This window comes from Trichogramma pretiosum, unplaced genomic scaffold (assembly GCF_000599845.2).
Source record: "Trichogramma pretiosum strain Unisexual culture from Peru unplaced genomic scaffold, Tpre_2.0 scaffold9, whole genome shotgun sequence".
Lineage (NCBI taxonomy): Eukaryota > Metazoa > Arthropoda > Insecta > Hymenoptera > Trichogrammatidae > Trichogramma > Trichogramma pretiosum.
In genome coordinates, this window is record NW_019641697.1 from 2,513,209 (window position 1) to 2,583,552 (window position 70,344).

General features: G+C 40.0%; 8 protein-coding genes across 14 annotated transcripts in view; 5 read left to right on the forward strand and 3 right to left on the reverse strand.

Annotated features, from left to right (window-relative positions):
• Window positions 1–7,104: 7,104 nt before the first annotated feature.
• On the forward strand, window positions 7,105–10,337 carry LOC106651968 (CTP synthase-like). The gene is made up of 3 exons (XM_014370683.2): window positions 7,105–7,480; window positions 8,488–9,108; window positions 9,184–10,337. Exons 1-3 carry the CDS (start codon window positions 7,210–7,212, stop codon window positions 10,065–10,067), a joined length of 1,776 nt encoding a protein of 591 aa, XP_014226169.2. The 5' UTR covers window positions 7,105–7,209; the 3' UTR covers window positions 10,068–10,337.
• Window positions 10,338–10,690: 353 nt separating this feature from the next.
• LOC106649463 (CTP synthase-like) lies at window positions 10,691–13,872 on the forward strand. The gene is made up of 3 exons (XM_014366899.2): window positions 10,691–11,126; window positions 11,856–12,479; window positions 12,558–13,872. Exons 1-3 carry the CDS (start codon window positions 10,856–10,858, stop codon window positions 13,445–13,447), a joined length of 1,785 nt encoding a protein of 594 aa, XP_014222385.2. The 5' UTR covers window positions 10,691–10,855; the 3' UTR covers window positions 13,448–13,872.
• Window positions 13,873–13,934: 62 nt separating this feature from the next.
• On the reverse strand, window positions 13,935–16,360 carry LOC106649441 (tRNA (cytosine(34)-C(5))-methyltransferase). Its single transcript, XM_014366859.2, has one exon. The coding sequence runs from the start codon at window positions 16,203–16,205 to the stop codon at window positions 14,007–14,009; it is 2,199 nt and encodes a 732-aa protein (XP_014222345.1). The 5' UTR covers window positions 16,206–16,360; the 3' UTR covers window positions 13,935–14,006.
• A 145-nt stretch (window positions 16,361–16,505) lies between these two features.
• LOC106649442 lies at window positions 16,506–17,702 on the forward strand. The gene is made up of 2 exons (XM_014366860.1): window positions 16,506–16,852; window positions 16,932–17,702. Exons 1-2 carry the CDS (start codon window positions 16,749–16,751, stop codon window positions 17,536–17,538), a joined length of 711 nt encoding a protein of 236 aa, XP_014222346.1. The 5' UTR covers window positions 16,506–16,748; the 3' UTR covers window positions 17,539–17,702.
• Window positions 17,697–39,031, reverse strand: LOC106649329. The gene is made up of 21 exons (XM_014366688.2): window positions 38,846–39,031; window positions 36,284–36,382; window positions 35,745–36,039; window positions 35,018–35,403; window positions 33,064–33,279; window positions 32,148–32,992; window positions 30,894–31,442; window positions 30,483–30,813; window positions 30,177–30,417; window positions 28,111–28,568; window positions 27,841–27,954; window positions 27,562–27,780; window positions 26,901–27,329; window positions 26,590–26,779; window positions 22,156–26,519; window positions 20,263–20,832; window positions 19,519–19,675; window positions 19,124–19,454; window positions 18,331–18,456; window positions 18,011–18,179; window positions 17,697–17,778 (listed from the first exon to the last, which is right to left on the reverse strand). The coding sequence occupies exons 1-21, from the start codon at window positions 38,849–38,851 to the stop codon at window positions 17,749–17,751; spliced, it is 10,125 nt and encodes a 3,374-aa protein (XP_014222174.1). The 5' UTR covers window positions 38,852–39,031; the 3' UTR covers window positions 17,697–17,748.
• Window positions 39,032–40,842: 1,811 nt separating this feature from the next.
• Window positions 40,843–45,478, forward strand: LOC106649393 (CKLF-like MARVEL transmembrane domain-containing protein 7). Of its 3 annotated transcripts, none has more exons than XM_014366768.2 (5): window positions 40,843–41,538; window positions 43,515–43,649; window positions 43,729–43,902; window positions 43,982–44,080; window positions 44,164–45,478. In XM_014366768.2, the coding sequence occupies exons 2-5, from the start codon at window positions 43,521–43,523 to the stop codon at window positions 44,302–44,304; spliced, it is 543 nt and encodes a 180-aa protein (XP_014222254.1). In that variant the 5' UTR covers window positions 40,843–41,538; window positions 43,515–43,520; the 3' UTR covers window positions 44,305–45,478. The 3 variants fall into 3 exon arrangements, with proteins under 3 accessions (XP_014222254.1, XP_014222256.1, XP_014222257.1); XM_014366770.2 differs by lacking the exon at window positions 40,843–41,538 and adding an exon at window positions 42,567–42,813; XM_014366771.2 differs by lacking the exon at window positions 40,843–41,538 and adding an exon at window positions 43,147–43,208.
• A 20,695-nt stretch (window positions 45,479–66,173) lies between these two features.
• Window positions 66,174–70,344, forward strand: part of LOC106649401 (enoyl-CoA delta isomerase 2, mitochondrial) — a 6,748-nt gene continuing 2,577 nt past the window's right edge. The window contains exons 1-3 of one of the 5 annotated variants that reach the window (XM_023462206.1): window positions 66,174–66,259; window positions 66,991–67,123; window positions 67,211–67,383. In XM_023462206.1, coding sequence (XP_023317974.1) covers window positions 67,034–67,123; window positions 67,211–67,383 — 263 coding nt within the window. In that variant the 5' untranslated portion in view covers window positions 66,174–66,259; window positions 66,991–67,033. Of the gene's footprint in view, window positions 66,260–66,523; window positions 66,866–66,990; window positions 67,124–67,210; window positions 67,384–70,344 lie in introns of those variants that run through there. The other 4 variants (XM_014366781.2, XM_014366782.2, XM_023462205.1 and 1 more) reach the window with 4 other exon arrangements.
• On the reverse strand, window positions 69,151–70,304 carry LOC111694353. Its single transcript, XM_023462207.1, has 2 exons — window positions 69,691–70,304; window positions 69,151–69,593 (listed from the first exon to the last, which is right to left on the reverse strand). The coding sequence occupies exons 1-2, from the start codon at window positions 70,250–70,252 to the stop codon at window positions 69,508–69,510; spliced, it is 648 nt and encodes a 215-aa protein (XP_023317975.1). The 5' UTR covers window positions 70,253–70,304; the 3' UTR covers window positions 69,151–69,507.

Consider the following 70,344-nt stretch of genomic DNA (forward strand, 5'->3'; position numbering starts at 1 on the left):
TTCTTAGCCTTAAGGCTCTTCTATACAGAGGGACAAATACCGACATACCGATATTATTTTGTACCCATTTTTTTTATTCTCTAGACAACCGTTGAAATTGAAACTTTGTGGGAGTGATTATGAAACTTATAAAAATGTGCCTCTGGAGCCAGTTTTCCATTAAATGACCTGTACTTTCAAACAAACTTGATTTTCAATTATCCCCCTTTTATACTCCCACGAAGTTTCAAGTTCAATGGTTGACCAGAGAATAAAAAAAATGGGTACAAAATAATTACGTACTTGTTATCGACTGAGTGTGTGTAGAGGGCCCTTAAGTCTTGTTATTATTCTGTGTGAGTTAGTCTTGAAGAGCACGCTCAGCTGGCAATATACAAAGCCTAGCAATCCTCTCTTACTCAAATCTCAATAAATTATCAACGGTTTTATTCTCAACTCAGAGTAGTTTAAAGTTGATTAATTCTCTCCTCACCTCCTCTCATCATATCGAACGTTGATATTTGAATTTTGCGTATGAATAATCAGCCAATCGTTTACTCGCCTGAGATCAAAGTTCGCATGTGCTTCGAAACAGCGATGTGTCACGCGATCAAAAGTCAATGATTTAAAATTATCTCATTGATGCACGAAATCAATGATATTAAGTATCTCGATTATTTTGAATCTAGAGAGAGAGAGAGATTGGTTGCAATTTCGATTGGCGCCGTCGCGATCGCACGCGCGCGATTACGCGATTTCGATTTCAATCCTAGTGGTCCCCAATATAATATACAAGTGCAGCCCACACGTTCGAGTCCGATCGATCATTGGCGACGCCGATAATCATCGGAACGGAGCATGAATTTTAAGCTGGACGGCCAGTATAACAGGAAAAAAGCTGGTATATGCTAGAGTTTTGTTGTTAATGCATTTTACTTACGCTGCAAAGCGCGTGAGTAATGTAGTTGCGCGAGAGGTCAAAGGATCGCCTCTGCATGCGCGTAGAGCGTTACGATAGACTGCGGCGAGTGCGGGCACACCTTCGACGCGTCTGTGGCACACATATTATATGAGCGAGCTGTATAGTAATGCGATTTCCGTTTGCCCAAGTGCAAAACACAGATATACTGCAACGACGACCAAGCATCGCGATGTTTGTAGGAAAAATTCGTGTAGCCACTTGACTTCGACGATACTTCGATTCTTCTATAATCTATACTCGATTTAACGTGCCAAAGCGAATATAATGTAAAAATAAACAGTCGCAAAAGTGTGCGAAAGCCTGTGGACTCGAGGAATATAAATTTGTCCCGTTGCTGAAAAAAACAACATAGTATAATAGCCATAAAATCGGGGGGCTCCCCCGCGCGCATTTATTATCGTTATTCCTTTCCTTTTCACACTTTGTATTATTCTCTGTATCCTACATTATAATATATGCCGCGTGACAACAACGTGCAGCGCATAATAATATGTATGAAAAAAAAGATTGAATGCTCGGCCATACGCACACGTGTCGCCGCCCAATATCGTATGTGTCATTTTTGACTCTCCTATATTTTCTTTATCCAGCTCTTTTTTATTGCTTTTCGTATATTATATACACAACGAGTCAGCGAAAGAAACTCCTGGTGACACAATGACTTTGGGATTTCGCGATCATACATGTATACGTGTTTTATGGGCTCGCGCGAAGGAAGAGTTGGATTTTTTGAATTCTCGTCGTCTGTGCCGGCGCTCGCATGCCTATAAAAAGGCGCAGTGTGTCTCTCTGCAGCGCAGATACCATACTTAGGCCGATCGCGTATGTAACATGTTAAAGCGCGGGGGCACGTCCGTCGACGCCGCCGACACCTCCTACATACACTCTTAATACACACGCCGAAAAATTGCGCAATTGGCGCCGACGACGAGTGGCGCACAACAATGAGAAAGAGACACCATCACGCGCGACTATATAAAGTAAGAGAGCCGTTGGATAATTTGCTGCTGTGGGCCTAACTTACACGAGTTTCCGTTTAGAGAGAGAGCTTCGGCATGACTCCGATGTTTTGGAGATTAGAGAGCACGATACACGAGAGTCTAATTACCTTACGATTCACAAATATAATACAAAGCAGCAGCTGTCATTTATGACAGTTGGACCAGCTTCGAGTTTGGCCCACTTTTTTTCGATATAAAGACACGGAATAATCGTCCGCAGGAAGTACAGCCTTGACTCGTAACAATGACAATAACGCGAAGTAGCGGCTAAAGCGTTTACGTGATTATTACGTGTGTATGTGTGTGACCCGCGCTGAACGTCGCTTTATATACATGTGTAATTTGGCAGTGACGTAAAGGCTTCTTACATTGTCTCGTTCTCCTATTGTCGCGCTGAATCATATGATAATACACGTAATACACACGTGTCCTCGCCGACGCGATTAATTTGTCGAGTGTTTTTTTTTAATAAACGACAATGCGGGGCGTGCCTCGTTTATAGTTATAAAAGGAACTACTACCTATACACACACACACACTTGTAGTAAAGAGTTGAGAGTTCGCAGCCTATGTCGAAACGAGCTGTCAAGAATGTATGTAAGCGGATTTCGCGAGCGAAACATTTACTACTGCTATTAGTAAGCGCCGAAAAGAAGAAATACCTTTTGGAATTATTCGCGGAAGCCGAAAAAAATTGACAAATCGAGCCGACAAGTGTATATGATGAGAGACGTCCTCGACTCGTATTTTTTTTACGAAATGTATTGCACTATGGATTACGGACTTTACATATATGCTATTATTATAATCCAATTGACGGTACAATGAGAATATTTATAATACGTCAATGGATTATCAGACTTGTAAATCGACGTTGAGCGTATCGTCAACAGGTGAATTCGCTACGGAAATTCATCAAAAATTTTTGCGGATAAAAATGTAAGGCCAAGGAGAATAGAAGTTGCGTTTATAGGAGGCAGGAAAGAAACACATTTATTACAAGTTTTTTTTTTTACTCTTGGCATGGAGAGGGCTAACATCGATCGGGTTAATCCAATATACGAAATTCTCCGAAGTAATAATAGCCGAATCCGAACGAGGAGAGCGGGTGCACGGCACAAAAACGAAACGCGCGGAATCGAAGAAATAACTTACTTATATGTTAAGGGCGGCACGTCGCGGCATCGGTACAACCTGTTGCTGTTGTTGTGCAGTCGTGCACGCGTATATTATAGCGAGCATATTCGAGACGAGCATCGAGAAATGTTAATTTTCTAGTGGAATTCGGTTGGTTTCATTATATAGTTCTCAATGGAATTCTAGGTGGATAAGGGATAAGGTATAGTTATATATTTCTGCAGGACGATTCTTGCGGTGCAATCTAACCTCCTCCTTGGAGTACAGGAGGAATTGGTAATTCTGGCGCGTTATACATATATAGCGCATAGTTGTTGTCGAGGTGAGTCGAGCGTGACAAGTGTAGCCGATCGCCATGGTGCGTAACGCACGAACCCGCGAGGATATTATCGAGGAGTTGCCGCTGCTGCTCGTTTGGCAGTGCACACAGGCGTGCTGTTATCACCGAGGATCGTCGGAGCTGCCACACCGCTGCACGAGTATAGATATACAGGTATACACGTATTGGGCCCGTCCGTCGCGCAGCCTGCAGCAGCTCTCGCGTAAGGCCTCTATACCTATCCTACTCGGATCGACGATCCCGTTAGGTTTTGTGTTTGGCTCGCGTGCTGTGCAGCTTTAACGTGCCCGAGCCTGTTGCTGCACCAACAATAATACGAGACTCGATGCGAATGTGTACCGTAGTTTAGTAACTCAGGATCACCCGAGTACGTGTGCGTAGATTTATTTTAAGTACCTTGAATCAGTGTCGAAGATGCGGCGACTACCGTGCTGCATCATGCTGCTGCTGCTGCTGCTGGCCGCGGTGCAGCACAGACAGAGAGAAGCGCGGCACCTGTTTTGCAGTCGGACTCAGGAGATCGGAGCACAAGTGTATTATATACAGCAGCTCACAACAACACACAAAACCGAGAAAGAGTCGAACCTTATCTTACGTATACAAACTGCACTTTATTTTCTATAATTACAGATACAGTCGAAGTGCACTGATCACACACAGGCCCGTTTCGTATCTAACTCGAGCGAGTGAGCGAGCACACAGCTGCGATTTCTCGCTACTCCGCGACCGCGCCAACTTTATTTTCTTACTCACAAACGCGCTTGTGTTGTTTTGCGAACGTGCGAATACCGCCGCCGCCGCCGCGTTTACGTTGCGATACCAGACTGAATCGGGCCTTCGCTGACGCGAGAGTCGGAGGCTCTCGTCTGTCTCTCTCTCTCTCTCTCTCTCTCTCTCTCTCTGGTGCGCCACGCGCGCATATCGCACCAGTCGAAGAGAGCCTGGCAAAAAGGAGAGAGAGAGTTGAGTTGAGTTGAGTTCGTCAGGTTGCCTATAGATATGTTTCTGCACACAGAGCATATACCTACGTACCTATATTATACACACACACACACACACACACACACATAGCAGAGTCGCGATACCCACTCTTTTATACTCTATAGGCTTGTGTGCATTACAGTATAGGAACAGAACTCGTTTCGCGCGCGCCGCGGATCGCTCGGCTGCATCAAATATAGATAAATACCTGTATGCGATGTGCGAGTGCCGAATCAACAACCGGCGCACGAGGCGAATTCGTGCTCTTCTCAAAAAGCCCAGCGTGGGTTAAACCCTATACCTAATCCTTCAAGCGCTGTTGCTTGTTAGAATGCGGCTAATCCTTGATAATTTAGGTTGGTAACAGGAATTAAGAAGAAATATTACAAATTGGTCCATTTTAGAAGTCTGCAATCTTTATTTTGACCGTTGCGTGCCCAAACTCATAGAAATTTCGCGATTTTTTCCTATGGAAAGTACCACGACCGACACCTAGATGGCTTTATCCTAGTTTCTCGGAAACCCTCGTGCGAAATAACAAAGATATCTCGTCATATAGTAGACCTACCTTGTTTATTAATCATTTATACGGTCCTCCCCCCCACACACACAAAGCTCGACGTTTTAACGAGTAGCCATGTGTGTGTGTGTGACCGGAGGAAAGCTCGTCCACGCGACTGCATATGCACGCCAAAAAGCAAACCAGCTTTTTCACACTTTATCCGCTACTCGTTCCAACAATTTAATCACCTTATTAATTACCTTAATTTAGATATATTTCTCTCGCATCGTACCCCGTACCCGAAAGTAATTCACGTATATTCATCGATCTTTCAATCGTCTTCCAATTTTATTTTTATTTTTCATGCGTGCGTATACCATTTCGATCGATGGAAGGATGAAACTCGAGTACGACAAAATGATATTATGACATAGCCGAAGCTTCATTCGAGCAGCTTATACTTCAAATTTCATTTCTGTATCCCGTCACCGATACATCGCGTTAACTTTTATCGCCACTTTGAACGAGCGATAAGGATTATCGAAGCGCGATGATAAATCGATCGTCCGGATGTCGGGGTCGGGTATTGCGCCACCGGACGCCTTTTTTTTCTCTTTTGCTATTTCGTCGATCGCGTTGGCTGAAGATCGTATAGAAATTCGCGAGGGTGTATTATAATAATAGCGCCAACACACATCGTGCACGCAATTGTTACATTCAATCTTGCTCATTGTAAACTGCCTCCAAGATTTTTTTTTTCGTTACATAGGCAGACGATGATCGTTTTCACGACTGCAGTGGCTTTTTTTTACATTTTCCAAGCCTAAGAGACCGAGAGAGCCGTAAAACACTACACAATGTTTACGTATCTTGGCCTTACGTAACTATATATTCGATGTTATAAAGTGCGAAACGCCGCGCGCATTTGGCTTTATGTGTCGAGAACTTGCGTTACGGCTTTTGTATATGCTCTCGAGTAAAAATGCCCGCGCGCCGCATAATGCGAAGAGATGTCGTTTTTCGCAATATAATATGTATGTGTATCGTTTAAATAGTCGGCCAGGAAGTGCTCGATCAATAATATTCAAATTGCCTCTCTTCTCGTTGACAAAACATTGAATCATACTACCTTTTTTTGTAGCGGATTTTCGCTAAGATGAGAGTTGCAAGTTTTCGATGATGAAACTAGTGCATATGCAGATTGGAGCTTATCATTCGATCGATTGGATTAGTTCGTTTGTGAATGAAACAATAATCGAATAAGGAAACTTGCACGATCGAGCTCAGGATTAGATCAAAGGAATTAGGTTGATTTGATTTTTTTGGTCAAAACGTTCTTATATAAGGTCACTGTCCCTATTTTCGCTCTATAATTAATATTAACGATTTAATAAAATTGGTTGCATCAATATATTATTTAAATATTCATATCAAATTTTGATTTTATGTAAAAAATGAATTCAAAGCTAAGCGAAAATAGGGACTTGACTTTTTATATCGAGGAGCGCATTTCGCGCTCCCTCTTGCAAATATACATCCTCCTCGTATTATGCGTCGCAATTATTGAGTTTTTACTCTATCGTTCGAATTTGATTTTTATATTCACTTCTGGCATTGTAGCACCGAAAATGTACACCCAAATTGATCCGCTGCTCTGTGGTTCAGTGGTCAAAGTAAGAGAGTTCGCATTCTCAAGATCGCTGGTTCGAATCGCGTTCGGAACTTTTTTTTCCAAAAAGTTTGAATCGTTTCGTCTGCGCTTGAATAAAAATTGTATAACACTAATAAATTTATAAAAAATGAATACGATTGAATGAATGAATGAATGAATGAATGAATGAATGAATGAATGAATGAATGAATGAATTAATTTCCGATACACGTGCGACTACGATAACGTACGAAGCAAATGTGACAGATGGACTTAACGGAGCACGTGGAAATATTAACAACACAATATTCTTTCTCGATGACAGAAATGTAAAAAATTACACCTAAGAGCGTAATTTCTCAAAAAATTTAATGAGTCAAAAATTAAAAGCCGGCGTAACTATTTCAAATCTACCGCTTTCGTTCAAGTTGGCAGCACCATGGTGTCAACTGTCAGATGGCGACGGCGCGCATGGTTCAACCGTCCTTCCGCTCAATCTGGCCCCATACCAGATCACCAAGCAAGAAACGAGTCTCGACCAGCGGCAGTCGTAATTCAGAAGTCGCGTGTGAACGACTACTCTCAAAACGAGAAGAAAATTTTTTCGGAAGCATCCTTCGATCTCGCTGCAACAAAATGAAGTACATCTTGGTGACGGGCGGTGTTATCAGTGGTGTTGGCAAGGGTGTCATTGCCAGCAGTTTTGGCGCTATCCTTAAATCCTGCGGCTTACACGTCACCTCGATCAAGATCGATCCTTACCTCAACATCGACGCTGGAACCTTCTCGCCTTACGAGCACGGAGAGGTCTACGTGCTCGATGACGGCGGCGAGGTAGATCTAGATCTTGGCAATTACGAGAGATTCCTCGATGTTATATTGCACAAAGATAACAATATTACAACAGGTCAGTGATTTTTTTTCTCCATCTATTTTCATAATCGTTGGGTAAAAGTCTTCAAAAATGTTCCTTTTCACTTTTTACTCCGAAGAAAAATTATTTTGAACTTTCTCTCAGCTTCACGTGGCTCTACACGACCTCGTGGACATAACCGAACCTTTTTAGAGTTGTATTTCATTTGATTGATGAGTTACAATTCAATGAACTTGAATGTTAACTTATGATTATTACTGAAACTTATATAAGCCATTTGTTTACATTTCGGAATTAATAGTATCAGGAATAATTAATTTTCTGAATGTGTACAACATTTTGTTCGAAAATTGATAAAAAATGTTTAACTTATAGCAGAAAATCGGTTGAGTTAATTAATTTCTCAGGGTGATCGTGAAAAAAACATGATTTATAAGGGGTTCATCTCTATTATTGTTAACTTAAGCCCATTTTGTAAATTAAATTAATTAATGTATCATGTGATATTAAAACTTGATACCAGTATTTGGATAATATTTTTCGGATTTATAACACAAATTAAAAAAAAATATTCACGTACAATTGTCATTGATATGGATTATTGACCAAAAATAAGAAGACAATACCGCGAAAAAAATTGCTACTATCGAATTTTTACTCAAAATTTTAAGTCTTTTTCAAACGATCGGAGCTTTTTACTATAAACGTATAAAATCTTCTATCTAAGTCGAAATATAATACAAAATTTCATCATTCTAAAATTAATAAATTGAAAAAAATAAAAAATTCGGAACAACGCGATTTTAGTAATCAATAATTTCGAAATATAAATATTTCAAAAAAATTAAAATTCGGATTCGGAAAATAATTTATATTTTAATCTAATAATGAAGTCTTTGATATCTTATGTAAACTGTGACAAAAGAAGTCTATATTTTCCATTTAACATTCCGCAAAATGATTATGGATCGATGTACTATCTAACTCAAATATATTTATTTAATTCATGATTTAATATGATTATAATTTTTTCTTGACAGGTAAAATTTATGAAAAAGTCATCAGAAAGGAAAGGAAAGGCGATTATCTGGGCAAAACTGTTCAGATAGTGCCACATACTACTAATGCTATCACAGAATGGGTTGAAGAAATTGCAAATCGGCCAGTGACAGACGATGGGAAAATTCCCGATGTTTGCATTGTCGAATTAGGAGGAACTATCGGAGACATGGAAGGAATGCCTTTTGTTGAAGCTTTCCGTCGATTCAAACGAGTTCAGAAAGACAATTTCTGCTGTGCTCATGTATCTTATGTACCAACTCCAAAAGCAGCTGGGGAAGCAAAAAGCAAACCCACCCAAGCAAGTGTTAGAGAACTTCGTGGCCTTGGGTTATCTCCAGATTTGATCATTTGCAGATCTGACAAACCTATTGGAGATGAAGTCAAAGAAAAAATTTCCCACTTCTGTGATGTCGAACCTGACCAAGTTATTAAAATCCACGATTTACCTTCAATTTATGAAGTTCCTTTATTAATGGTAGATCAAGGAGTGATGCACTACTTGAATGATAGACTGGAGCTAAATATTCCACTTCCTCTTCCTGATTCATTTATGAGTGTATGGAAGAATTTAGCCCATAGAGTTGACCTTTTGAGAGATCGTAAGTGTGATTTTTCTTCAAACTGTATTGTAAGAATATTAATTCAAATGTTTAATATTTTTTTATTTTTTACAGCTGTTGAAATTGCATTGGTAGGAAAATACACTAAATTAGAAGACGCTTATAAATCAGTAATAAAATCTTTAGAATACGCTTCTATTAAGGCTGGTCGAAAATTGACTCTTAAATTTATTGATGCTGCAAGCTTGGAAGAACAAGCTAAAACCTCAGATCCAGTAGCCTATCATGCAGCTTGGAAAAGGCTATGCAGTTCAGATGGAGTTGTTGTGCCAGGTGGTTTTGGGTCAAGGGGTGTTAATGGCAAAATGGAAGCCTGTAGATGGTGCCGGGAACATAATATACCATTCTTGGGAATTTGTTTAGGATTTCAAACTGCGGTAATGGAATTTTCAAAAAATGTTCTCCATTTGGATGACGTCAACAGTACAGAATTTGCTCCTGATTGTAAAAATCCTGTAGTCATTGACATGCCTGAACATAATAATGGTGACATGGGTGGTACAATGAGATTAGGCAAAAGAGAAACAAGATTTGTTACAGAAAAATCTGTGTTGCGTCAACTGTATGGGAACGTTGAATCAATTGAAGAGAGACACAGGCACAGATATGAGGTGAACCCAAAATATGTTTCTGATTTAGAGGCTGCAGGACTAAAATTTGTTGGGCGAGATGTAGATAACATACGAATGGAAATTATAGAACTAGAGAATCATGATTACTTTGTTGCCACTCAATTTCATCCTGAATATTTGTCAAGGCCAATGGCTCCATCGCCACCATTCTTAGGATTAATTTTAGCCAGTGTTAAAAAATTGAAGTCTTATTTAGCTAATGGTAGTAGATCATGTTCATCCCTGGGGAGTGTTAATTCAGACAAAGGATTAGATCATTTGACCAATGGAAACTCTTTAGACTCAAGTGTTTTTAGTGAATCATAATTGTACCCATGAAGCTCATGCAAGTTTATTTAAAACCACAATTTTCACAAACAGATTTCACTCATATTGAGTGAACCATTAACAATATGAGATTGTAAATAACCAGAGACTTTTTTAACTTATTTGTAAAAATTCATAAAATTTTTGTTATCGACAACAATAATTAGAAATAATATAGATATTTTACACAAAGATTATTCAAATTCTTCAAAAGAATTTGTAATCGACTTTAGTATTTATATTTGTAAAAATAATAATTTGATAATAAAAAGGAAACCATCATAAAGCTATAATTGTGCATTTTTCTTATCTCGTTAATTAAAAACATAAATTTATGTCAGTAAATTTACTGCATGCATTTGCAATAAGCAGCAAATTTCTACAATACATACGTAATACAGTATTGGACATTACACATCAAGTGTAAAAATTAACGATGCAAGTCATTTCATCGATGACAGTACTATAAAAATTGTACCTCGTACTCTAAATTACCCACCCTCAATACGACGCAATTAATTCAAATCTGCCGCCCTGAATCAAGTTGGCAGCACCACGTCCCGGCGACGGCGCGTCAGCGTCTTGTCGTGTTCGCGCGGCCCGCGACTTTAATCAGGCGCACTCGTGCTAAAATATCATACCACGCTGCGTACTTGTATTATCTATATCGCAAGCAACAACCGCACACGAGTCGATCGTCCTTCCCTCGCCGTTTTGTGCACCGAGCAAGCGACACAAGTCTCGAGAACGTTGTTCGCGAAAGCGTCGTACTTACTTTACAAAGCAAAATGAAGTACATCTTGGTGACGGGTGGTGTTATCAGTGGTGTCGGCAAGGGTGTCATTGCCAGCAGCTTCGGCACGATCCTCAAGTCCTGCGGCATACACGTTACATCAATCAAGATCGACCCCTACCTAAACATCGATGCTGGCACCTTCTCGCCGTACGAGCACGGCGAGGTCTACGTTCTGGACGACGGTGGCGAGGTAGATCTCGATCTTGGCAACTACGAGAGATTCCTCGATGTCATTTTGCACAAAGACAATAACATCACTACAGGTCAGTTGGTTTTTTTTTTCATCCGCTGCCAGTGAAAAAAAAACTGAAATTTTAACATTTGCTCGGTCGATTGTTTATTACGCTACTTCCTGTGTACTTCCGACAATTGATCGAACGAGTTGCATAATTATTGGAAAAAGTATTTGGCTTCTGGCCTTGACAATGAACATGGCTACTCTAACGAGATTATTTTAAGCTCTTTCTCAGCTTCACGTGGCTCTAATCGACACTGCTGATTTCAGCAGTATCTGTTTTCCCTGATTTGTATTTTTATTGCTAATGTCTTGCGATCAAATGAACTTTAATTTATTAATTCCGAAAAATTAATTTTTAAGAACATGAGCCATGTGCGATCGCATTTCGGAGTTATCAGTTTTCGGAATGTATATTATTCAAAATAGGAGCACAAAAAAAACATGAAAAATACAGAACAACGCAATTATAAAAATCAATAACTTTATAACGTTAATATTTCGGAAAATGAAAGTTCGGATTAGTTTTGATGGGAACTTCGAGAACTTAATTTCGGTTCATTTTCGTGGGAAATGAAAGTTTGAATTAATTTGGATTTTTACGTAGAATGGGACAAAAAGAATCTGAATCGTATTTAAATTTCCGATTCTTGAACATTTTAACAATAAATAATTCCTAATATTTATCACTTTATAAAGTGACCGTACCTCTTCGAATTTTTCAAAATTTAATAACAGTATAATTTTTTATTCACAGGTAAAATTTATGAAAATGTCATCAGAAAGGAACGAAAAGGTGATTATCTGGGTAAAACTGTACAAGTAGTACCACATATTACTGACGCTATTCAAGAATGGGTTGAAAAAATAGCCAACCGACCAGTGACAGATGATGGAAAAATTCCAGAAGTGTGCATTATTGAATTAGGAGGAACTATTGGAGATATTGAAGGAATGCCTTTTGTTGAAGCTTTTCGCCAATTTCAATTTAAAGTAAAGAAAGATAATTTTTGCGTTGCTCATGTATCCCTAGTACCATCCCCAAAATCAACTGGGGAGGCAAAAACTAAACCGACACAATCAAGTGTTAGAGAACTTCGTGGCCTTGGATTATCTCCAGATTTGATAATTTGTAGATCTGAAAAACCTATTGGAGACTCAGTTAAAGAAAAAATCTCCAACTTTTGTCACGTTGGACCTGAGCAAGTTATCACAATCCATGACTTATCTTCAATTTATCGAGTTCCTCTATTAATGGTAGATCAAGGAGTAATACATTACTTAAATGATAGACTGAAATTGAATATCCCAATTCCTCTTCCACTAGGATTTATGAGTACATGGCAGAACTTAGCAAATAGAGTTGACCATTTAAGAGATCGTAAGTGTGATTTTTTTCTTTAAACTATACTACGAGGACTTTAATTCCAATATTTTATCATGTTTTTACTTTTTGCAGCTGTTCATATTGCATTGGTAGGAAAATATACTAAACTTGAAGATGCTTATGCTTCAGTAACAAAATCTCTCCAACATGCTGCTATCAAGGTTGGGTTCAAATTGGTTGTTGAATTCATTGATGCCATGAGCTTAGAAGAACAAGCAAAAACTGCAGATCCAGTAGCCTATCACGAGGCATGGAAAACACTGTGCAGCACAAATGGAGTTGTTGTACCTGGTGGTTTTGGGGAAAGGGGTATTAATGGCAAAATGGAAGCTGTTACATGGTGCCGGGAACATAATATACCATTCTTAGGAATTTGTTTAGGACTTCAAGCTGCAGTAATGGAATTTTCAAAAAATGTTCTCAAATTAGATGATGTCAATAGTATGGAATTTGCTCCTGATTGTAAAAATCCTGTAGTCATTGACATGCCTGAACATAATAAAGGTGACATGGGTGGTACCATGAGATTGGGCAAAAGAGCTACAAGATTTGTTACAGATAAATCTGTGTTGCGTCAGCTGTATGGAAATGTTGAATTAATTGAAGAGAGACACAGACATAGATATGAAGTGAACCCAAAATATGTATCAGATTTAGAGGCTGCGGGTCTAAAATTTGTTGGGCGAGATGAAGATAACATAAGAATGGAAATTGTGGAATTAGAAGGACATGATTACTTTGTTGCAACACAATTTCATCCTGAGTATACATCAAGACCAATGACTCCCTCACCACCATTTTTAGGATTAATTTTAGCCAGTGTTAAAAAATTGAAGTCTTATTTAGCTAAGGGTTGTAGATTATCTCCATCATTGCTGCTAAGTGATGATTCAGACGAAGGATCATTAGAATATTTTGCCAATGGCCTAAATAAGGAGTTAGTAGTACCAGGTGGCGTATAATTTTATGACATGAAACTTATGCAAGATTAATTCAAACAAAAATTATTAAGATAGTTATTTTTCTATTATTTTTGTATGTTTATTATATCAATTTAATACATTGTTTTTATGAAACTCTCATTTTGAGTGAATCAAGTTTTGAATGAAAAAATATCATTTAATAACAGCTTGCAAAGATCTGTACAAATTGCAATGTAAGATTGTAAATAAGAAAAGGGAGTTTTGACATCTTTTTTAAAAACCAAATATTTTTGTGATCAACAAATGTAATTAAAAATAATGTAGACATTTTTCATAAGGATTATTTAAATTCATTGAAAAAAAATGTAATCAAATTTCTATCAATCTTTAATCAACTTGAGTTATTTTGACTTGTAAAAAAAAATGATTTGAAAATAAAAAAAGAAACAATCATAAAGCTGTAATTAAGGAATGCATTTTTATTATTTCATTAATTTAATAAAAATTTACACCAGTATGTACTACATTTATTATATGAATTTTTCATCAGTCTTGAAAATTTTTGAAAAATTCAACAATTCGTCATTTTTTAAATCTTTTATGCTTCTTCATTCTCATTGATTATAGCTACATTATTTTCATCTTTAATAGCTTGACTTTCAGCAATATTTTCGTCAATATTTTCGTCAATATTTTCATCCATATTTTCATCAATACTTTCGCTCAGTTTTTCATTTTTCAAAGCATCTCGATTTTCTTGAAATTTATTTTTTTCAAACTTCGAACAATCTCCACCTAAAATTCTCAAATAGTGAATAGTATCATGAACAGAAATATATGCTCGTAGTGACATCTTTCCTCTCCAACCAACTAATTGCAGTTTCAAGCAATCTGTTTCTTCTGAATTTTTTTCTTCGTAATACAGTACACAACTACCCATAGAAAAATCTTTCAACTGATCTTGAAGTGGTTGATTAAGGGAAGTAATTTCTGGTGGTGTTGTAGGGTTGTGATTTTGCAAAAGTTTCAGCAAGTCTTCTTTTTCTATTTGGATTTTACGTTTGTCACCAAGAAAATGAGCAATACTGCCTAATCCTTCTTGTGCTAGTCTAAAAGCACAATCCATATTTCTATTATCGCACCGTACGAAAGTTTTTACTCCAGTATTGATTAATTTCACTTTAGACTCATTATGTATAACAATATCTCTAATGGCAGGGGAGGTAAAGTAGATATTTTTCTTTTTACCTTCTTTGCATCTTACTAATAAACAACGGGCATCTAATTTATCAGAGATTTCATAAAACTCTTTTATAGATGGCCATACACTTTCATTTTCACCCTCAAAAAATACAAATGGATCTTCCTTGTAACCTTGTATCCTTCGTCGCTTTCTTTGGGGTCCTGTTGGAGTTTTCTCATCATCTGCTTTTCTTTTATTTACCTCAGATTGATTTTCGTTCACTTTGCTAGTAGTTGAATCACTTTCCCATGGTAAAAGCTTCACTTTTTCCAGTACTGCTACAAAGAAGCCTCCTGTATTCTGGTGATGCGGCAATATCCTCATGCAATGATTTAAATTGAACTTTGCTGCATCTTCTGGTTTTGGTGGGAACATTTTTGGTCGAATTTGGGTGTGAAGATTGGCAGGTACATCTTCAAATGAGTCAAAGTATTTTAAATCTTTAGATGAAGGCTTCCAATGTGACACACCTTCATTATAAACCAACCCTGGAACCATGTCTTTACACTCTACCAAACGCAAAGAATCTCCAGTTTCACTAAGTAATCTATGCAAAACTGCCTCATTTTCAATAGGATTCAATGAACAAGTAGAATATACCATCCTACCACCAACTGCCAGCATTTCAACTCCTCTTTTGGCTATCCTGTATTGTATACCATGAAGATTATTACCATTTGCTGAACTCCATTTACACCAAATATCAGGATTTTTTCTCATTGTACCATCACCACTGCACGGAACGTCAGCCAAAATTCTATCGAATTTGAGAATACCTTCACTTCCATCTGGTTGCGTAAAAGTCAAGTTTGGCATCATAGACGAATCATGATTAGTAATTAAAATATTAGCACTGTTTAACCGCTTTGCTTGATGAACGAGCATGTAACACCTATTGTTATCTAAATCATTGGCAATTACAAATCCTTCTGGAAGAGGTATATTATCATCTGCATGAATCATTTCTATCAATTGAGCAGTTTTGGAGCCCGGAGCTGCGCACATATCCAGAACCTTGTGCCATGGTTTTACGTCTAGAACCAATGGAGGTATCATGCTGACAACTTCTTGCCTGCTGATGTAGCCGCTAGTTGTTTCAGAAATAAGGAAATTGTGTAATCTTGAGAAAGCCTCTGATCTTCTGATGTCCTTACGAGTCAATTGCAACTGCCATCCCAAATTGTCAGGATAAAAAGGCAATGAATGAGGCTTGACTTCTTGGGCATTCTCATCGTCCTCGAATTTGACATTCAGAATTTCTTTGAAATATTCACCTTTGATGATGTTCAAGAGTGCCCTGGTTTCTGCCTTGGAGCCGGTTATGCGAAAAGCCGTTGGTAAATTCTCCTGCATGGTCTTGATGAAGGTGTCCCATTCTGCCTCTGGTACAATTCCCTGGGATTTGTAGTAGGCCTCGAAATCATTGTTTTGGCGTACGATCTCAGCATACGGTTTTCGTGGCTCGGCGTCGGCGTCTTGATTTTTCTTCTCCTGCTTTTCACGGCGCTTCTCCGCGAAGTTCTTCTTAGGTCTGTAACTGCGACCTTTACCCATTGTTATAACGAATATTAAAACTTATATATCACTTGATAGACGAGAAAATATAAAGATTTATCGAATTATTTGGTTATGATCAGTGGTACCGGCATCAATGACACAGTACCTCTGTCTAACTCGTGCATGTGTGGTGGCTCGTTCAGATGTAGCTGAGAACCTATAAATGCTGTTTAACACGTGTGTTCGGGTGTTCCAACAATGCTCCTTTTTCAGAGCCCGTTTTTTTAATTACTTAAAAAATATTTGAAAATTAATTGTATTTAACTAGATATTTTAATTTTTTGATCCATCTTATATTATCAAATTGATGAAATTAAAAAAAAATTCTTCAGAATTAAACAAATTTAAAAGCGTTCGTCGCTACAATTGTAGATAATTTTCGGCGCACGCATTGCACCGTTTTCAAAAGTGATGCGCATCAGTGATGTCTGCTAGATAACCTCGTGGTGCATCATCTGTGTTACGAAGTTTTAGACATTTCAAAAGTAAACATTCCATTTGAAAATAAGACATAATTCGTAAAGAAAAAATAAAGAAAACATGGAACGTATTATTGAGCAACAAGTGAATTACTTAAACTCTTGTAAATCTTGCTTAAGAACAAAAGATGGGAAAGGAGCCGGCCTCTTGAATATGCTTTTATCGTGAGTGTTTTTACAATTATTTCATTGAATATAACCAGCATTTGATCAATTTTTTAATCAACAATGTTTGTGTATCTAGACAAGCCTGTAGAGGAAAAGTGCCCAATAGTCGACTGCCAAAGGAAGAATATGGACCTAAAAATATGTGTGAATATTGTGGTTGTTTATGGTCCCAGAGTCAGCCAAAAGTCAGAATTATCTCTGGAAAAAAACCTTCAAAATCCATATTGAAAATTATAAAAGCCAAAGAATCGAATAAACCCATATCCAAGATTCAAAAATCTTTGATGAAAAAGGCTTTGAAGAATAAAAAGCAGACTGTGGCGATGACATGCAATGTGTGTTTGAAAACCACAAAAATCTATTCCCATAGACCAGACAAAGTAAAAGCCAAAAAAGAAAAGATCGAGGAGTCCGTTGTTCTACAATCGAGCAAGAAAAAAAAGAAAAAGAAGGATAAAACAGCAGGTTTGAATTTATCAGGCATTCTGCCATCTCCATCTCCATTGCCATTAGAAGAAGTGAAAAAACCTTTACCTCCAAAACAGAACAATGGACAAACACCCTTACAAAAAATTAGAGCAATAAATTTACTTAAGGCAAAGGAAGTTAAAAATCTGAAAGACAAAGGAAAAAAGAAATCAGTAGGAAAAAGTTTGAACGATTTTCTCAAAGAAATTTATTAACTTCGTAGCATAGACTAAGAAAAAATCTTTGCAGATGTTTATATCTACAAATTATGGTTTATATATATAATATATATATCTTAAAAATACTTCTTACACTTAGGAACAATTACAATGAATAAAGTAGGCAGCTCGGTGAATATCACTAATCTTCATAAGAACTTGACAATATAATTAACGTAGATTAATAAATCTTGAATGCTTGTTGTGTTATTCCAGAGGAATTTCTTTGCGCACAGTCTAGAAACAGAAATGACTCTTGTTACTACTACTACTAGTTTAAGAAAAAAACAAATCCAACACACTGATTCCAAGCGTTTAATGATAAAAAATGATTGCAGGCAAGAGCGAAAGAAGAAAACAAACCAAAGAAAAGAGCAATCGCCAGTTATAAAAAGCGCACTCTCGTTGTTGCTTGTGTGTTATTACTTTTGTTCGTTTGGCATTAATGAAAAAACAAAACAAAAATCACCTGAATGCAGGCGTCGAGGTAATCTTGCTCGGACATGTGGTAGCTTTTGGCGGGCGGCACTTTTCCCCGGCGGCGCAGCTCCTGCTTGGCATCCGTCAAATCGAATATCGCCACAGGGTCGAGCCTCCTCTTGAGCACCAGGCCCGCCAGGTACTCGACGTAGTGCTGCCTGCGGGGGAAAAGATACGCACGCGCGCAAAACACCACCAAAAAAATTAGTTCAAAACTAGTTTTTATAAAGCTTGCTTATATATGTATTAAAAAAAAAAAAAAATACCTCGAGCAGGTCCTGCCGGTACTCGACGGGATCGCGTCCGTACCAATTGCCCGGTAGCTTTTTACCAGCGCGAAGGACCAGAGTCTCGAGGTCGTCTGTCGTGAGCAGACTCAGGGGTTCTAGCAAGTCGCGGCGAATTTTACCCACCAAATACTCGATGTAATGGACTCTACAGAAAGGGTAGTACGCATTGGAGGAATTATCGAGGCTTACTTTCGGCCTTCCATTGAATTATTTGTATTCAAAATTTTATTGCTCGAACCGAAGTTACTTTTCGACGTGATCGAAATGTTTTAATTCATGTACATATAGTTTAAGTTTATATTTAGTTTATAAAATAGTGTAACCTTTGTTTTTTATGTAAATAAATATTCAAAAAATGTTTGTACTTCAACCGATTTAACGAATTTATTTAATTGAAAAATTTCCTGTTTGTCAAGACTCGACTAGAGTAAAATAGCTAGTTTTCAGACACTTTATAAAAATTTTTCTAATTTTTTCATTTATACAGCTTGCTTATTCACTTTGACTTTATTAAAAATATACCATTTAATTAGAAAAATTATTAGAGGACACTTTTCGGACACCAATTCTTCAGCTAATGCTCAATTTTGTATCAGCTGTAAGATATATCAATCCTCAAAAAAAAAGAATTATCAATGTCTAATATTAGAACTTAAAATGTCAACTTTTGTGATAACTCACAATGAATATTATTTATAATTTTTTTCTCAAATCGATCGACGATCGAAATTTCAACTGGCAGCGTCCGATCACTGTGCAATTTTACCCTAGTACACACCGACATCCAACAAAACTATAATCGAAGCCTTTACCTGCACAGACCGGCGTGGCTCTCGGGCACGTCGTTGCCGCAGATGGCGTCCACCATGCCCGCGGGCGTCTCCTTCTGCAGCTGGACCCGGCATCTGCGTGGGCCGCTCGGGCCCGCCGTGTCGAAGGCCACCTCGTGCTCCCTGAGCAGCTTCTGGAGCTGCTGGGGCTCCTTGTCGCGCAGATAGAAGAGGCAGTTGCGCGGATGATGGGCGTGCAGGCCGAGCTTGGCACAGTAGGGCGAGACGCCGCACTTGGCGCCCATGACGAAGCGACGGCCGCAGCCGCAGCAGAACTCGTACTTGCACTGGGTGCAGGTGAAGTGCATGCAGCCTGCGATAATCGATCGATTTTAATGTTTGCGAAAATCGGTTTATTTTATAAGAGACGCACTCACCCCCTCGCGAGAGCGAATACTTGAATTTGCACTTGGGACAGTCGATGCCGTTGTCCCTCAAATGCTGGGCCAGGCCCTTTTCCTGATTGTCCGGGTCGTTCTCGTCCTTCCAGGCCGCGAACTGCTCGCAGTCGATACCCTCGTGTTGCTTCTCCCACTTGATTACAAAACAATTTTTTTATTATTCGAGTTTGTCAATTTATAACAGAGTTGCAAAATGTTAAATTACTTTCAGAATTTAATTCATAATTAAGACTTCAAAAATTACTTTTTAATTCTTACACCGAAAATGGTATATTTTGCACCTAGGGAGTGAAAAATATACTATTTAGAGGCAAACCTAGGTGAAAATATGTAAGATCTGACTCCAGATCTGGCATCAAATTTGGTATAAGGTCTGACTAATGTACGGCAGATCTGTCATCAGATCTGACATCAGATCTAACGTCAGATCTGAAGTGACTGTATTGCTTTTAATTAATTAAACAATAAGTTTATTAATAATTAAAATTGTATAAGAAATTTAGTTATATTTAATGATCTGATATAAGTTCTGATGTCGATTATCGAATACAAGATCTGGAATCAGATCTTACATACTATTTTCACCTGGGGAACAATTAAATTGCTCGGAAAGTTTTGTTTTTGACAGGATGTTTCGTTTAAAACTAAAAAGTAGTTTTTACATTTTTATAATTAATTATCTTCGCAAATCTGTCTCATAGTCGACGGATATACACGTACCGGTTTTCGACAAGAGGCACAAGTGACCGACTTGCAGTCCGGGCATATCAATCTCTTGTGGGTCGGATCGGCGTAGAATCCGCTCGAGCACTGCACGCACCACTTGAAATTCGGATCCTGCATCAATGTACGATCTCTTAACTTGCGCTGAAACAGCTCGTGCACCGGCGGATCCAGCAGACTCTTCAGCTGTATGTCCAGATGGCTGAAGTACTCGAGTACGGCGTCCTCGTCCGCGGCGTCGACTAGATCCGGCTGCTTGCAGAACGGACAGACGGCGTCGGCGATGCTGCGGTCGCTTATCTGCACGGTGAAGTAGTTCTTGGCGCAGCCGACGCAGCAGCGATGCTCGCACCTCAGCATCGACATCATCTCGTTCATGGGGAAGCGGCCCGTGCACAGCTCGCACTCCTGCTGGAGAAAGGCCAGGGCGGCCTCGACGCTCGGGCACTGACGGCAGGCGTTCAAGGCCTCGGCCTCGGTGAACTTCAGCGCGAGCAGATTCGCCGCGATCTCGGCCTCGGCGTACCTCGTGACTCGGCCCTCGGCTAGCAATCGTCGGGCTACTCTCTGCAAAATTTGAACGAGAAAATATGGGCCTGGCCTCATTATGCGAAGCTTTGGAAAGTTTTACTCGAGATTATTTACAAAAGGTGTGGTCAATTTCGATTTTCCGAGAGGTACACATAAAACACATGAAGGGGGGTACTTGCAAGACTTATCGAGTTTCGAATACATTTTCTTTTTTTTTTCAGATATTTCAGGTATAGTACAATGCATCAAAAACAATGAAAAAAACAAAACTTTAAGATTTCAGACAAGTGACAATCCAAAGATCAATGCTTCGAAAAACTTTTTCTAATACTTGTATGGGGTTAAATAAATGTCTCGTAATTGTCAAAAAAACATGTTATTTGTGTATTTTGAAAAACAACCAAACATGTACTTTTTGATTAGAATCTCACATTTACGTGTTTACCCAATAAATCCCTATCTCAATTGTTCTTTTAATGTTGTTTTCTTACTTTATTGATCGCACAACAAAAGACATTTGAAAAATATGGCGATGCAGATGACAAATATAATTATTAAATAAAAAACAATGTACTTTGAAAATATCGGTATGTTCAATTATCACTTTTATGAAATCTATTAGTATTTTATGATACCGGCTCGAATGACGAGATATCGAAAGGTGAAAATGATCATGACCATGCCAACATTGAATATTAAAAAACATGGAATTTACAACGTACCAACGTCTATAATCGAGCTCCTGACATGAACGTTTTAATTTATGATCATTGAATAATTGATTCGTCGACGGGTTAATTAATATCTAATTTCATGAAAATGATTTGTTGAAAATGACAATTTTTAGTTTGATGATAATTAACTACGAGTGATTCGCGTGATAAGCATTACACATTTTTTCTCTTTATCGATCAAAAAAATGAGGCGACGAACGATAAAAATGACGAATAGGAAATGACATCGTTAGTTGTACTGCATTATCGCATAATACCCACCTTTTGCGTGTCCTATTAATAAATACATAATGACGATTATAAAAAGCTCATGAGAGTTAAAAATGTTGAAAGATGAAACAGCCTGTGTATATACCTACGCAATGAGTTTTGTTTATTACATGCTGGCTCATAAGCAATCGCATTGACTAAAGGAAACGGGGGATGTGTCGATGAAAACGTCGACGGGGTTACATACATATAATTTTTTCACAATCGTCAAATCAATATTTCGTATCTAATAAAATCAGTCAGATCTTTTGAAAAAGTTTGGTTGGCTCGAGCTCTTTTTGTAGACATTGGTCTGTGTCTGGTTGGTAGGAGGAAGACTTGAGAGTTTTTTTTTTTTTGGTAACAATCTACTGACCTCCCGTTCGGTCGTGGGAGACAGGTCCTTTTGAATACTGGCAGCCAACGACCTGCTGCCGCTGTGACCGCTGCTCGTCGTGGACGGCTCCCTCTTGTGCTCTCCTCGCTTGTATCTCGGCGGCGGCCGACCCTCGAACTGTTCTATGTAGCTGGCTACAATTGAAAATCGCTTTTTGGGCTTCGTTGTTTTGGGGGACGCGTTTAACTCGTCGCGATCTTTTGTACTTTTTTCGTTCGCACTGTCGAGCGTGTCTGAATGATTCACATTTGCCGTTGCTGGTGCTAATGCCGCTGCTTCGTTATCCGCACTCGCCTCCTCCCGCTCTTGGCCCTCGTGAATCTGTTCCGAGCTGCTCTTGCTGGAATCGTCGTTGGACGTGCGAAAGTCGGACAGTTCGGCTTTGATCCGGTTCAGGGTGTTCTCCAACATTTGCTCGACGTTCGTCGAGTCCAGGGAACCCGATGACGTTTCTTCGTCGTCGATGTCTTCTTCGTTTTCCTCGTCGTCGACGCTCAAGTCTTCGATGCCGTCCGATTCGGTGCTGTAGTGCACGTCGTCTTCCGGCGATTCTTCGGTGTATTCGCTTTCGCTCGATCTTCTTTCTTCGGAGCCACTGGCACTTGGTACGCTCAATTCGATGTCGTCGCCTTCGCTTTCGTCGCTCTCTTGCATTTCATCGATTTCTAATTCATCATCGTCCTCATCTTCATCCTCATCAATTTCTGATTCTTCTTCTTCATATTCATCTTCTTCAACTCTATTTACTTCTCTGCACAATTCTTCATCTATGGTGGGTGACTTATTTTCTACTTTTTCAGGCACTAATTCTGCTTTTTCGGTTTGTTTCTCTTCTTCTTTTATTTCCTCTGTAACTGATTCATTTTCTTTACAAAATTCTTGATCATCCTTCACGTTCTGTTGAAAAATTGTGTTTTCAGTGTAAATTATCGCTTGATTGAGTTCACAGCATTTTAAATTGTCAATATCGGTTTCGCACTCTCTCATTATTGTTTCTTTTTCATCCGATACTTCAACACAGTTTTCTGATAAATTTTCTGCCATAAAAGTGTTTAGCTCATTGCATTCCAATTTATCTGCAACAATTTTACATTCTGATAAACTGTTTGATTCTTCGTATTCTGTCTGAATTTCAGATTTTGTAAGCTGATCGTTATTTTTGCAATCAACACTATCACTCAATTCATTACATGTTGTCAAATTTTCAGCAGGTAAATCTTCTTGAGGACTATTTATGCATACAAAAGGATCGGAATTTTTCGTTTCGATCATTTTCGAAGTCAAATTTTGCACCTCTTCGTCAACCTGTTTATCTTTCATCGCTTCATATTCATAAATATTTTTGATGGTGTCTTGATACTTCAAACATTCGTCATTCGCAATTATTTTTATCGATTCTAAATTCTGCTTTTGACAAAGAATCTCCTCTTTTTCGCATACATCCTCGCAGTCCATCAAAATGTCGCATTCTAAAGTTTCGATAATTTCCTGCGATTTATTCATAACTTTGCAATTCGAAGTGTCAATCAAGTCATTATTTATAACGATATTGTTAAGGAAATTTTTCGACTCGATTTCCAAATCTCGGTTATTTTTTTTGAGATACTTACTTACCGGACGTCTAGAGTCCTTTAGTACTGGTATCTTTGAAAGATAGAACATTTTTTTATTTCTCTCCAAATTATGCAATTTGTTGTGAATCAAATTATTGATGTTATGAATCTTGAGCTTATTCAATGAATTTTTCATCGGCGAATATCCTTGATTTATTTGCTCTTTACAAGTATTCACAACCGCCAACACCTTTTTATTATTCTTTATGTTAAAGTTATTTATTCTCGGAATCTTACTCAAATTTTTATTTTGCTCGTGATTCTGTTTGACGGGTAAAATTTTCAACGTCATCTTGTTCGGCAACGTTTGCGACTTAGGCGGAGTTTTTGTCTTCGAGTAGGTATTTTTGGGAACGACTATATTCTTCTTCGCGATCTTAAACGGAGATTTCCTGCCGACTATGACCTTTTTAGGCGGCGACTTGGGCCGTACTCTGTTGAACGATTTTTCCGGCGGCGGACGCGCTTGACTCTTGATGATCGACACTTTGACGCGTTGAACGTTTGGTTTTTTTACTACCACGTTGGTAGCGGTCGATTTCACAACGTCTTTTTTTGTCGGAGTCGGCTTCGCTATTTCTTTCTCGGTGCAAAAATCTTCTTTGGCGTCGTAAAATTCGGAATCTTTGATCTTATCGTCGTTGGCGTCTTTCTCCAACGATTTTACGGTGATCGGCGGTGCGGCATTTTTCACGGCTACCGTAGGCGGTTCGGAAATTTTCAGCTCAAAAATTTGGATTTTTTCAGTGCAAATAGGCTGGAAAGATGTTTTTCCATGTATCAACGGGTTTATCGGGCAGCAATTGCTCTCGTTTTTCTTATTGAGCTTATTTTCCATAATTACCTGCAAATCGACATCGTTATTATTCTCACTTTCAGGGCATTTTCTCTTTTCAACGCTATCGCTTTTTACGAGTTTCTGCTTATCATCATCGACTCCGTTAGATTTCTTCATTTTTTCAACGGTCAATACTTCTTCCACTGATTGTTTCGACGGCGACAGAGTCAGTACCGCATTGGTGGCCACTATATGAGACGTCGACTGAGATTCCGAAGATTTGCTGATGGACGAGTCTTCATGATGCGATATTATCGAGGACGCGCTGAGCGTAGAATCGTTGCTGACGTTCCTACTGATGGACTTTCGATTGTTTTTAGGCGCTCGATGCGACGATACGTTGTCGAGCGCATCGTCGTAAACTGAGCAGTATTCTTCGGACGACAGACTGTCGCTTTTGTTGAGAGTTTCCGGGGTATCGTGGGTAGATTTGGGATTAGGCTCGCTGTACGAAATATCGTTACTTATCTCAGGCTTCGTTTTTTGAGTCGAATCGATGTCGGGTAAGCGAGAATAGCTCTCGTAAGAGAGGGTGGCCGTTTGAGACTCTTGAATGCGAATGGTGCTCACCGGTTTGCTAGGGGTCACGTCGACTCGAGCGATGGTTTGTAAAATAGGTTTTTCTGAAAAATGAACTTCCTTCGAAGGCTCCATTACATCGACAACTTGTTGTTGAGGTTCTGGATAATCGTCTTGCTGCACGTCGACGACGGGTTCCGAATTTTTCGTATCATCGATTTTGGCCGTATCATTTGTACTAGGTGAATCCGAGCTATCTATTACTTCTGGGAGTTTTTCTACAACTACCGATTCAACTTCGACTTTTACGATATCGTGTTTTACATTAATCTCATTTTTCTCGTTTTTCTCATTCGTATCGATTGTAGCTCGATCGAAGGATTGACTCTTCACTTCCTCGATTTTATCTTCATCCTCGTTACCTCGAACGATATTCTCCTCCGGCTCGACTTCGACTTTTTCGATATTTTCAACGGTCTCCACAGCTTGCGCGGGAACATCAGCGGCAGCAGTTACCGATAAAGAATCACCGACGTCTGCGATCGATTTTACTTGAGTCGACTCAAGCGTACCACGAGCCACGGCTTCTCGCTTCGTGGTCTGCTGCTGCTGCTGTTGTTCCTTTGGAGTCAGCATCTCAATGGCAGCCGAGATCTGATCGATCAGCTGCTCGGGCAGCATCTTCATGGCGGTCATGATTTGTTTCACGGCCACGGGATGATGTTTCGACGATTTCACGCTTTCCACCTGCTGCTGTTGCTGCGTTTTGTCGTCGGCATGTTTCTCATCCTCTTGGTCAATCGTATTATTACTTTCTTTCTCGATCGTTTCGGCAATCTCTGCCTTCTCCTCGTTTACGTTCGAATCTTTCTCGTCCTTCCCCGCGATACTTACATTTTCTGCGTCAGTCACCACCGAATCATCATCACGTTTCTCCGATTCATTCTCGTCGACTTTCAATTCTACATTTTCGTAAAGTTGATCGTCGACTTTATCGGCGTCTTTCTTACTCTTAGCCGCCTTCTCCGTATCAATTTTCACGGCCAACTTCATCAGTTCTCTCTCGAGCCTCTCCGAGGCCTCCTTCAGCAGCTCGACCTCGTCCCTGAGCTTCGGCGACTGATTGATCGTGTGCGCGACCTTTTGTACGTCGGTGATCGCTCTCTGTTTTACTGAAGAGCTACTTGTAGCTTCCGATCGAGCCTGAAAGTCCGAATTTACACTCGAGACCGTCGAGGGATTTACCTGTGTCATCGCCTCCTTATCGTCGATCGCGGGCGAGCCGAGGGTGGTTACGAGTTGTTTAGCCGGTGCTGCTGCTGCTGTCACTGCTGTTGATGCTTGGTTCGATGATTCTGAAGCCGAAATCGCAACTGTTAACGAGAAATTCGATTTACATTAATTGTTTTATGCATATTCACGAGTATCGATAGAAAGAAAAACCTGTAGATGCTGCTGGCGGTGCCTCTTCGTTCTCGACTCCGGTCGGGGGTCCCCAGATTCTCATTAGAAACGGTTTCAGCTGGTCTTTCTGCAACTCCAGCAGTGCCGCTTCTTCGTTGCCATTATTGTTGTTCAAAGCCGCCACTACACTTTGTAGATTGAAGTTTCCCTTCGCCATGATCGTTTGACACTGAAAATCGAGAAATAATTACAATAACAACACGAATCATTGACAATAGGCGAGCCCGTGAGTGTCTGCACGCCTCGAAACAATCGAAAATCATCATAACCAAGATAAACATCGTCTATACCTTTCTCTGCCTCAGCTGAATGGCACTGGCCACGGCTATCCAGGGATCGCCCTTGGCCGCCCTCAGCACCTCCTTGGCCTCGTGCGAGCTCAGCACGCCGACGTCGTTGAAGCCGTTGTTATTGTCGGCACCGGCGGCGAGCTCTCGGCCGCGCGTCGTCGCCAGTATCTGCACGGTCTCGACGAGATGCGGCCACTGCTGCTGCAGCCAGTCCAGCGGATTTCGCGGCGATTGATGCACGGCCACCTGGATATCGTCCGCGGAGAAGCCCCTGAGCTCGGCCTCGCGCAGAACCTCGACCAGAGGCTCGTAGTCTTGCCGCGTGATAGATGCTTGCTGTTGTTGTTGTTGTTGTTGTTGTTGGAATAGTAGGGGATTGCTGGCGCTGGTGATGGAGTCGCGCTCGTACAAGCGGGGTAGGCTGCTCTCCTGGGGGAGATAAAAAAAATGATTAGCTTTCTTGACTTCGTGATCAATGATCGGTCGAGACCCTGTTAAAAAAACGCGATTCGCCTCGAAATTATTCAGCTCGATTTAAAAGAGTATTTAAAATAGGTGCGCTTGGAATTTTATTGAAAATAAATTTTCTTTATTCGAGGTGTTTGATTTTCAAATAAAAATCGAGCTGAGTTTATCAAACAAAATATAGAGATGCACTCACTCTGTTGCGATAGAACTGATGCAGCGACGAGAGCGAGTCGCACCTGCCGACCATCACCTGGCGATGATGTTGATGATGATCATCCGGCCTCAGAGATCCGATCGCCAGGGCGTGCTGCTGCTGCAGTTGTCGCACGTTGTAAGCGTCATCGATGATCATGCCGTTGTTGACGTTATTATTATTATTGTTCAGCACGGCGAATCTGTTTTCGTTGACTTCCTACGATCATTTTCAACGTTACATGTATATTTATTTTTGTTTTGAGTTTTTAATACGTACTTCCGAGTCTTCGATATCTTGAAACTTCGTTGAGCTTTTTGCTCTCGCTAGGGGTACTGCCGCTCGATGAGGCTGCTCGTCTTGTTCTTTCAATAGTTTCGGATCTTCGTAAGTCTGTACATAAATAAATGTTATACTCATTATTTACAATCAATTTTTGCAAATAAAAGTCACAAAACAATTTTAATACGTCAAAAGGCATTAATAATGGAAGACATTTTATTCGAGTCTTTTGTTAAAAAATACCTCGTGTATGTTATTTTCACTCACTTGTGTCGATATGCTTTGTGGGGGTGGTGACGTGCCCGTAGAAACACTCGTGCTCTTTACCTTTCCCTCGCTCTTCGAAGTCAATTCGTTGCTCGACGACACCACCTTCTCCTCCTCCTGCGTCGGCGTGCCGATCGAGTCGGTCGTCGTGCCACCCGAAGAACATTTCTCCAGTTTAATCTCGCCGTTCGCTTTGCCAGTGGTCTTGATTTCCTTGCTACCGTCGTCTAATTTTTTTTCAGTCTTCTTATTGCTAGGAGTTTCCACGGTTACTTTTTCCGTCGACTCGCTGGAGGACTCGAGCTGGACGAGATTCAACGGGGAGGTGCCTCTCGACGTGCTGCGAGCTTTCGAGCTGGACTTGTGGCTCGTGGATCCGGACTCGTCCGTCTCGGTCACTTGAGAGTCGTCCACGACTTCGGACGACTTGTTCTGATCGTCGCTCGTTACGTCGACGTCTGCAAAACGAAAAGACACGAGGTTCGTACTATTGAAAATATTATTTATGCATTTTTTTTTGTTACTTGAGATACTGTTATGTGTACGTAGAAAATATACATTAGGTCGAGTATTGTAAAAATATATTAATGCAAGTTGCCGAACTATCTTAACAGTGGTGCGATAACATTTTAAAAAGTTTTCTAGTTGTGCCCGAATAAAGGAGAAAATGAAAAGCATTTACTGAATTTGTTCAACGGTTAAAAACCCATGCTGAATTAGTGCTAGCATGACATTAATCTCAATGTTTATTTCATGTTTCTCAAATTTCAGTTTTAAACTTTGAAATTCGTTTTTTTCACAAACGTGCACTACTTATGTAAAATTTTTTGGACGGATTTTCTGATATGAGTACTCGCCATCTAGCGGTGAAATCTGTCTTTAATTATTGTTGAATTTTCATACACTTTTGATATAGTTAACGCAGCAAACAAGTCAATTAGTATTAAAACATTAATTTTAGTTAAAAACTTTCAAAACTGGGTAGAGATTTGAATGTTGCTTTATAAATAGTGTATATGTGATCACATAATCATGCGTTTTTTGTGTAGTTTATGTAGAACAATAAATTAGTTTCAATTTCATACGAAGATTTCAGGCAAAACTGCATTAAAGTAAAAGTTTTTCGACGGTGTGAATTTTCACGTCTTATCTCGAATCTCAATTGGAATGTGAAATAAGTTTATTGAATCTAAATTTCAAATGAAAATTATAGATATTTTTCATATGATTAAGCTTTATTATCTTCAAGTTCGATTTATTGAATTTTTCATTCATTTACAAGTGAAAATAAAAATATAAAATAATTCATTCGGTGATGATAAAAACATGAAAAAAATATTGATTGATTGACCATTAAATAAAACAGTCGAATTCATAGAGATAATTCTTATACATAAGAAACTATAATTTTACAACATTTTTATTTCAAATTAAAATTTTTAATAATTTTAAAATATAAAATTCAGTGCTATTTTTCATTTTGTTATTATTTACACAGTTTGAAATAAAAGAAATATTTTCAGTCAAAAAATTTTTAAAATGCACGGTCTTGATAGAAATATCGTGACCTAAGTGAATGGCGTTTTTATCGAAAGTACACATTTTTGAGTTCTGTACTATCATTGGCTAATTAAAAAACTTCAGTGTAACAAATTTGTCGTTTCGGAGTGAAATAGAGTAAAGGCAGAGAATATCGTTGTGATTTTGATGAAAAAAATTGCTACTGACAAAGCACAGAATTTGTTAATCACTTCTAGTCGAGTATTTATCTTGATATCATAGATTAAAAATCATTCAAATGAAAGGATGCTTTTTTAAAAATAATAAACACATAAAGCGATGGAAAAACTACAGGTTCAATTGCATGCCTCTACCCCAATTCATCTGAAAAGTTGCAACCTTAAGATTCTCATTAAAAAAATTGTTCAAAGTAACATAAACTAACATCTTTAATTTTGTAAACGTTGATCGCACAAATCACATCTATCTACGCGTGTTCTACGATCGCTGAGTTTTATTGTTAAATTTCGTGCCGAAGGAAAAGCTGATTTTTCTTCTCGGTCTACCTGTGGCTTTGGTATCGCCGTTGCTGCCTCCGGTGCTGTTGCCGTTGCTCCCTCCGTTGCTCGCCTGAGTCAGCAGCTTGAGTTTGGCCAGGCTGCTGCGCGTCTCCTCGTCGTCCTCGTCGTCGGATTTTCGGGGCGGCGGCAGGGCCGACGCCTTGGTCTTGCAGCAGACCGCGCATATCTTGTCCTTGGGGTCGTTGAGGAAGGTGCAGTGCTCGCAGGGCCACTCGCCGTTCATGAGCTATAAATCATCGATTTTCATTCAATTGAAATTATCGAATTTCAAGCTTACAGCGATGAATTTACCTCCGACATCAGATCCTGATTGCTCTTGCTCGACGTGGAATCGGGGCTGCGTTTGGTGCCGTTGCGCTGCTTACTACCGTCGCTCGTAGGCGATATCGGCGGCTTCTTCTCCTGCTGACGCTGTTTTTCGCCATTGCTCGTGGCTCTGCTGTGCTTCGACGGGGAAGTCGTGGATCGTTTTTCCGGGGTGGGCGAGCGCAGCTTCGACTTTTCGCGCGAGTTCGATTCGGGAGTGAAGGATCTCGACTTTCGATTACTGTCTTGACCGCTGCTGCCTCGCCGAGACTCTTGCGTCGACGATCTTTTGTTGCTCTTTTCAGAATTATTGTCTCTACGCAATTTCGAGCAAATTAGAATTACACAAATAGCTTTATAAGTTAAATTATAAGAAAATAGTGAAAATCGACCGACCTTGTACTTCGCGAAGACTGCTCGAGTCCGTCCGACTCGTCGTAGGATGAAAATCGGCCGGTCCTCGCCGATCCCGATCTCCTCCTACCGCCATCCACCCTCTCCTCCGAATTGCCTCGCTGTCTAGCCTCGTTCGCTGCCGCTGCCTCTCTACCGTACGCGGACGCGGTCGACTTTCTGCTCCCGTAAGACCTGGGCAGTGTACCGGCTCTGTCGGCGGCCGTCGTTGTTGCTCTCCTCTGCCGTTGATGATCGTTGTAATCCTCGGACGAGCTCGTGACTTTGGTCGTCGGATCCCTGTAGGGCGTGGCCGAGTCGTCGGTGCTCTGGCCGCTGAGCAGCTGCTGACGCTGAAACTGGCGCTCCTCGCTGTCCGCGCGGCCGTTGCCTCGACCGCTGCTGTGCTGGTGTCTGCTGCGGCCCGATCTGAGCGAACTCACGGAGCGACGATCGTCCTCCAGGTCGACGGCGTTGTTGTTGCCGTTGGGAGCGAAGTGATGGGCGATCCATTGCTCCTCGAAACCGTTGATACGGTCCTCGGATCGCCAGCTATACGTGTAACGGATGAATGAATGTGAAAATTTAATTATTGAGTCCTACATAGACGAGAATATGAAACGAGAAGACCATGCATTGACATATAAATACACTTATTTTCGCTGTACCACTTGCGGTTTTACGGATAATCGCGTACTCGCCATCTAGTGGCGGAGACTGGCTTTAATCAACGAACGCAAAAGATCAGTATTGGAAACATTGATTTTCAATGAAAATGCCTTGCTTACTGCTTAGGGTATAGAATGAAATGTTTCTGGTTCGTTGTGGCATTAAGTGTAATGTGCATGATTGCCTTTTCATGTATTTTTCTTTATTTCAAAAAGCAAAAATATCAAAATATTTTAACTCTGTTTTGACTTATACAATTACTTTCGTTTTGCCACTTGTAGATTTACAAATATCTGTTCTCGCCATCTAGCGGTCTAGAGTCTGTCTTTAATTATGACTGATCAAAGAAATTAACGTAAAAATAAGATCAGTTTTGAACCATCAATTCTCAATTAAAATGTCTAAATGTGAGCATAGAATTAAATTCTTGTAATTATTAAATATAATGCATGGCAATGCACACATTTTTATCGTGATTCATATAAAAAAGTAAATCAGTACCGATACATTAATTGTCATCGAAGATTTCATGTAAAATCGATTACTAATACCAAACTCTATTAAATTTATTTTCGAAACAGCGTATACCTTTTCCTGCTTCTTCCCAGCTCGTCCTGATAGTAAGCCTTGTTACTACTGGCCTTGGACCTCGAACCGCTGCCGATACTGTCTCTGCGCCCAACCGCCGCCGACGAGTTGTACTGGTGGGTCCTGGAGCAACGCGACATCCTGTCGTCCAAGTCGGACTCGTCCGAGTCCTCGAACGAGGCGTCCGACGGCGAGCTCGTCGTGTTGTTGTTGTTGTTGTTGTTGCTGCTGCCGCGCCTCAGTCTCGAGCGATTCGAGGCGGTGGATTTGCGCGACTTGACGGAGGGCGACGGGGACGGCGCCTTGGACCTACGTCCGGACCGGGTGCTGCGCGCCGGACTGTGATTTCTCGACTGCGAGCGATACTGATACTGGGGGATGCCCCCGGGATAATGAGGGCCACCGGGATAGGGAGACACCGGCACCCCCGGATAGGCGGAAGCGGGCGGCCAGGCGTGATTCAGACTCATGCTGGAGCCGCCGAAGCCACCTTGGCCAGCTGCCACTTGGGAAGAGTGAGGATCCCAGGGATTGGGATACCACATCATCGGGTTGTTGTTGCTCATCTGCGCCACGGACTGGGCCTGATGCATGTTGGGCTGCCACATCATGCTGTGCAGATTGGCCGAGGTCAGGTCGCAGACGCTCGCCGACTGGTGATGCTGCTGCTGCATCGGCCGCATGAAGTGCGACTGCTGCTGCGGCGGGGGAGGGTGCGGGGGCGGCGGTGGCGAGCCCACGCTCAGAGGCCTCGAGATCGGCTCGTGGGGATCGGGTCGGCCTCGGGCTGCCTGTCGACTCGCGTCCTGAGCCCGCATCGCCTCCTGGTATCTTCGGTATCTTTCCTGGGGGGAGAGCACACAGAGGTGTAACGCACGTGATTCGAGAGTAACACGAGCCAATCGCTTTTATATACCTGTAAGCTCGTCATTCTATCGGGATTATTGAGGCTGTTGTCGGGTGTAGGGAATGGCTGGGAGCCCATCGTGCCCGAGCTCGGGTGAACGAAATGCTGCTGCTGATGATGATGATTCGGACTGGTCGGTAAGTTCGGTAAAGGTCTGTTGAGATTCGTCAGAGACGCGCGTTTCAGACTCGCCGATTTGTCCATACAGTTGGGAAATTGTGGAGGCTGCGAATTGAAATTGCGTTCGCAAAAAATAGTTCGTCACGAGAATTCGTAAAAGAGTCTCTATAAATCTACTCCCGCGAAACCCATTGAGTTTTAATTTTAATTGATTTTAAAATTCGTAAACCAACGCATAATGTTTAAAAAAATATAAAATCACATTCACTGCCAAGGAAAAATTTTGAATTCGACAGAAATATATATTTTTGACAATAGTATTATTGCACACGAGAGACAAAAGGAAGATGTTAATAAAGGATTGCAGTGAATACGACAAACATTTTTTTATAGACATCATCGTGTATTGAACAGTCAAAATTTTCCATATACATTGTATGTCATATAATGTTAATAAAAGTAACAAAGTAACATCCAATACATCACATGCTCGATGAAAACGTAGTCTACTATGAGTACAATAATTATATCTACTCCAAACTAAAATAGAACGAAATCTGAAGTCTGCAATTGAGTTCATTCAATTACCAAAAGTGGTTGTTTATGTTTATAATAAACTTTACCCCTATGTATGTTAAGTTCAAACAATTCACAATCGCAATTATGTATTAATTATCAACGGTGTAATGATTAAATTAATCTCGATTTGTTTAAATGCAGTTGCATACAAATTCATTCATGAGAAAAAACCTCAATTAACCCATTAACGACCAAAATGCTCGACTTTTTTTGTTGGTTTTCGCAGCGATTTTTTTTTGTAGTTTGAGGCCTCCAAAAAGTTTGGTATAGACCTATTTCGATGTAAAATTTAATGTCCTTTCAGAAACTGAGCTCAAAATTTCGATTCTTTGCGTAATAAAAAAAGTTATGGCTACTTATACGAAAAAAAAACGTAAAATTTTTTGCAAAAAATCAAGTTTTCGCTTTTTTTCACCATGTTACCGTTAAGAAATCACGATATAAATATGATCAGAGATGATCACGACTATCAAAGTATCTCAGAGAATTTTTATGGAATTTTTGAACTCCTTTTCAAACTTTGGTTTTTTGCACTTTTTCTCTAAATTCAGTAGTTTTCGAGTAAAAATGAGTTATGTTTTATACGAATATAAATTGTTTTTTGTTTGAAGTAGTGGTTCGAAAATTCCATAAAAATTCCCTGAGATACTTTGATAGTTGTGATCACCCCTGATCATATTTATATCGTGATTCCCTAACGGTAACACGGTGAAAAAAAATCAAAAACTTGATTTTTTGCAAAAAATTCTACGTTTTTTTTCGTATAAGTAGCCATAACTTTTTTATTACGCAAAGAATCGAAATTTTGAGCTCAGTTTCTGAAAGGGCATTAAATTTTACATCGAAATAGGTCCATGTGAAACTTTTTGGAGGCCTCAAACTACAAAAAAAATCGCTGTAAAAACCAACAAAAAATCAAGCAGTTTGGTCGTTAATGGGTTAATGCAATTAATCTGATGCATTTCAAGACGTCACGTAATGGATTATCAACGGAGTCAGATGTATAAAGTAAATGCTATACTTAATCTCGTTAAAATTTTTTTTTACGCGTTCCAAGATAGTGAGAAATGTTGCATCATTTGATATGATTTTGAGTCGTACACACCACAAATTTTAGAATTTTTCAACGTACTATAATACGAGTAGTCCATAAACAAAAACAAAATAGAAAAAATAGCGCAACAGTTTTTCTTTTCTCTAAAAAGCTCTCAATCTCAACGATATATATTGCACAGAGTCGGTGTCAGTGTACTCTGCAGCCTACCTGATTGCCTCTTCCTCGATTTCTTCTCGGCGGTGGCACGGGCGGCGGCGTGCCCAAATCGCCTTTCGGCGGTAGGGGTGGTTTGATCTGTTGATGTAGATGATGATTATTTTGTCGGCCATTCTCGTGGGATATTACCGCTGGTGGCGGCGGTGTGGTTTTGACGGGGAAAGACGTCGTCGACGACGATGCCGACGATCGTCTTCGAGTATGATTCCGTCGCTTGGGGTGCTTGTGATTGGCCTCGTCGCAGCTGTCGCAGAACTCGCTTTTACAGCCGTCGCAGTAGACGGAGACGCGATCGCAGCCGCACAAGCTGCACTTGACGCTCGAAAAGGAGGAGGACGATGACGAACCGTGGCCGTTCGATGTGTCGTTGTTGTTTCCTGCGGAGGGTAACGGAACGCAAAAAAAAATCAATGATAGGGTCAGGCTTGAAATTCTTAACGTTTCATGGCTAGTTTTTGGCCGTCGAAAAACTGAAATGGATTTCTTAAAGTTGTATCCTCGAAAAAAATAAATGTTTATTATCACAACGAAGAAACTAAATTTGCTTTCTTTTTGCTTTTACTTATGCGGTTATTTTTACTTTTTCACTTGCAGATTTGGAAATAAGAATAGTCGCCAACTAGCGGTGAAAGCTTAAAGTGGAGAAAAAATGGCCAAAAACAAGCCAATCATACAATTTGAATCTTTTTAAACGGTAATTGTTGAGCATCGATCTTACTGCTCGAGGCTTTGGACTGGCCGTTGAGACCGTGACTCGGAATTTTCCCATTGCTGCTTCGATCGTTGTTGCGGTTGGCCGTCCAAACGTCCGTCGTCTGGTTGAGTCGAGGCGCGGACATCGTCGCAGACGACGACGACGAGGGGGGAGGAAATTCGATGACTTCGTAGTCCGGCTCGGCGCCGTCGACGGAGGACGAGTTCGTGGGTGGTGGCACCTTCGGGGGTGTCGGCAGACGACACGTGTCTCTTTTTTGAGAGTGCTGCTGCTGCTGCTGGTCAGATTTCTTTTGTGCCTGACATGAAAAAAAAAGAAAACTCGTAGAACACTAGCTGCGATGCTCAAAAGCCGTGGATCGACTTTTTACGCGATGCACGTATATCGCCGAGCGCAAAACTTTCGAGCCTCGAGCGCATAGAAAATTGATTATATTATTAATAGATATTAAATAGCGCAGGTGCCTCTGAGCGCGTTCAAGTTTCACGCTCTTCTATTATTGGTGCATGTATATTGGCCGGACGACGACGAGGGAAACTCACCATGAGCCAGTGGGGCATGGAGCGAGCCATTCGCAGCCGCGTCGACGGATTGGAAATGGACATCGGCCGCCATCTGTCTGCCGCGCCTCCGGGATTTTGCTGAAAATGTCATTTTTTATGTGTTTGTCAAAAACTTGATAGACTTGTAATTGATATGTGCGTGTGTGTCTTAAACGCGAGCGAATCGCGACTCTCCACGGGGGCCAATGAATTCTTCTTCTATATGCTTACAAAAATATTTGAGAAAATATGGTCGAAGCGTGAACTAGATTTTCCTCGAATCGTCGTCCGACGACGACGACAACGACGTCACGGCGTAATTTTACCCTCGTCGACGCGGACGAGAGGGAGCCGCGGCTAATGGTGTCGAATTTAGTTTAGTCTATAATATATAGAGAATATCGCGATCATCGGCTGTGCTGCTCGCAGCGCAGCGCGACCAGTTCATTGCACCTTACGTTATATTATATATCCGCGGAGGTGCCGATTTTGTGCGCTCGCATCTCGATCAGCGCACCGAATGTTTCGGAAGGTGCGTCATGTATAAAACACGCGCGAGACGCTCGAGAGAGAGAGGCAGCTCCGAGCATCGATCGATCAACGTCACCGCAATAACGGCGCAAACGATCGCAAGCTCATCGAACCCGTGCATTATATATCATGGTATAGGTGTAGGTACCAGGCTGCGCGCCACCGATGTTCAGAAATACACGCGTCGGAGCCGATTTACTGCGCGCGTCCAGTTTTACCTCGGGCTACTCTTCTCTCGTTCGTGCTCTTGGGCAAACAATTGCTTGACTTGATAAAAAAAAAAAAAAAAATTGATATCTTGCCCATTGGATGATGACTATGTAGACAAGGTTTCGCTTGCAGCTCTTCGTGGCAGCTTGTCAACGCGAGCGTACGCTTATACACGCGATAATTAGATCTAGTCTTTGCGGATACGTCTACTTATCGTCGAAAATTGAGGAAATTCGAAGTCGAGCATTTCGTAGTGGCTATTTTTCGAAGTCGAGTAATCTAGTTGAGAGACAGAAAGTTGGCTGCAGGCGCACAGTAGTAGCACCTACTGTTTCCCGGACGCATTTGCGCGAACGACTAAAATTGTTCGATATTACGCTACATAGAGAATCTATTATACTCCTGATCGCGATTACGTGAGCGCGACAGATACAGAGAGAGAGAAAGAGTCATGGATCTTTGTGCCTAGCATCTTTGAAGTTTTTGGCTTTGCGCAATCACAATCATCGAGAGACTAGCTACACACGCAGCAGCAGCAGCCCTCTAGAAAAGCTCGCTGCGCTGCAGCTACGAGCTTCGTTTTTATAGGTCATTAGCCGCGCTAATATTTCGCCCGCGTCTCTCATCGGCTCGGCGGCGCAGGCCACAAGAGAGCAAGAGAGCTGAGAGCACTTGAATTGCTCTACAATGAGAGGTCTATTTTTTGGCATTCTTATATACATCCCTATATAACAGAGGCAAGGGCCAGCTTGCTACTACTGTAACTACTATACTGCATTGCGAGTCGCGCGCGAAAAAGGCAAAAATGGAATGGTCGTCGTCGTCGGCCATTGCCAACGGTATACGTGTGCCGTAAGTTCCGCGCAATCTCAACTCTCGCTCTATTTTATTTAGCTTAGTAGGTAGAGTGTGGCTTATTTTTAACGAAAATACATTTGACGCAGGCACAGCAGGCAGGCAGGCGACGCACTCGCGCATATATACGAGTGCTCAGAGAGCTTGAACTCACGCGACGATGCTACACGACAAGCCTATAACGTATCATCAACATTGCACCCAAGTCACAGTCAGCGCAGTACGGAGCTTGACATTGGCCTGTCTTGAAAAAAAATGTTTTTCTTTTCACTATTCATTTTACATACGAAACGTAAACGTTCGACATGGACAGGAGCTTTCACCAAACTAATAATTATGTTCGTGTGAACTTTCATCGATGAGATGAGAAAGTCGAAACGATTTTCTTGAAAGTTAATCAAGGAATGCGAATTGTTTACATGGGCAAAGGCTTAAACAAACTCATCGGTTGCATGATAGGATCAATAGGATGGCGAAATCTTTAAGCAAAGTGAGAAAATTTTATTTTCAGACGCGGAAATACCTACATGGGTCGCGTGCATCGATACCTATACATAAGAGCCGAGCACACGAAGAGGAAAAACAAAATCCTCTCAGTCGGGTAAGTTGTAACAACAAAAGCTCTCTATGCGCGTATATATTTAAACTGCCGGACATTGAAAAAGAAAGTGAAAATTCGATGCTGTCAGGAGCTTGCAAGCGCATGGATCGTCCGCTCGGCGAGCACATCGGTTTTCGGTTTATATTTAAACGCTCATCTCTCTCCAAGTGCGTGCCGCATAGTTTTGTACGAGCCTCGGGAATGAACGAGTCGGTCGAGTGTTTTGGTCCAGGGGGTCCCAAGTGCCAGGCCCACCGAAGCTCGATGTTTCGTTAAGAAGCTGTGTGACTCGTCGAGGGGGTCGCAAGAGGCGTAAAAGCCGCGCGCATGTGTGCGTCCGGTAGCATCGTAGTCAAAATACTCACACTCATGAGAGATCAGTTGGGGGACTGCGCTGATCGGGCCGGGGGATCGACCTCTTTGCGGGGGTTGTCGTCGTCGTTGTCGTCGTCGAGCGCGCACAACTATACAGTCAAGAGGCACAGCAGCAACAGCAGCAGCAGCAGCAGTGGCACAACACGCGTGCGAGCGAATTTTTTTTATTCACTCCACTCTCTACACAGCGGCTATATAAAAAAAAGCTCCACTATGAAAATTATGAGGAAAAAGTGTCGCGTCCGATTCGAGATGGTGTTGAGGTGCGCGCGCGTCGAGCACTGCAGCAGCATCGAGCCACGGGCGAATCGAGGAAGATCGTGTCCGCTCGCTCGCTCTCTATGTATAAGATATGTGTGCTTTGCGAGATGAGCAGCAGCAGCAGCAGTTATTTTGGTCAGTCTCGACTGCGACGTGCACGTAGAAGCTATGCTGCTGTAGTCCGTCGAGCAGCGAATCGCCGGCATCACCTCTTACATCTTTCTCTCTCTCGGAGGCAAGGGGGTGGAGGGGAATTAAAGCTCCAGAGGGAGGCAAAATATAGCCCGCCGATCTGCCCTCCTCCTCCTCGTTCTTCGCCCCGCACGAAGCGCAGCGCACTGTACACGAGTGGCGAGGAAAATTGGCTGGCGGATCGAAATCCGGAGCGATCGTTTCCGTATTATAGCGAGCGTGGCAGCGAGCTTATAATGTCGCGCTTTTCTTTATAGTTATTCAGAGTTCCGGAGAGCATTTCTCGATGCGCGACTAAACGCGTCAATTTCTCCTGACCGATTGAGAAAATCGCACAATTGCGGGCGAAAGTTATTGAGATGAGTTTCTCTCTCGTTAGATGATTCACGATGCGCAATAAATGCATTTTGTTCTTTAAGCTGTCTATAGTTCGACAGTCAAATTTTCAATTAAATTTTCAAAACATCAAACACATTCGGTAGAAGTTTACGAAAAGCTCGATCGAAAATTGGATTTTACGATAAATTTGTGAAAAAAGTAATAATTGCAAGTGCGTCAAGCTAATTTTTCCACGCACCTAATAAAATTATATTATTTATTATGAAGTCACTAATGACGAACTATACGGTTCGATGGGAAACGAAAAAATTGACTTTATGACGTATACGGCTGTAAACAAATTTGCCAAATGACTCAGTTTTTTTTTCGCTCGTGTCTGGTAAACAATCCACGCGATCATTGTGAGAATTAATTTAAACCAAAAAATAATTAACGATTGACGCAAAAACGCACGCGCGCACGCTCCAGCCCGGGATCCAGAATCGTAATTATATTATATTATATATTACGAAGAAGTGAAAGAAGAGATAATATTTACTCGTCGAATTTACACGAGGCAATTACGAACGCTACACATGTATTACAATCTAGATATGTGTAGGATTAAAATCGCGAGCGCGTCGAGTGTGTATAGGCTTATCTATCCGTAGTGTAATGATATGAAGCAGCTCTTACACTGCCTCTGAGCGGTGGAGAGCGGCTCTCTCGAGAGTACAAACACACGGACGTACGACGACGACGACGACGACAATCGGTGTTTATATACTCGAGATTTCGATAATAAATACACGTGGGAATGTTTGCGCGTATCTATCTCGGCTCGCGAAAAGGCGAATAATAAATTAAGAAATTGCAGTAATTTACGGAACCGCGCACCGGTCTTCGCTTGCAATCGAATTAATTTCTTTTTTTGCACACAATTTCTACTTTTGCGGGCAAAATTCAAAAGCGAGACTGTCGAGCGGCCCGTTAGATGCCGCCAGTCAGCGTATACACAGACTTACGCACTATTCGCTCGTACGTATCATCTCGAATGCGCGAAATACATATAATAGCGAAATGGCGAAAGAGAACCGGCGGCGGCTCCAAACTCCCGAGCCCCCCCCCGTATGGGCACGCACCAAAGTGGCGCACACACGACGACGGTATTTATTATAGAAAGCGACTATAGAAGGAAAGAGAGAGAGAGAGAGCAGTTGCAGCCGTGTGCAAGGCGCAGCTACGCTACATACATACAAACACACACGTTACGCACACACACACACACACACACCCACGAGTCGTGGTATGTGTGTTCGCACATACATGTATGTATAGGTATACACACGCCAAAGTAAAGTATCATCGTCGTCGCGGGGTCGAGTCGCGCTCCGAAGTTGCCTCTTGGACCAGCCCATGCCAGTTGAGCGCTACCGTTTAGCGTCTGGTATACAACATAGACTACAAATACTATACGGTACCATACATCTCTCGGGCATCGGTCGGTGTAGTGTTTCGTCCGCTTGAGAGGAAGAGAGAGAGAGAGAGGCTTGGCCACCTTTGCGTATCGTAACGGCTGTACCAACAAATTTTTGCGTTGCGGATCTAACTTGTTGAATCAAAAGTTTCATACACAACACGAGCTCCCAATCATCGTGTCGTTTTTCGTTGTTCGACGCTTGGAGTTGTAAAAATTCGGAGCAGCGAAGCTGAAATATTTTTCGTTGTATACAAGTGATGTGCCAACTGTTGTTGCACAGCCCATAAACATATCGCGCGCCAGTGTGAGTGTGTGTATGTGTGTATAGAGGTGTATATACAAAGATCTATATAGATCTAAACAAGGAGGCGTGTGCAGTCTGCGTCGCTCGCACACAAGAGTTGGACAATAATTTTACAATAACAATATAAGGTGAGCCATTGTTCTAAGTATCATTTATGTATTAAAATTACCCTAAAACATGTATCGACTCCAAGTGGAAATTAAACGAATAACAACCGAAAGCTTATTTTTTCTCCTATACAATTAAGTGCATTTTCGCGACGCGTCGATGTATGTACATATTACATATAGACGGCGCGTGCCGTGACTTCTTCCTTTTGTTTTTTTTTTTTAACGCGACCACGTCGCATATTTTAACGTATATATAACGCACGCTCGAGCACAACCAACGGCGGCTCCTTCAATTGTCGACGTGACAAATTATACACTTGTTGCGATATTACATATGTACATGTATATATTTGTAACGAGTTACCGACGCGGGTCGTCGTCGATGTGTCTGTCTGTCGTCGTCTCTCTCTATTTTATACACACGCTAAAAAAAAAAAATTACGCGCGAGGTGTGAAAATTAATAATAAAATTCCAGCCGCTACTGTGCGTGCGTAATCGAGCGTGTGTATGGTATACGGCCTCGATCATTACCGATCAAACGTCGTCGTCGGCGGCGGCGGCGTATTATAATACCGATGCGTTTTAATACCGATGTTTCTTATCGTATACATACAAGTACTTACGCACGACACCGATGTGATCGTGTGTTATTGTATAATCGATCGGAGCTTCGCACGTTTCTTTTTTTTTTTTTTTTTACACACTTGTTTATACAAATGTTTACTACACGGCTGACGACAGCACACGAGCACACCTAGTGTCAGTGTGTCAATTACGATTCTTCGTGACACACATATATATATAATATAATCGACGGCGCGCGACACGAGACTCGGACGTGCTCGACGATCGACGGAGCGCGAGGGAGGAAAGTCCAGTTATATAGTGGGTGCACAGGGTGGACTGCGGGGGTTGGATGGGAGACACTGCACACGGCTACCGCCGCCGGCTGCGCGCGTCTCGATCGATCCCCTCGTATTGTTATGTTGCAAAAAAAATCCCTCCGTATGGGCTCTATTGTGTTACGTCGACGACAAAACTGCACACGCACGAAATGTCTTCTTTAGTCGTACTCCGAGAGCGACGAGAATAGTGACGCATCGATACGATATGCCAATTTAATTCGAGCCGACGTATTATTACACGTGAATTTAAATAATAATAATAATAAACAGCTCGTGAGCACGTCTGCAAAAAATTACCATCAAGTTTTCATTATTATAGTTTCATAGATATACATTCCGACGAGTGCAAGATTCAACAATTGGCCTTCGTTCGTTGAGTCACACGGGGTAGGAGCTTAAATCATTTCTGCACCCTATACTTTTTTTTCCTGATAACCTTTCAACTTATTTCCTTTTCCCCTTTTTCCTTCAACGAAAAGCCCAAACACGCACACAATCAAGCTGTTTTTTTTCCTATCGATCCTTCCCCATTCGCTTCGCCGAGTAAAGAATGAACTTGATTTGAAATTCAATCGATATAGATTAACCTTGCCCAACATGCACGCACACGATATATTGTATAAACGTCGCGATCGGTGTACATATAGATTGCGCGTTGATAGGGTTTTCATTAGTTCGTGTTGCGTTCCATGATGTATTGCTTGTTTGGTGAAACTAGTCGATATCCATCCATTTTATCGTCGACGAGATCGAAGAATCTCGAAATTAATTGCATTGATTAAGTAAACACTAGTTTTTTAATAATTATAAATTATACTTTAAATAATTATACGAGAAAATAAGCGCGGTAGTACAGATAAAAAGTTCAGATAACAATTATTGAAAGTAACGAGAGACGATTCTGGTTCATTCTATTTTTGGAATTTACAATCTATGTAGCGCGTAATTCTTCTTTCTTTTTTTTTTATTGTCCGCGATCACGAGTAATTTTCAGCTCGATTACTCAAGCTCAATAATATTATGTCAGTCACTGTGAAAAAAAAAATAATAAGACAATAAGGTTCTTTTTTTTTGTTATTTTTCTATAGTTCACCATGCAAGCCTTTCCCGGTCAAGTCAACACGGCGACGACGGCCACGGCACAGACGTCGGGCAGCGTGCCGCTGAGGCTCGATCTCTCCTACATCAAGACGGTCCACGGCATGCTCAAATGCGCTCAAATAGTGAGTAAAAAAAAATTATTATTTCACTATTTTAAGAAAATTACATCGATTGAATTTCACGATTGTAAAACGATCGCAGGTTTTGAACTTGCTGGGTTTCATCTGCATAATGTGCTCGCACCTGAGCACGAACAGCCGATGCGAGTGGTTCAATATGGTATCGATGATCGGATTCTGGACGTCCGGTATTTTGCTCGGGTTCTATCTGTTTCACGTGATTGAAAAGTTTCACAAAATCCCGTGGTTCAAAATCGTAAGTTTCTGACGGAAAATATGATTCGTAATGAAAATCAATAATTTAATAACTGAAACGATATTGTTTCGTTATACAGGAGTTTTACTTTTGCGCCGTTGAAACTGCATGCTACTTATTGGCTTCTGCTCTAGTCGCTGCTCTAGCTGGTGCCAGTGAAAGTTTAGGAGTTGCAGGGGTGAGCCTTCATTTATTTTTTTTTCACAAATTTCCAAATTTGTTATCTTCAATCTAGATCTGAAAAATATTTGTTTTTTGCAGTTCTTCGGCTTCTGCGCGATGTGCGCCTATGGATTCGACACCTGGATGAAGTTCAAAGCTCTGAAGAGTGGCGAGTATCCTCAAGGACAGCCACCCTCGTCCAAACCAGTTTCCACCGTTGGCAGTCCCGCTGGATACTAAAAATCCTTCGACGTGTTTTATTCGTTCATCGTCTAATGGTCAAAATCGAGTATTTACTAATCTCGTGTTTTTAATTCAAATTGATCGATTTGAAGTTTTGTTGTTTTTGCGAAGATCAGTTTTTTTTAATCGAGCTCAACACCATTGTTTTACTGTTATTTTTTTTCTATTAAATATTTTTCTAAAAATACGTTGATTCATTTGTTTTGTTGCCCGAGTGAATGATTATAGTGACTCGAAGCCAGTAAGAAGATCTCTGGACAAAAATAGAAATGAACGATTGTTCGTAAAATTTTAGTGCATCTGAAAATTGATAATACCTACCAAACGAATAAATAATAACATTTATGTTTTGAGCATACTACATAGAGTATACTTCGCGTAGTTTTCAAGTAGATACATCGGGATTCGGTTTCATCTAGACCAAATATCGATTTTTTTTTCAAAGTGAAAGTCATAAAAATGTTTATACGTTTTCTCCAATTTATGAGAAACACAGGTCTTCGATACGTAAATTAACTTTATTAGTGGAATTCGCCGTGAATAATTTAACATTTAAATACGTATTTTACACAATTTTAATTAGTTAAATAACAGTACCTTTAGCTCAGACGATAAGGATCTATTTAAAATTATTTTTCTTAATTAATATAGTACACGAATCAAAAAATGCAGTTATAACTCTTGAAAAAGCTTAAAATCAAAACGTGACTCGAATCACAGTACTGAAACAAGTTGTACTAATTGATTATGATTTATCGCATACTTCGTTTTCGTTGCGAAAGCCAAATAGTAACATCGAGTGAAGTAAGTAAAAATAGTTTTATTTTTGTTAAGTTATAAAAAAAATACTTACTTTGTAATATTGAAAATTAAAAGAATAACTCAAATGTCACTAAAACTATTGTTAAGTGAAAGCTTAAAACAATTTACAATCTTAACTGATCATATTTAATGTAAGTATTGGAAAATACTTATATAATCTGCAAATCTCATTTACTTGTAAAAATATTAGGCCTAAGTTATTAATAATTCGAAAGATTATGCATGTTGGATTACATATGTTGTAATATGTTTTTCTAATGTTAAGTATGTGTCCTGTTGAGTGAAATATTTTTTACATTTTTATCTTTTTACTTAATTTTGATTGTCAATCCACAAAATAATTTTTTTTTCATCAATTCACTTCTTTTAATAAATCAATTAATATAACAATATATAACAATAACTGGATAGAATAAAAAATTTACAAGCATCCAAAGCAAAAAAAAGTTAAACCTGATTAATGAATTCAAGTGATTGTTTTAAACGATTAATCTTGAGCTCTCTATGCTATATATTATGATTGTCTAAAAATCTTGAAAATTCGAGTGAAAATAATTCGAATTTTTTCCAAATATATTCTAAAGGCAACGAAGACAATAAATCGTTCGGATAGACAGCAAAGTAGCGTTGAAAGGTGTGAAGATTTTTTTTAATACGGTTATGATAACATATTCATAGGTATATATATGTATTAAAGATACACACACACACACATGGCCAAGCACAAAACACGTATATTTTTAACAGACAAACTATAAATGTGTGAATTATTTTGTTACTGCTGTATAATTCTATATAATTATTTAAACTTGCAAAAGAATTAAAAATGAACAATATTTCATACTATGTACACACGTGTTTATTAGTGTAAATGAATTCATACATGATTCAGTATCATACTTTTGCGAAGATAAAGTCATTAATAAATATGTTAAATTTTTACATCCAGTGATTTGTGTAGCTGGAAAATCCATTTTCTGGGTAATAATACAAATAGGATATGAGAAATCATTTATTATTCAAATCAACTTTTTATTGAGAAATAGTTTAACACAAATGAGTTTAATTGCGCTTCAGTATCTTTGCCGTCGATTTTGAAGTTCGTTACATAATATGGAAAATATTATGTATTATCAGAAAACTATAAATTACTGTTAATTAAAAATTCATATGTATTTAACCTGGGAGTACAAAAGGCATTGTTTCACAAAATTTTAAATATAAAAAAAAAATTATTTTCAAAAATTTCACTTTATTTTATGAAATGTGACTTTTCAAAATACATGATTCTATCAAATCTATATGGGTTACATTCCCGAGGATATAGAATCCAGAGCCAAAATTGAATTGAATAATTTTTTTGATATTAGTATTCAATGTTTGGATAAAAACTTTTGCGATATCTTAAAAACAATAAAAAGAACACATTTATGTAGAAGGTCGATTTTAGAAATATATTCTGTAAAAACCTTGGAAAATGCTTCAAAGAATTTCGATTTCATCTTGAATACTTTTTTGAATACAATTTCAAGTCCGAAGTTTGAGTATAAAATTAATCTTATTAATTTTGTTCGTAATTGATATTGACAATTTGAATTGTTTTGAACTTGAAAAAAATTAACGTACTGTGATTTATTAAAATGTATAATAATTTAATACGTCATAATTCAACTTGAATTTTATAGTTCAGGTGAATGAAAAAGGAGATAATTAAATCGTAAAACATAATTTCTGATAATTTTATCAATCGATAGATTTCGCAAGAGATAATAAATTAAAATTTATCAAAAATTGAAAATCTTTTTAAAACGTTTTTTCAATTATCAAGTTTACATTTGGTCGTTGGCTAAACTATAGTTGTCTTGATATATTCAAATTAATGATGATATTTCAGAAAAGGAGTTTTACTCAAATAAACAATAATAATCTATAATATCTGTGAAGTATACAAAAAAACGTATGGACCAAGTTTACAACAAGTAAAATGTCAAGCAATATACGCAATTCAATTTCCAATAAATTGTGAGTAAATTAATCCATTCAAAATTGAAAATTCAATTCTTCTTAACACAACTGCGCCTATATTAATCTTTTATGTTATGTAAACAAAATGCGTGCAAATAATTATTAGCGCATACACACAAATTGCCTTTGAATTGAAAGAATTATTTTGCAATAGTTTTTTTAACATTGCAACTTAATTTTTTGAAAGTGGTTCAATATCCATAAAAAAAGTTTACAAACTCAAAGACTCCTAATTGAAAGTAAAAAATGCATGACATTTCATTATTTATAATTAACTTTTAAGATTCACATATCTGCTGTGGAAATGAGCTCAATCAGTTAGATTTATTGGAGAAGTATGTTCGACAATATTGTAATAAAATGATAACAAGACCAGAAATAAGTATTGTAATTACTTACAGATTGAACAAAAAAATATACATAACTATAAAATATATGTATAAGATATATAACCAAAATTTAAATTATGTTAATTTGTTAATGTTTATGATTATACAATTGTATCTAATAAAAAAAACCAACTTCAAAACATAAAACTCCAAAGCGCTTTGATTAACCCTAAAAAACTATTTCGGCAACTCTTCTCTTCAAAATCTGTATGACAATAAGTTACTTGCCGATGTGCACTTTTTAATTGTAGTTAAATTCCGCAAGAGTATTTATAATTATTAATTTTTGCGACGTAGTATCTTTTTTTTAAGAAAGAACATTGACACTCGATAATCAATGAATGTCAATTGCAAAAGAATGAGATTTTTATTGAATAAATTATTTCAACTTTCAATTCGATCAATTAATCATTAAACTTTTTTTATGAAATGATAGGTTTTCGGAAAGCATTACAAAAATCATCATTGTTCAATTCAATTTTCGCAATTTATCATGATTTTAATTTTTGTGCAGCATTAGAATCATTAATCAAACATGATATCATTTGGCATAAAAAGATGACACTCAGAAACATCGTTTTTGTATTGTTTTACTAACTTTATTGACCAGATAGTAGTAAAATAAGCGGTGATTTTCTCACTCATGTCACATGGAATAGTCTTCGGTCGTAGATCAATGAAATTTGTCTTTGTAAAGTTTTTCAAGATTAAAATGGTACGCTCAATCACTCATTTTATGTAAATATTTTCATCGAACTGCGTTACCAGCACATATTGACAACATATTGATCACATTATTTTGCCCCAGATTATGTCGATGACCTTTCATTTCCTGAAGATTCTCGCACAACCTGGGCGCTGTTTACCGATTCATTTTCTTCGAATGTTTTATCAGTCGAATCGATTCGAGCAAAATGACGAATTTTCAGGAAAGCAAATGTTTTAGATAAATTTCGATAATTCAGTAAGCAATTGAAAATTTTTAATTCTGAAAATGTGCGAAGAGACGCAAAATTTCATTTTTAAAGGATCAAAAATAAAGTGGATATTTCAAACATTTTAAGGTACAATTGAGAGGAAATTAAACGAAAATTAAATAATTATTGATATTAGGTATATTATTATTTTTAGAGTTATTAATTTTTTTTTTCATTTTGAAGTTAAATGAGAGCACATACGAGTGAACTTTAACTTCAATCATTATCTATATTGCATCATTTTTACGAAGAATATATGGTTAGGAAGTTTATTAATTTCAGAAAATTATAGTATAAAAATCTCTGACAAAGGACTAGAACATTTTTCTCCTGCTATCAATTATTTTTTGATAATATTCAAATAATTCATGTGATATAATTTTCACGATAAAATTTTAAAAGAAAATAATTCCAAATCTTTGGAGTAACGCGATGAATAAAAACATTGTATAATAATGAAATATATGACACACGAGTTCGTCACTGTTAAAGTAAAATCTCATTTAAAAAGTAAAGCGACAAGTTTGACGTACGAGCACGCGATTAATACTATGTAGCTTAGAAACTTATGCTAATTGGCGTTTCAAGCCTCTCCGTCAAATTGCCGGAGAAAGAAAGAAAGAAACGTTTCCCTTCACGTGTTCTAACTATTGATTAAATTAAAATTAAGGAAATACTTGCAAAATTTTCGAAAATAAACTTTCCTTTCGGAACATAGACATTATTTTTTATTAAGATAAAATATCAAGTTTGCGTGCATTTTTACTATCAAACGTGCAGTAGCGTACACGTGCCGTTGAAAAATACTATTATCAATTTGTACTTTAATGAATTTTCGCATAATTATCCGACAAACAACAAAACTCACACTAATGCGTGAATTATATAACTAAATATAGGAAAGGGAAGGATATTCGTTGCGACGTGGACGAAAACGATAAAATTTTTCTCGATTTCCCATTATAAACGTAAAAAAATAAAGAGTCAAGGGTAACCAATGATCGATTCAGCAATAGTTTGATGCCAGAGGCTCAATTTTACGGTTACTGCATCTCTTACCGATCTCTCTCTCTCTCTCTCTCTCTCTCTCTCTCTGTCGTGCGCGCGTCATACCGATCGAGGCCTCCTACCGTCGTATGCATTGGACAAATATATACCTTCTCATTACAGATATTTTCTTCGTTTGAGGAAATATCGAATAGAAAAAAATTATCGATGCCTACGTGCGCGTGTCTTGTGTGTGCATCGACGACGACGACGACGACGACGACGCACAATCTCGATCGCGGCGCGAAAAAGGCTGACGTCAATTGGCTGTATAACACACGCGCAGGTGCGTGTAAAAGCGCGAGAAAGAAGAAGAGGTGTAGAGAGCGTGAAGGTGAAAATACACGCAATTACAATATATATATCGTCGGGTGCGCGCATGTCGCGACGACGATGATGATGATGATCGGCAGCCATACACGCGTACAGTATATACCGATCATCGAAATGTCAACATTATCCTGTTATCGCCGCAGCTATAGGCATGGGAGGGAGAGTTGGGCGTGCAGAGCTGCTGCTGCTGCTGCTGTTACAGTGGGGCAGCGAGCGGCGCGCGAGCAGAGATTAATTACATTATCTATACATGTATAGACTCGCGGCGCGGCGAGTCCCACCTGTGCGCTCGTATAGCGAGATATCGGCTCGCCACCCCATCCACCTGTTGCGTATGCGCGCATTTTCATCGTCTCGTGCAGTGTGTACGTATAAGCGGCGCGCGCGCGGAGGGGAAACCCCTCCCGTCCCCCGCGGCGCGGCCAGAAAAAAGCTCACTCATTCGCGCACTCGAACAAATCGCGCGCGCCTATACACGAACGCGCGAGTGCTATATGCCGAGAGCGCTCGATCGTTCGCTCGCTATAGCAACTCTTCGCTCGCTGCTGCCTCGGCTGAGAGTGGTGTGTGCGTCTAGAGAGAGAGAGAGAGAGAGACAGCGAGCACTCGGCTCTCCTCTTATAAACCGGGTTGCGTTCGCGATTCCGATCGTAAACACGAGCGATTGATCGACCACGACAGATCTCCGAGAGAGACCGTGTCCCGTGTGGAGTTGATTCGAGTTGAGTCTCGAGTGCGTGTCACCGAGCAACGACGACCACGACGAAGGCAACGCAGTGCGCGATTTTTATACCGATCCCAACCGATTTGTGTGCGTGAGGATCCTGGGGGAGTAGTCGCATTGTATAGTGCGAGATCGATCTCGAGGCTAGTGCGTGTGTACTTACTATACTTGGACTTGGGCCTTCGAGAAATCGAGCTCGAAAAAATCGGCAGTTCGGTAAAATGTTTGCCAGAGCGACGACGACGATCTGCCTGACGGCGCTACTCGTTCTCCAGTTGATTGTGCAAGCTCACTGTCGCAGCACGGGCGGCGATTATTCGGCCGAGACGCGTCATCGGCTTCACCACCACCACCAGCACCGTTACCACCACCACCACAAACACCACCACAACAATCACCACCGGCAAGATGAGCAGCTGCAGTTCGAGACGAAGCAGTTGTTGCGACTCGCCGAGGACGACGACAATAACGGCAGCTTCGACGAAGCGTCGCTGGTGCCACTATCTCGGGTCCGTCGCGAGCCCCCGAGACTGCCCGAGCTCGACGGCAACGACCAGAGCCAAAGCAACTCCGAGGAGGAGGACGACTACGGCGGACGAGCCTCGAGGTATCGCGATCGTTCGGGCCGACATCGCAGACCGACGGAATCGCCCTCGAAACAAGCGCACAACAGCAACGGCACCACCGACGATCCCTTTCTGTACGACATCAGCGCGGCCCACGGCAAAACCGTCTGCCCGTACGAGATAGTGCCGGTGCCCGAGGAGCCGGGCCGCGAGCCCAGAAATCTCCTCCATCTCACGTGCCTCAGGCGCGGATCCACGTGCAGAGGCGTCCCCGACAAAAAATCCAACGGCGTCGGCAAAGACAAGGAGGGTGCGTTCTGCTGCATACAGCTCTATCGGGACATCGAGCTGCGCTGGGACGGCGGCCGGCCCAACACTTGGCTGAGGCTCGACTCGGGCTGTGTGTGCACCGAGAAGAAGTACATGCCGCTGCGGCGCTTCGAGTCCGGCGCCGACGTCGATCTGGACGAGTGATGTGTAGACTAATATAAAAGAGGCACCGGCAGCAGTAGAGGTACAGAGAGCATCGTGCGTGGCAAATTTTTCGAGGCAAAAAAAAAAGAAGAAAAAAAAGCCGGCCAAGTGCACGGATCGTTATTACACACACGCGCCCGATTATCTATTATTTCCACGAAATTTACTGGCGACGACGAATCGTGGAGTGTGGGATAATACACATTATATATTTGTATATTATATTGTACCCCGAGAGAGCGAGAAGAGGCATCGCGTATCGATGTAGCCGAGATGTTTGCACGAGGCTTAAAGAAACTTAAAATATCATTGCGCGCGATATCAGCATGTTTCATGTGCATGTAGTACATAAAATGCGTACGTGTACGATATGTATGTACCCGAGATTATCGCCTTTGCCCGCCGAATGCCTGTGTAAGTGTTAACGAGTGTGTGGATCTTGTGTGTGTGTGTGTGTGTGTGTGTGGGTGTGTGTGGGTGTGTGTGTGTACGTGTCGATCGCCTTTACGCACCCGACGAAATTGAAGTAATTATTCAATAATTCTGCGGCTGCTGAAGCTGCTGCTGCTGCTGCTGGCTGTAATGAATGAATTGTCGAGCGGCAGAGATGGCAGTATTTCACAGAAAAAAAACCACATTAATGTATACGAATCTCAGCGCTAAGACGACGACGACGAGGGGCGGCGTGTGGAAAATTCGATGGATTCTTAACTTATTGTTATTGTGTATATAGAGAAATCGGTTTCTTTTTCTATTACGTAAATACGCATGATCCGATATACATTCGTTGTCCAACGCGTATAATGATAATATACGTCAACAAGTATTTTTTTTTTCATTTTTTGTTAAGTTTTTAGCGTTAAATGCCACCGATTTATATACATGGGCGTTTAATTGTTTTTATTTAACGTAAAAAAAAATGATGCATTCCTGTGATATTATAGAAGAACATTTTTTTTTGTTTCGTCGACTCGTATCCAACGAGTCAAAAGTATAATATGTACTTTATCACGCCAATTGTGTGGAAATTGTTCTTGTTGTTTTTAATTTTGTAAGAAATTATAACCAAATAGTTTATCGAATCCAAGATATTATCATTATTATTTGATGTAAAAACAAAAATTAATTAGTTCTTTTTTTTCGATAAGTCACTTTAGTTAATAAGTAGTCATGACATGTACAAATTAATTTAACGAGATCATCATAATTGTATACGTGAAATTTTATTCTAATTGTAAAGAAAGATCTGCAGCTATAAACGATGTTTTGACTATTTTTCAATATTTTAATGATGAAATTATGAAAAATGCAATCAAGGCAGAGAAAAATTATTGTAACATAGATGCGAGTGCTGCTGAAAATTTAAATATATGACTAATAAATGTTAAGTTTTTTCACATTAAAATTTTACTTTTCACACGAATCAAGTTGTTGAAATTTGTACTGCATTATTTCCTAAAGCAATGTCCTTAAATCATCTATAATTGTTTCGCTGCTCTAGACATCCTCTTAAACATCATATAAAAAACAATTAAAATGTATTTGTATGGACGTAATTCTATTCCTCAGTGAACGATGCATCTTGTTTTCTATGTTCGATCATAATTTAACAAGGAAAAACGATAATTATGGCACATTCAAAAGTGGTCATTTACTGGTCGAAAGCGGTCAATCACTGGTATAAGTACCCTATAGGATAAAAAATCATAATTTGATTAAAATTAATTTAAAATTCTTCGGTTGCGTACGCGCAGCAAAGATTATAAGTAGTGCAACTCGTTCCGAGTTCAAGTTGAAATATTGAATAAACATGTGTCGATTCCCTGCTCCAGATGACGTTCCTTGATTTCGTAGTTACAATTTACGAGTATGCAAAAGTGTATTTATAGAAAAATAATCGTGTCGGGGCAAAGACTAATGAAGAAATTTTGAATCTCGACGATGATTTTGTTTATTTTATTAATTAACAATGTTTCGTGCGTCGTTGGCGAGTTTTTTTTGTTGCTGCGACTTTGATTTACAATGCCTATAAAAAAATGTATTATTAGCATTCGACGAAAGATATAATCGTTACTATTGGCGAATGTAGCTTTGGCTATTCGTTTTTCCAAATATCGGTAGCATTTGAATCGTTATATATTACTTAATTAGCCCCGCAAAATTTACGATTAATGATTGACAAAATTGGAATATTAGTAAAAACACGTGTCAAAATAACAACGAAGATGGGCAATTCTTCGAGATCGTTCAATTAAGTGACGAAGATATAGCGATCTCTTTCTATACTGTGAATACACGATCGAATTGTTTCGTGCACACCGCTGCACGAATGGCTGCATTAAAGCAAGTTTAAATGTCTAGTTTGAAAAAAATTCGTCAAGGATGTCGAAACAACGAGCTGCACCTCGAAAAGCTGAAAAACCAGGTAATTTATAAAAATAAAATTATGATCTGAATTTGTGGATTATGTACATGTAGAACGTATGACATAGACGTTTCCAAGGTCCGTCGCACGTAATTTACCAAACGAAGCGAGACACGCGAAATTTCATTCAGCATTCGTTGAAAAGCTTATAATTTTTTCTATGAGAAAAAATAACTTTTAATTGATCTCGTTTTTCACGATTGTTACAAAAGACCATATGTATAGGGGATGATTTTCATCACTTATTTTCTCGTTATTCTCTCGTTAACGCTTTACCGATAAATACATAATATTGTCCAAGAAAGTGCGAGTTAAATCTCTGTAAAAAAAAGAGAAAAAAGAAAAGAGGAAGAGAGTGAATTTCGGGGGGACCTTGCTCGCGCGCGTATCGCCCCGCGCGAAAGCGTCAACGCGCCGAGCGCGAAAAATGTACAAGTGTAAAGTGTTTGCTTTATGTTACAGTGCGCGCTATGTACGCGTGTACCGGATAAGCAAAAATTTTGCGTCTTTCTCTCTCTCTCTCTTTCTCTCTCTTACTCCGTGGAAACGCGTCACTCGACTCGCGCTTATTTACACTGGCGGCTAATGATCCCTGTTATAAAATGTGCGCAATATAAATCCCGCGGCGCGCAACGCGAGTCGCATGTGTGCGGGGGGTCGTATGTACATTAGTATATGCGACAGTGGAATCATCCATATTAAAGTACAACAGTGGTTGCAGGCAAATATATAAAACACACGCGCAGTTATTACGAAGATTATGCAATTGTGTATGTGTGTGACACATCCTTCGGGTCGAGCGCGATACCGATTTCTGTGTGTGCATCGCAGCAGCAGCAGAGTCGCGTGCGCCGATAAACGATATAAAATTTATTGTATATATATAAGAGCGGCGGCCTGTCGTGTGGGGCTGGCTGCCGCCGTCGCCGCCAGTCGCGAGTGTCGCGCAGACACGAGTCTCGCGTCGTCGTCGTCGTCGTCGAGTCATGTATATACTGTTGTACCGCGCCACCCGTTCGACGTCCAACCACATCGATCGAATGCGCCGATCTTCGCATTGGCGCCGAACATCCGGGACGCGATTCGATCTCGAGAGTTTGCCACGTTTTCGTCCTCGCGAATTTTCGAGGCCCGACTAAAAGAAAAATTGAACGTTCGATCGCGGATATAGATCAACGCGCGTAAAATGGCGGCCAACTCGACGAGTCTAGGATTGGTCGCGGCGGCGGGGGGGAGAAAGGTTTTTCACGCCCCCCGTCCGCCGCGCACGGCTATGCACGCGGATCAGCCCGCGCGGTATCTTTCCATTGGCGCGGAGAGAGGAAATTCCGCGGGCAGTCGACGGCGCTTGGGCGTTATAATCTAATTATTAAATATAATGATCCGGGGGGCCCGGAGCCGCGATACGTTCGATGGAAAGTTGCGGAAACAAACAACGAGACACGGTAAAACCCTGGAATTGCACGAGTGCACGTTCGTACCTCTCGCGTGTCTCCGAGAGTATCTAAAATGCCATTTATCATCTAGCCGAGCACAATAATTCGTTACTATACTTTCTTTTTTGTTTTTTCAATTGTTGCCAATGAGAAGCGTTCTCCGTATCGCGTAGCGTCTACCAGAGCTTTCGAGCGCGCGTATATAAAATAACAACGAGCGACTCTCTCGTGCAATCGAGTACAAAAATAATCTGCATCTTTCACAAAGCCCCAACCGATTTCTGATTAGAGCCCAGTGAAAGAAAAAAACTACATTTCATGAGGCAATTTGTTTGTTCTCCGTGCTCGCGCGCGCACGCAAGAAGGTTATCTGCCTTGAACTTGAAACTTTGGCCATACAATGGCTCGCTTATCGAAGGTGAATTTGCAACAAAAGACTCCGACGATGACCATCTTTGCTCCGAAAAATTTCACTCGAAATAAGACGACGAAGAGAGAGAAAAAAAATCAATCGATAAAAAGAGAAAATAATCGAGAAAAAGACGTCATTGGTGTACTGCGCACCATTGCGCGCGGAGAAAAAAATAGCTCGAACACGCGCGGGGCAGATTGTGGGCAGGATATATACCACTCATACTGCTGACGCATGAAGATGGGACCGTCGCGTCGCGGAGAAGAAATCGACAGGCTTCGTACGTATAAATATACGTATAATAAACACGCGCGTGTCTCGCGCGAATTTATGTACGTATATACATACGTACGCACTTGTGTACGCGACGAGACGGACTTTTCCACCAATAGGCTAATTATCGACTCGTAATACGTATATATATAATAAAATTGCCCGAGGCGAAGAAAACTAACGGCGGACGCGCTGACGCGCGCGACTCTGTTTTCCTTTTTTTCGTCGTGCAAGGGTATGTGCGCGAGCGCCGGCGCACGTATGCAGATGTCGACGGGTTTTCCCCCTGCCGGCTCCTTCTCCTGTACGCACGAGTCCTATAAAATTTAACCATGCTCCGTGTATATGCGGAATTCAAGTCGGGATGTGTGCCGAGCGCAGACACAAATTGATTCGTCGTCGGTCAATCATCAGATTAATGCCGATAATCTGCTCGTAGTGATGATGATCCTCTTGCCGGGATTTTTTAAAAATTCGGTATTCGCGAACGTCAATTTGTTTACCGCTTGCTTGTTGACTTCGAGTGTTCTAGGTAGTGCGATCGTGCCCAAATGGCTCGTTTTTTTTGTATGACTTTTCATTAGAAATATAATCGTTCGGAGATGTGATAAAGCAGGGAGAAATTTGGCGTTCTAGAAAATATTTTAATGATAATATTCATTTTTCAGTAATTGATACATAATCCAATATCCGTTAACACATAATCCATTAACGTTACAAAAACGTTATAATACGTCGCTCACTTCTTAAATATTTTCTTGAATTTTATGAAGGACTTCAGTTACTTATAATCAATATTTAAAAAATGAAAGTTAAATGAAAGCTTGTAAACACTAACAGAATTAAAATAATCGCTTGAGATTTTTCTTTTTTTAATTATGATAATGATAAATATCTCGGTGTAGTTTTTGTGATTTTAATCATATATGCTACGTTGAAAAGATAAAAAATAACCTGATTCTGGATAAAAATGGCGATACTACGCACGAAAAATATGATTCACCAAAATTGGCATAAAACATGAATCTAAATGAATCTAATACTTTTGTATGTACTCTGGGTATCAAACTTATCGCTATAAACTTATTGCAACAAAAATGTTCATCGAAATTTTGTCAATTTTCAAATGTTTCTATCTTCGTTTATTAGATCGTATCGAGACGAATTTTTTTTTGATTTCCTGAAAATTTTGTATACTATAAATCAGTTCGAGTGAATATTGATTTACTAGTAGTATTTGAGCCCTGAAATCGAACGTTACCTCGTTTAGCTGAAATCAACTGAATTTGAGGCATTTTGCGTACCTTCAAAATATAGCCTGCAGAGCGCAAAAAGAAATCGTAGACAGAACTTTTTTTTAATTACTAATTGAAAAAAGTTGTTTGCGATGGTGTATATTAGATTTTGATTAACTACTGTAGTTCGGTACACGTTTCCACCATCAATTTTTTCAGTAGTTTTTAGCGTAGCGTTCAAATACTACTGGTAACTCAGTATAGCCTCGAACAAGTTTCAAAAAATCAAAAAAATTTAGCTCGATACAATCTTAATAGACGAAGATAGAAGTGTTTGAAAATGGACAAAATTTCGATGAAAATTTTTGTTACGATAATTTCGTGCGCAGTGTATTATAAGTATAATTCATACTCATAGATGATAGATTCTCTTAGGGAATTATTATTTATTAATTAATATTCTGTGTAAAACAATATAGATGAAAATAAGATAAAACTTTGTTTCGGTGAAGATACTGAAAATTTTTTTCCTCACAAACAACAAATTTGGAGCATGTGTTACATCGTCGCTAAAACAACCCCTAAACATTCGACTCTCGCACGAGGTTATTGAAAAAAAAAATTGAACTTGTTTATTTGAAAATGGGTTCAACTCATGCAAAAAAAAGATAATGCAACTTTAACATTTGATAAATATCAGTCACGAGCTTTTTCAAATTGTGTTTTCTCAAAAATCGCGCATAAATTCATCAATTAATTGCAAAGTATGAAAATCAACTCCTCATTAAACAACGATCGACAATGATTGAGAATGATCAACTAACAAAAATGAATTGCATTATCACTGACGTGCGAATTCGAAGGTGTATCCTTTCTAAATCATAATTCACTCGTAGAAAGAGGATAGAGAAAGTGAGCGAGCGCAGCGACGCGAGCATTTACGTCTGTATACATTTGCGAATGTGCGTTACACATATGCGTGCCGACGAGATAAAATTTTACTCGTACACGCTTGGCTCGATAGCTGCACTTTATAACTCGCATAATCGAAGGCACTCGATTTATCACTGAATGTCAATTGAAATGCGTAAGTATTATAATAATATCGGCGTACATAACGTGAATATAATTAAACCCTAACATAGATGACCTGTTTTTTTCTCTTTTTTTTTGCGTCGCTCGGTAGCCGCTGTATACTGCTGATGCTGCTATATACGCCTTGAAATGGAATACGTATCTCGGTCATGAACGTGAAAAAATTCATATTTTTTTTTTTTCAATCGAAGTTGGCGCCCGAGTAAGAGAGAGAGAGAGAGAGAGAGAGAGAGAGAGAGAGACCGATACAGCCCCGCGTGCGCGAGTGAGATTCTAACGGCGACTCGATAGCACTTCCATCCGAGCATAATAAAGCGTAATTCAAGTAAACGCCACCACCAGAGGCATCGATAATTTACGATTTAATATTTTTAACGTACGCTCGTCGTACACAGCGCAACACTCGTGCACGGGGGTACCCTGCGCGCGCGCGCACGCGTCTAAAAATAAACGTCGAGAAACGGCGCAACAAAAACAAAAAAAAACAGTGAAAAAAACAACGAAAAGAAAAGGAAAAGCGGAGCATACGCGAGACAGTGTACATGCGAGCGAGCGCGCGATGATATTACAATAGACTCGCGATGCGTCGTATCGCGATGCGCGCGCGTATATAAATAAATGACCAAGTTTGTTTATAGAGAGGCGCTTCGGGCGAAAGCAAATATAATGCAAAATTGTTTAATGCATGGATTTTAAGCGATCCCCACAATTACCCAAATTCAAATATTCAGTGCAAGTTGAAGAGAACTCGAAGTTTGAACATTTGAATTATGGGCTGGGGTGCGGATCACCGGGGTGTTTCGAGCTGAAATTAAAAAGTAGCCATACAAATCGAAATAGTTAAAAAATTTTTTTTTTGTGATCGTAAAATACTTTCATTCTACTACTGATTGACAAAAGAAACTTCTACCCATGCTGTGCGTGCCCCGCAATTCCGAGGTGAGTTTTTCATCAATTTTGATCCATCAGATCGTACAATCTTCAGAAAAGTTTCATCATTAACTTGAGCAGAGCAGAATTTGAAAAAATTGCGTAAAACGCGATGTACGTGGCAAAATACGACAAATTTGAAAAAAATCAATATTTTATCTACGCTGAATGTCATATTCAAATACTTGAGGGTTTTTTCTGAAGATATCGAAACCCCTCAGGTCAATATTGATGAAAAAGTCATGTTAGAATCGCCGGGCAAAAATACCTAATTACAATAAATTCAGAGCTTGAAGTTGTTTTTTGTTAATCACGTGTAGAACGAAAATAATTTTACTATTATAAAAAGAAAATTTCAACTATTTTGATATACACGACCATTTTCAAATAAATCGAAACATCAGTCTGTCCCCTTCACGTAGATCACACCGTTCGAGGGTAAAAATAAAGAAAAAAAGAAAGAAAGAAAGAAAGAAAGAAAGAAAAAAAACCAGCGCCGGATCGCGCGAATCACGCACGCACGATATCGACACGATAATTGCCTCGAGATCAGGTGCGCGCGCGCGACGATCGTTAAGACCCGCGGGAGGTGCAAAGTGCGTACATTTGTTTATTGCGTTTATCGTCATCGATATTTACCGAGATCGACGTCTATTTTTCGACGCTCTCACGAGAGACGAGCGTCATTGTTTCATAAAATCGGTCGATATCGAGGCGGTATACTGCGTACAGGTGCTATACGTGCGATCTAGACCTGACGACGACGACGACGACGACGATCGCGTCACGTGCGCGCCTGTCCACTCGATGCACTGCGTGTGTACACTCTCGCAATAATATTTATACGATCTCGCGCGCGCGTGGTGCATCGAGTGCGGCGTGCGGCGCCTGCAGCGACGAGACACAAGCGCCAGCGCCGAGTATCGTCGAGTTGCGGGTCTCCTGCGCGCACCTCATATGTATATTATTGCAAGATGCAGCCCTTCCCCGGCTCTCTGTGTGTGCGAGCGTGACAGCGAATCAGCTGATTAGTCTGACAGCTTTTATTATTTACAATCCCGAACGAATCCTGCCTTATACTGCTATACTCGTGGTTTTAGATCTCATTGGGTTCTTACTGGGACGAGAGCCATACGAATTCATTGACTATCTATACAGAAGCTTAAATGTGTATATTAATACAATCAAGTTATTTAAGATGTAATGCATCATTAATGCCAAGAACTTAAATATGTCAAAAATTGTATCATATATTCTAAAGAGTTGGTATTTTATTTTGCAAAAAGTTTTAGGTAAGAGTCTTCCATCATGTCGATCATTCTACTTTCAATATAAATATAAAATCTTACGCTGGAATTGATTATGAGCATAACGATTATTGATTTACTGTTAGACAAAAAAAAATTGTTAAAGTATTGTTTCCAGTAGAAAAAAATTATTTTTACTTTGCATGATACAGATAGCTTTGTATCTAAATGACTTTAGAAATATTTGTATGTAAACAAAGCTTAATTCTAATAGAAAAACACGATTTCTGACAAAATAATTTCTTGTAATCTTCCATTTTTCTTCATTTCCTTTCTTATTAAAATAACACAATTTTGCAGCAAGGTTTTGAAAGGAATGAGAATACTAACATAAAATCGATACAAATTTTATTCTGTAGTTTCACTTGTTTAGATTTTAAACAAGTTAATCGCGGCACTTGATTCAAGGCTGCCGTCGTATAATTTTGGCAAATTTCTATAGGTGTCTCATAATGAGCTTTTATATTTTAAATATACTGCGTTTTTGCGCGCAGTTACAAGGACCTTATTATTTGAAACCTATAATTAATTAATGCATTTAAATTCACGGAAAATGTTGCTTAAATCCCAATGATATCGTGCCAAAAAAGAAATTTTCTAAGATTAAGTTGATGCCTTATCGACATTAATCGAAATGAATTATTCATATTGAAGAATAAAAATCGCTCGTTAAAATTTGTATTTTTATAAAAATTTCTTATTTTTAATGCACATATGTGCCACAATTACACAAAAAAGGTGTATGAATATGATTACTTAATTGTGACTCGTTTTTATTGTTGCTTGTTTTAACGGAGACGTGGTCTTTTTGGCTTTGGCACTGGTTGTACGAGATTCTCTTCTGTGGTGGTCTCGCATAAACGCAACAGATGCTCGGTTTTCATTTTTTCGGCAACTTTTCGGCAAACAACATGCGGCAAATTCAAATAACAGTAATCTGTCATAAAGAGATCTGCCGCGAACAATTCCAACTCTGGCCTTATCATCTTAGTTGACAGGTATCTTTCACAAGCATCCCTTTCGTATGATATAACGCTCATCCAGCGCTTGATCATCCTGAATCTGGTAATGAAGTTTAATCGGAAGCCATTTGACTGCAATAATTTTATCACCTTTGTAAGGTTCATAGCTAAAGAAAAACTTCGCATTTCAACTGGACTAAATTGCGCAGCAAACATTGTGTCCTCGTTTAAACTGTTTACGCTTGCCCCCTGCCTCAAGAGCAAACACGTAAGCCTGTAGTCGTAGCGTCTCACCGATTCCTGCAAAGGGCTAACTCCGTACTGATCACGAGCTTCGACGTTTGCTTCTTTCTCGATGAGCATATCAAAGATCTTCTCGGCTCGCTCTTCATCGACGCAGTCGGAACAAATTGAATCGCTCAACTTGTCGCATAGGAACCTCGGCCACGCGAGCGCATGCAAAGCCGTTGACATTTCGAGCGGCTGAATATTCGGATTGGCTTCGTGGTCCAGTAACATTTCTACGACGTCCAAATGCCGGAACTTGACGGCCACGTACAAGGGTGAGAATTCCCACGTGTCGATATTGACGTCTACGCCTTGACATATGAAGCGAAGAACCGCCTCCAGGTTGCCCGTCATGCAGGCTGCGTGAAAGTACGTATAACCATGATCGTCCTGATGATTTTCCTCTGAATCCTCCAAAAAATAGTTCACAACTTTCTTGACCGCCGTGCCATTGACATCGAATCTTGCTTTATACCATTCCGTTTCGTATAAGTGATGAAGCGCCGATTTTCCATCTTCGAATCTGAACTCGTGGATTTTCACATCGACAAACTCTTGAAGAAATTTCACTGCTTCTACATGTCTCACCAGCAATGCATTTTTAAAAAATTCTTCTTTTCTCTGGAATAGCTCCTCATCATCCATTAATAGTACATCATCTCTATTGAAGGGCCAAATATCGAGGGTCATGATGTACTTGTGAACACTACCCACTTCGTTAGATTTTATGCTGCTTACAATTGTTTTGGTATTTGAAGAAGAAGTGTTTCGCGAGATTTTTATTATCGCAATGACAGACGTGAACTGCAATACGAATAGAATAACGTTCACTTCAAAAATTAATCCAACTTGACTAGTGCACTGAGTCTAAAACGATTTCGTTCGATGAAATGCCGGAAGTTCCTGTTCTTAACCAAGTCTTACCACGTTGATAGCGGAGTCAGCATAGAGGTTAACCCAGTGTACTTATCTACTAATTTTACTAACTCTCTTGTGGGAGTGAGGCGATGTATTAGGCTGGCCACCTAGCGATCACTTATGAACTATTTAATGTGACGTTCATTGGGCAAATTTCTGCGAAAACTTTGACCTCTCGGCACTAGGAACCGTATACGACACCTACTCTGCTGAGTGCTCGTTATAGAGGCTCACTCCAAATAACGTCGGCAGCTCCATGTGCGCTACTGTCCCATGCCATGCCATCGGCTGCCCCACCAACTTAGCCTCGATTGCGACATGTGCGACATCTACGGCAACTCCGCAAGCTCGATTGAATTTGAAATCGGCGGAAAAATTGAATAATTAAGTGGGGAAATGGCAGAATAGCTTTTTTCGTATGTCATATTTATTCTCAATAAATACCACTTTTTTCTACAAATATTTTGAATAAATAATTCGTATAAATAATGCAGAGCCGATTTTCCATCTTCGAATCTGAACTCATGGATTTTCACATTGTCAAACTCTTGAAAAAATGTCACTATTTTTAAATCTCTCCTCTGCAATGCTAGTACAAAAAGAATATTATTTTCTCGGCAATAGCTCCTTATCGTTTATCAATACTACAGCATACGCACACAAGGGTCCCATATCGCTAATAATATACAATGGTGAATGCAGAAATCTTAAAAAACCATAAAGCTTATGGACTCCAGCGTCCACATCTTCAATTTTTTTTAAAGTATCTGTATTTAATTGTTGCAATGTGCATCTGTCGTCATGTTGTATATGGGTCAGATTCAGAATTTTTCAAATAAACCTGCGGGCGAGGTTCACGGATTTTCCTGAAATTTTGGTATGTTATAGTACATGATAAAAAAGTGACAAAACCAAAATTTTGAACCCCCTCTCCCCCTCCTACCCCCCTCCTCCCCTATAGACGTCCATTTTCCATCTATATTTTTTCTGAAAGCCTGAAGCTATTAAAAAATCTGAAAAAATTCATGAAGGTACTTTTCAACAATCCGAACAATCTTGAATTTTTTCAGATTTTTCGAGTGCTTCAGGCCTTCAGAAAAAATCATTGAAAATTTAAATTATTTTATTTTCGGTGAAATGGTTCGATGTACCAGACCGGAGTATTTTTTTCTGAATTCTGACGTCAAAAAACGATTCCTTGAATTTTTTCAGAATTTTTCATTCATGTCCATTCAGCCTAGAGCTGAAAAACCGCTTTTTTTCACGAAAATAATTTTTTTAAGGCGCTACGGAGCCTCAAAAAATCTGGAAAAATTTTTTTCTCATTTTGTTCATCAAAATACATAATCTCAAATTTTTTCAGATTTTTTAATTGAAGGCGATAGCGTCTGGAGCCGAAAAACGTTATTTTTAACAAAAAAGGTTCCTGGAACCCGATGGTTCCGGTAAAAAAATTTGAAAAAATTTTTTTTGAATTCCTTGTCAAATTTTAATAAATTTTGACCGTCGCAAAATTTCGATTGGAGCTTCCTAGCTCATTCTAGAGCATAACAAAGATTAATGCGAAATTCTGAAGACATTCATCATATTTAAATTTTTTTCAGATGTCTTCAGAATTTCGCATTAATCTTTGTTATGCTCTAGAATGAGCTAGGAAGCTCCAATCGAAATTTTGCGACGGTCAAAATTTATTAAAATTTGACAAGGAATTCAAAAAAAATTTTTTCAAATTTTTTTACCGGAACCATCGGGTTCCAGGAACCTTTTTTGTTAAAAATAACGTTTTTCGGCTCCAGACGCTATCGCCTTCAATTAAAAAATCTGAAAAAATTTGAGATTATGTATTTTGATGAACAAAATGAGAAAAAAATTTTTCCAGATTTTTTGAGGCTCCGTAGCGCCTTAAAAAAATTATTTTCGTGAAAAAAAGCGGTTTTTCAGCTCTAGGCTGAATGGACATGAATGAAAAATTCTGAAAAAATTCAAGGAATCGTTTTTTGATGTCAGAATTCAGAAAAAAATACTCCGGTCTGGTACATCGAACCATTTTACCGAAAATAAAATAATTTAAATTTTCAATGATTTTTTCTGAAGGCCCGAAGCACTCGAAAAATCTGAAACAATTCAAGATTGTTCGGATGGTTGAAAAGTACCTTCATGAATTTTTTCAGATTTCTTAATAGCTTCAGGCTTTCAGAAAAAATATAGATAGAAAATAGACGCCTATAGGGAAGGAGGGGGGTAGGAGGGGGGAGGGGGTCCAAAATGTTGGTTTTGTCACTTTTTTATCATGTACTATAACATACCAAAATTTCAGGAAAATCCGTGAACCTCGCCCGCAGGTTTATTTGAAAAATTCTGAATCTGACCCATATACATTTAATTGTTGTATCTTGTACCCATCTGCTAAAAGTTGCTATTATTATTTTTATGTCAATTTTAATTCTTACTATCTGTATCAATCTACCTCGGGGCCGTATGGGGTTTACCCCACGGTCCCAATAATAAACAAATTAAATAATCAAATCAAATATAAGACTTTATCGTGCTTGACATTTTGAGACGTAACGAAATCAAGTTTCACGGTGGCAAGTTTTGAACACTATAAGCACTCTGTTGGATCTCTTACTGATTTTAGTGGTACTTGCGCTTGATAAAGAGAAACGTTATACGAGATGATCAATGTCCCACGCAAAGACGCTGCCTATTGTTTCGTACTGGCCATCTAGCATTTACTTAGGAACTACTGAACTGTATCGCTTGTAACGAGGCTGAAATGAAAGAGGCTCTCATACAGGTCGTTTTCACAGTCGTCGGTGACGGTCACGAATCGATCAACTGATTTGCCAAACAAACCGAGTTTTAAAGCTCTACGTGACGCTATAATGAGCGCAACGACGCGTTTCGTCTCCCATCTATTTAACATTGAAAAATGATTTCTCCATTATTTTAATGAATTAACGTTATACTTTTCAAACCTAGTATAGTAGGAGCAGTTTACGATGATTTAAATGAAGAAAGAAGTATCAAAATCGAACAACTAAAAACGAAATAAAACGAAGGTGAAACTGCTACTAGCGCTAATAGTTTATCGGCTATTAACGATAAACCAAAAGGGGAGCAGTTTTTTACCCTGCGTCATTGGGACAAGGTTTTCGTCCCCCATCGAACCATATTTATAACATTACAAATAATTAAAAATTAGTGCTAGCTTCGCAGAGCTGGACCTTTCCGTGCGTGACAAGTCGTGTCAGCTGATCGCAGCTGACGCACTCGCAGCTTCGTCTTGGGTGCACTCCTGTTTATTATAATAGGTAATTATTTGCAATAGTCGATTTTTTATTTTTTATTTCAACGAACTCAGTGGCAAAAGCATATGAGTACTCTACCTCTTTCCCCTCCTCCCATACATATCATTACTTAATCCACAAATTCCCTCGCCTCGCCTCATTGAGCGAGTGAGTGAGAGAGAGAGAGAGAGAGCCCCGCTTCGCGCAGCGGACGACGTTTTCAGCCTGCTGCTGCCACGCACTGGCACGATCTGTTCCGCTGCGCTGTCAGTGCAGCGCCGGCGAGTCTAAAGAATAAGTAATAATAAAGAAGAAGAGCTCCTATGACGCTCCAGTGCCTCTGCCTATCATCTCGCTCGCAGCAGCAGCAGCAGCGCAATTATTATTATTGATGATTATTGTGTATTATTTTATTATTAACCACACATTGTGCGCGCGCGCGCGGACGTACGTACGTACTACTATATCCACATTGCGCCAAGACGATTAAAAAAATACATATAACACGCCTTGTGTGTGTACTGCACACTCGTCTGCGAAAAAGAGAGCCGCCGCCGCTGCCACTCGTTGCATTCATATACTGGTGTGTGCCGGCGATATACAACAAGTGGACTACGTGCCGATTCGTACGTACGAGCTAGCCATTCGTGTTGATTGTTGTTATTATTAATAAATACGACTATACGCGCTCTGCGATTTTCCCGAATTTTTTTTTCCCCTCACTCTCGTTTTATTTTCGCATGCACTACTCGATGCAGCAGCAGCAGCAGCATCAGCAGACCGACGCGGAGACGCAAAATGAGCCAATACATCGCGACGAGTATCGAGGGATCGATTCAGAGGATCGTTATCGACAGGCCTCGCAAGCGCAATGCCATTAACGGACCGGTGAGACCAACATCGCGCCTTTTTTTTTTGTATATCATCGCTATTGTAATTCTCGCTTTTACTGTTTTATTTATTTTTGTTTAACAGATGTACCGAGAAATGATAAAAATACTCGATGAATCAGCGAAAAATCGCGAGGTCACGTGTCTCGCGATAACCGGCACGGGCGACTTCTACAGCAGTGGAAATGATTTCGTTAGCAACTTGACGGCGGCCGACGAGTCCGCCACCGATGTGGACGCGGCGACTCTGATTATCCAGTAAGCGTATATGAGCAATTCTTTAAATAAAACGCATTTTTTGAGGTAGAATCGCGGCAAATTTTTTTTTCAACCTACGCGGATACAGACCCCCCGGGAAATGTTTTTGGGGTCCTAGGAGCATGTAACCACGTAGGAACCATTGAAATTTCAATAGTGCTTACTTTTATAGCTACTTTTGTGATTTAGAGGACGAAAAATTATGTTTTCTGGTAAACGCGGCTAGTTACTCAATTTCTAAGTCACTGAAAAAGTATGAAAACTCATTTAAAGATAATAACTGGCTTCTAGGTTCGATAGAAAATTTTCTCAGCTTTCCAATGGTGGTATCAGATTTTCCGATAAGTCGCACATTCACCGAGAAAATCGCCATCTAACGTGCCAAGCTAAATATCTCGAAAAACTCGGTACGGAAAAAGTGATCTTTAAGGTTTATTTTTGATTTTTCCTGTTGAAAATGAGATTTTTCGAAAAATCTGACTGCATCGTGAGAAAATTGAGGAAGGATTTATAAAAAAGACCAAAACACGACTCGCGACGTATGCGCTGTGCAGTGACGTTTTAGGGCCTCGACAACGAGTGATTTTTCTTACATTTGTTCTGACGTGAAACTTCTATACTGGCGTAAATGATCTTATTTGGCGATGCTGTCCGATTTTTGCATCCTTTTTTTAAACTTGAAAAATCTGTCGACTGCTATAGCCAGGGCACCTATAGCGACAGCAGGTAAAAGGGAAACTTTATGTTTTTAGTTTAGCCAAAACTAATGGATTCTGCTTCCATTATTAAAATGTTTTTTCCAAAATTCATTATTGATGATATGATATAGCTAGATAGAAGAGTCGATGAGAAGAAAATTATGATCTTAGTGATTATCAATGGAAAAATTGAACCTCATTTTTTAAAATATATTCATTTATTTGATAAAGCAACATCGTACATAGAAAAAATGATTGCAAACGTGATTATTGTCGCGAGCTTCGACCCGCAGCCGCCAGACAAATGTTAAACAAATCCTTGTTATTCAGCTCCTCCATGATCATTCCACAGCACTCTATCGACAGTAGGTTATGTATCAATTCGCTAAAAGGACCCATGGCCAAATCGCGGAAAAATATTATCGATATTTTCTCGCACAGGCGCAAAGAACAAGCCTCCATAGACTCGGAGGAAAGATCCGGCAATGCGTACGAGCTTGCGAACTTGTAGTCGTCCATATACGTGCGATTTTCCGCCATCTCGTCGAATATTGAATCGGCCAAATCATCGGCATCCTTACTCGTTGAAAAATCCGTACCTTCGTACAATCCATACCTGTCGAAATATCCCATGAGCTTCAGGGCGTCGTCTCGGTTCAGTTCGTAGCCTCTCTTCTGGAGCAGTTCGACGATGGCCAGCAAGCCAGTCGCCACACTCAGTTTAGTTAGAGAATAATCCCTGACACGATTATAGTTATCGAGATCAGCTTCATGCAGATCGCCAAGTAATATACCAGAATCGATGTCTTCGTAGTCATCGGAGTCACTCGGGGTTGGGAAAACGAAGCCGGATACATCGGCACCACAATCAAGTAGACTCTTGACGGCCATCGGCAAACAACTCGCCACGGCCCATTCCAGCGCTGTTCGGCCCAAATTGTCCCGGGCGTCGATCTGCACCGTCCGCTGCCTTTCTGCGTTTATACTTAAAAAGATCCTGATCATGTCGCCGCTGACGTCTCTCGTGGCAATGAGATGCAGAGATGTCAGTCCTTCCGCATTAGCCAACCTCAGATTGGGGCCTTGTCTCAGCAGCGATAGGATCATCTCCGCATCTGCACACAAAATAGCCAAGTGCAACGGTGTGTTGCCCTTATTGTCCTGGGCATCGATTTGCACCGTCTTCTCGATCTCGCCGATGAACTGGAAGAATTGCTCTAACAAGTCCCGATTATCGTCTCTCTGACAAATGACGTGCAGAGGCGTCTGTCCTTCCGCATTGGCCAAACACGGATCGGCGCCTCTTCTCAGCAGCTCTCGGACATTCCGTACTTTATTGCCGTTTTTCAGAACCAAATGCAATGGGGTGTCACCTCCTTTATCTTGGGCGTTGATCAGCGCCGGCCGTTGGACTTCTCCCACGCTCTCAAGTAGCATCGAGATCACGGAGTGAGTAGCATGGTTGCGACTTTGACAGATGCCGTGCAAAGTAGTCCGTCCGTCCTTGTTGGCCTGGCTCGGATCGCGCCATATTTCAGGAGAGTTAAAATAGTCGCTTCTATAGAATACCCCGAATTCGCAGCTGCAACAAAGTACAGCATCGAATTACCTGTTTCTGGTATGAGGCAATTGGGATCCTGGCCGAATTCGAGGAATTTCTCCGCCACGTCGTGGAGGCCATACTTGCAGGCCACGTGGAAGTGCGTGTAGCCCAACTCGTCGGTATAATTTAAGTGGAATTTGTCGTATATTTCAAATAATTTTCTCAACACTACGCTTTTCGAAGTCCTCGAGTTGCATTCGTCTATCTGGTGTACTGGTGTGGTGCGATGCAGCAGTGGCTTACCGTCTTTGCTTAAGTCGGGTTCGTCTTTGTAGCCGCCACGTGCGACGAACTCGACGATTTCCTCACTCCGACTAGACCACTTGATGCTCGCCATGAGAATCCAATCTATCTCTTGCTTTGTGAAAATATCGTGCAGATTTGGAAGTTGTTCCCTCCAATCTCTTATTAATAATTTTAATTCATTGAGAAATTGGTATCCATGGTTTTCAAACTTCCAATGGCAAGATTCCCGTAACCTCTTTAATTTTTCTAATTTTGGATGCTCCACGTATTTGTCGACTGCCTCGCCTTCACCTGTGTACCTCTCGCTATTTGACGAAGACATTGTATATTTCGAACACCAACACACGACACACAAACACTGATTATTTAAAAAGTATATATACTTTTTTGTTAAATAATCACTCGCTATAGTGG

Coding starts and splice junctions, on each gene's coding strand:
- LOC106649463 (XM_014366899.2), top strand. CDS start 10,856: ATGAAGTACATCTTGGTGACGGGTGGTGTTATCAGTGGTGTCGGCAAG. Junction 11,127..11,855: donor AGACAATAACATCACTACAG/GTCAGTTGGTTT, acceptor TTTTATTCACAG/GTAAAATTTATGAAAATGTC. Junction 12,480..12,557: donor AGTTGACCATTTAAGAGATC/GTAAGTGTGATT, acceptor TACTTTTTGCAG/CTGTTCATATTGCATTGGTA.
- LOC106649329 (XM_014366688.2), bottom strand. Junction 27,781..27,840: donor AAGATATCGAAGACTCGGAA/GTACGTATTAAA, acceptor AAATGATCGTAG/GAAGTCAACGAAAACAGATT. Junction 19,455..19,518: donor GTATTCGCTCTCGCGAGGGG/GTGAGTGCGTCT, acceptor CGATTATCGCAG/GCTGCATGCACTTCACCTGC.
- LOC106651968 (XM_014370683.2), top strand. CDS start 7,210: ATGAAGTACATCTTGGTGACGGGCGGTGTTATCAGTGGTGTTGGCAAG. Junction 7,481..8,487: donor AGATAACAATATTACAACAG/GTCAGTGATTTT, acceptor TTTTCTTGACAG/GTAAAATTTATGAAAAAGTC. Junction 9,109..9,183: donor AGTTGACCTTTTGAGAGATC/GTAAGTGTGATT, acceptor TATTTTTTACAG/CTGTTGAAATTGCATTGGTA.
- LOC106649442 (XM_014366860.1), top strand. CDS start 16,749: ATGGAACGTATTATTGAGCAACAAGTGAATTACTTAAACTCTTGTAAA. Junction 16,853..16,931: donor CTCTTGAATATGCTTTTATC/GTGAGTGTTTTT, acceptor TTGTGTATCTAG/ACAAGCCTGTAGAGGAAAAG.
- LOC106649441 (XM_014366859.2), bottom strand. CDS start 16,205: ATGGGTAAAGGTCGCAGTTACAGACCTAAGAAGAACTTCGCGGAGAAG.
- LOC106649393 (XM_014366768.2), top strand. CDS start 43,521: ATGCAAGCCTTTCCCGGTCAAGTCAACACGGCGACGACGGCCACGGCA. Junction 43,650..43,728: donor TGCTCAAATGCGCTCAAATA/GTGAGTAAAAAA, acceptor AAACGATCGCAG/GTTTTGAACTTGCTGGGTTT. Junction 44,081..44,163: donor AAAGTTTAGGAGTTGCAGGG/GTGAGCCTTCAT, acceptor TGTTTTTTGCAG/TTCTTCGGCTTCTGCGCGAT.
- LOC111694353 (XM_023462207.1), bottom strand. CDS start 70,252: ATGTCTTCGTCAAATAGCGAGAGGTACACAGGTGAAGGCGAGGCAGTC. Junction 69,594..69,690: donor TTGCCTCATACCAGAAACAG/GTAATTCGATGC, acceptor GATCCGAGCCAG/GCCAACAAGGACGGACGGAC.